General features: G+C 43.8%; 1 protein-coding gene and 1 long non-coding RNA gene across 2 annotated transcripts; both read right to left on the reverse strand.

Annotated features, from left to right (window-relative positions):
* Positions 1 to 20,437: 20,437 nt before the first annotated feature.
* Positions 20,438 to 32,216, reverse strand: ACOD1 (aconitate decarboxylase 1). Its single transcript, XM_044286580.1, has 5 exons — positions 32,084 to 32,216; positions 30,675 to 30,836; positions 28,877 to 28,966; positions 23,676 to 23,881; positions 20,438 to 22,350 (listed from the first exon to the last, which is right to left on the reverse strand). Exons 1-5 carry the CDS (start codon positions 32,096 to 32,098, stop codon positions 21,399 to 21,401), a joined length of 1,425 nt encoding a protein of 474 aa, XP_044142515.1. The 5' UTR covers positions 32,099 to 32,216; the 3' UTR covers positions 20,438 to 21,398.
* Positions 32,217 to 48,521: 16,305 nt separating this feature from the next.
* LOC122931048 lies at positions 48,522 to 57,699 on the reverse strand. Its single transcript, XR_006388204.1, has 3 exons — positions 57,560 to 57,699; positions 50,583 to 50,693; positions 48,522 to 48,684 (listed from the first exon to the last, which is right to left on the reverse strand). It is a non-coding gene; the product is annotated as an uncharacterized LOC122931048 (long non-coding RNA).
* Positions 57,700 to 60,948: the final 3,249 nt, after the last annotated feature.

The raw sequence follows: 60,948 nt of genomic DNA on the forward strand, positions 1-60,948 counted from the left end.
CTCAGGAGAAGTTGGGGAATGTGTTTTGGGGTGTCATTTTACATATACCCATGCTGGGTGAGATAAATATATTGGTCAAATGCCAACTTTGTATAAAAAAATGTGAAAAGTTGTCTTTTGCCAAGATATTTCTCTCACCCAGCATGGGTATATGTAAAATGACACCCCAAAACACATTCCCCAACTTCTCCTGAGTACGGCGATACCAGATGTGTGACACTTTTTTGCAGCCTAGGTGGGCAAAGGGACCCACATTCCAAAGTGCACCTTTCTGATTTCACCGGTCATTTTTTACAGATTTTTTTTTTTTTTTTTTTTTTCTGCAAGGTGGGTCCCCTACATTTTTCAAAACCACCTCCTTAAGTTGTTCCTCTAGCTGTCGGCCTTCAATTCCCTCCGGGAATCCAATTATGCGGATGTTATTTCGCCTTGATCTGTTTTCCAGATCCTCCAGCTTATTTAGTAATAGCTGATTTTCTGAAGCGAGAAATAGAGTTTTAGATTTTAACATGTCCATGTCAGTTTGTAGGGAACCAACTGTCGATTCCACATTGAGGACTCGGTCGCGAATCTTCAACAAATCTTCTCTTATCAAAGATATATCACTCTGCACTGACCCCAGTTGCTTGGACATCCCCTGTACTATGCTACCATTCTTTTCTACGGCACACAAAATTTTATCCAGGACTGAGGGGTCGTATTCAGATCCTATTTGCGCCGTGAGGTCTTCCTCTCCCGCCTCCCGGCCCGCCTCTATTGACCCATCCTCGGACAATTCGTCAGTTAGGGGAGTTTTGACAGATTTCCTCAAATTAACGGAGGATTTTATTTTAGCTATATTCTTTTCATTTAAGGTGGGTGATTTCAAGAACCTGTCGATTTTATTCTCTGGGGTCTTAGTCCCCAGCTTTGTTCCAGAGGAATCCACAGACCGTCGCTTGGGGGCCATTCTATTCCCCCCCCCCTTTTTTTTTTCTTTTTCCCCCTTTCTCTTTCCTCCCCTTTCTTCCCCTCTCTCCCTCTCCTCCTTTTCCTTCTCCTCTCTCCCCCCTACTGCCCCTTTGTCCCCCCTTCACCAAACCTCACGTGTGGACTCAGGGAGGAGAGAAACCTTCTCACAGCTGGGAGGCAAAAAAAAAAAAAAGAGACAGAAACGGCAGCAAAGTCACAATTATAATGTTCTCACGTGTGCACCACAGCCAGGTTCCAGGTCCAGATGCATGCCCCAGACTGGGGCAAGAGAGTTGAGGTCAGCAAAGAGGAAAGATGGAGATCTTCACTGGCAGGCCAGCAGCAGACGGATGGCAAATAGTCCAGATGCCAGGCAAGCAGAGGGAGGCAGCCAGGGAAGGGGAATAGGACGTCCCCGTCAATCACCACCAGCAGGGGGCAGACATCGCCCAGTTCAGCGCAGGAGCCGAGATCGCACCACAGGCCGAAGCAGGAAGACCCGGCCAGAAGGAGAATCGCCAGCATCAAGCACCAGCCCGACTCCAAACAGAGGGGAGGGAGACACAGCAGCCAGGCCAGCAGGGGGCCACAAAAGTCCGGATGCTCCACTCCACTGACCGCAGGAGGAGGAGGTAAGGTGCAGCGTCGCGGCACTCGGCGTTCCGGGCGTCAGCTGTTCAAGCGCCAGCCCGACTCCAACAGAGGGGAGGGAGACACAGCAGCTAGGCCAGCAGAGGGCCACAAAGGTCCGGATGTTCCGCTCAAGGACCGCAGGAGGAGGAGGTAGGTTACAGCGTCGCGGCACTCGGCGTTCAGGGCATCAGCTGTTCAATCCAAACAGAGAGCAGAGAGCATAGCCGGAGGAAGCGGACGCGGGCGGGGGGGGGGGGAGAGCGAGACGTGACGTGTTCACGTCATCACACCACCCATTTTTTACAGATTTTGATTGCAAACTACTTCGCACGCATATGGGCCCCTAAAATGCCAACGCAGTATAACTACCCCACAAGTGACCCCATTTTGGAAAGAAGACACCCCAAGGTATTTTGTGATGGGCATAGTGAGTTCATGGAAGTTTTTATTTTTTGTCACAAGTTAGTGGAATATGAGACTTTGTAAGAAAAAAAAAAAATCATCATTTTCCGCTAACTTGTGACAAAAAATAAAAAGTTCTATGAACTCACTATGCCCATCAGTGAATACCTTAGGGTGTCTACTTTCCGAAATGGGGTAATTTGTGGGTGTTTTCTACTGTCTGGGCATTGTAGAACCTCAGGAAACATGACAGGTGCTCAGAAAGTCAGAGCTGCTTAAAAAAGCAGAAATTCACATTTTTGTACCATAGTTTGTAAACGCTTTAACTTTTACCCAAACCATTTTTTTTTTTTTTTGCCCAAACATTTTTTTTTTATCAAAGACATGTAGAACAATAAATTTGGCGAACAATTTATATATGGATGTCATTTTTTTGCAAAAAAATCGTTAAATTTGGCTTAATAACAAAAAAAGTAAAAATGTCAGCAGCAATGAAATACCACCAAATGAAAGCTCTATTAGTGAGAAGAAAAGGAGGTAAAATTAATTTTGGTGGTAAGTTGCATGACCGAGCAATAAACGGTGAAAGTAGTGTAGAGCAGAAGTGTAAAAAGTGGCCTGGTCATTAAGGGGGTTTCAGCTAGCGGGGTTGAAGTGGTTAACCTAGGTGAGGCAGAGCTGCATTAAACAGACAAAGTTTCTTTAGTATGACTGGGCTATTTTATGATATGCTATAGAATTGTAAGCTCCTCTGTAATTAGTTATTTTGTTTCATTTGCAACATTTATGTTTTGGAAATGTATAGTGTGTGTATCCCATTAACACTAGAACTACCGGAGGGGTCATTTTGACCCTTTTTGCTATTTATTTTTCTTATAATTTATAAAATTTTAACAAATGAGTTGTGAGTTTTTATAATTTTTATTTATTCATGGTAGTGTATATTTTAGGACTCAAAAATAAATTTAAATTTTTTTCAGGGGCCCAGATTTAACAATTCATGCCTATAAGTACTAAAGGGGTCAATTTGACCCCATACATAAAAGTAGTAGTAGACAATACACCTAAGGTTACATGCACACGACCGTGGTGCTGTTGTGGCTGGTTCAATTAAATAGTAAACCATTTTTGATGTCAACAAATCATGTATTTTAAAGACTAACCTTTATTTTTATTTTTGTTTTTTTGTTTTGTTCCAGGGTCGACAATCATGGTTTGCCGGCGGTCAATCAGGGACTGCTACAAAAAAGACTTTAACGAGGAACTTCGGTGCCCGTGGTTCGGGAGGAACCTCAAGGTGGGCATATCGCTATACTGCCGCCTTGGGGTTCCTACAAAGGACCCTAGAGCTGCGAAGGTAAGATATTATGTTTACAGAGATTCTGAATTATGTTATCCAATCTATGTGTATGGCCCTGGCAGACTGTCATTTGGCATTCTTTCTTGGACATCCACATAGTATTTTGTGGAGTAGAGATGAGCGAAGTGTGTTTCAGATTATACATCACACAAAAAAAAATTCATACTGTACATAGACACTTCTCTGTACACTAATAGAATGTACTCTATCTATGTATACTATTTGTATGACAATTTTTTGCAGTGCAACTTCCTATGTAGCATCAGAAGTTCTCCACTGAAATACAATTGCTAATTGTGTTTTTATTTTCTTTGCTTTACAGAACATCAAGCAGTACACGGGCTCATTTACGAGTCCTTGTTGGGATTCACAAATAGAGTTGCCACTTTGGAGGATAATTTTCGGCGTCTTCAGGAGGGTGCGGTGTTGATATTGCAAATGAGTCCGGTCCATCACTGTTTGATATCCTTACTCCCCGTGATAAAACAGTTCACACCCGACCAACTGTTTGAGACCAGAAGACAAGTGGACTGCGTTTTGTGGCAACTGACAAGTGCAACACCGCCCCACATCCCTCGACTCAGTCCTATCCCCCGCCCCAGCCCTATCCCCTGCCCCAGGCCTATCCCCCGCCCCACACCTCTCCCCCATCCCACTTCCCAACCTCACCATCCCCCTTTCCAGCCTCCCCATCCCCCTTTCCAGCTGCCCCATCCCCCTTTCCAGATGCCCCATTCCCCTTTCCAGCTGCCCCATCCCACTTCCCATACCCCATCCCAGTCCCAAACCCCTGAGTTATTTTCTCACCACTTTTCTCGTTCTCCTCCTCATTACTATCCTCCAACCTCTTTCACCACTTCCTCTACTCTAGCTCGGGAGACTCCATCTCCTGCCTAATCCACAACTTTAAATACTCCCTCTGTTGCACTTCCCCTAACACGCACTTATTTGTCCACAGTGGCAGAAGAATAATAGGACAGAGGGGTCCCAAACTGTGCACTGTGTGTAGGCCTCTAGTTGTCGCTTCTCCAGCATAGGGAGAGTATGTTGACAAGCAGTAGTGTGTAGAAGAGAGGCCTGACATAATATCACAGCGCTGCATGAACGACACAAGTATTTGTTGCTCCTCCAGTGGGGGAGATCAATATATGCAACAAGACTCAATGTATGGTTTTAAAAAAAAGTTTATAAAACAAACTAATTTTACAAAACCGGTTTTGAAATACAATACACACTAGTGTATCTACCTACCAACATAACCACACAACCAAACTGCCTCAAGAATATATTCAAATTGACTTAATTTTTCATGAAAAAAAAATTATAATAATTTAAATCATTTGGTCCTCATTTGGTCTCTCATCCTGGAAACTGCTACAGTGGTCCATGGTCCAAAACTTTCAAAACTGGCCAACTGGCTGTCTTCAGGAATCTCCTGGACATTTAGCGGTTCTTTTATGAGGAGGTAGTTGTGTAACAACACACATGCCTTTACTACCTCTTCAACAGTTTCTATTTTCAGTTGAATTGGTTTGGTGAAACCAGAATGCCAAACCAGAATGCCAAATGTGCATTCCACCATTCTGAGAGCCCTAGTCAGTGGTAGTTAAATACTCATTGGTTCCCATTTAATCCGTGGCTGAAATAAGGTTTAATTAGATTGCCACACATCTGAAACGCCTCATCACCAACCAACACAAAGGGCATGGGGTAGAGGTTGAGGTGGTGGAAAATCAAATTGTCTATTGTATACCCTTCGCCCCATATCAGAATTTTTATAGACAATGGAATCCTTGGTTCGGCCATAAGCCCCAACATCGATTGCCACAAAACGGTACTGGGCATCAGCTATGGCCATTAATATAATTGAAAAATATTTTTAGTAGTTAAAGTACTCTGAACCAGTGCCTTGGGGCTTGATAATATGTATGTGTTTCCCGTCTACTGCCAAAGACAGTTTGGAAACTTGCACACCTCCCATAATTTTTCTGAAATTTCCATCCACTGTTGCCTATTTGGATGTGGGATAAATTTCGCATGCAACTGCTCCAACAAAGCACGGCACATATCCTTAACAATTAAGGAAACTGTGGATATTCCGAGATTAAACAGATAATGGAGGGACCTCAAACTTTCTCCTGTTGCCAGAAGTCTATCAGAAGAAAAAAAAAAAAGAGTGCAAATAAAGATGAGCAAATATTTTTTTTTTATGCAAAAAAAAAAAAGCTGCAAGCTATATCATTTGGATGGCCTTGTTCGGGAGCTTAAACTAGACATACCACTGTTAAATGCTCAAATTCCATTGTTCTGTGATCATTTTCACAGGGCAAAGGACATTGTTTTGGAAATACAGTGATGGAACAGGCTCTCCATGGAGAACGATAGGCGTATGCTTCTGGCTAGCATTGCTCACAGTGCTGTCAATGTCTCTAATGGTCGAGATAGGGGTAAAGCCTGACCATAGGAGACGGTGAAATCACAGTGAACAATACTAATGCAGAGCCTCTAAAGCCCTTGGCCTGCGCAATCAAGAGCTTCGCTATTAGAGTACAGTATCAAATAAAGAAAATGTTCGTACCATGGGGTATGGAAATATGTCAGGTTTCAGCTTTGAACCCGGAAAAGCTACATTAAAAAATTATACAAAAATAACAGTTAAAATTTAAAAAAATTATAATTACCTCATGGTAAGCATTAAGCATTCTGCAGGTGAAACACCTCGACGGAAAGAGGTGTCCTGTCTTTCGATGAGACACCCTTTGTAGCAGATCGTCAAAACTGTTGACGCTCATCCGTAAGTAGTTATGAAACTTGTCCGCATAGTTCCGCAGTTCAGGAAACAGAACTTCAAATGCTCCCCTTCTCATTCCATTCTGGCAGAAGTAATCAGATGCACACAAAATCGAAGACGCCGTCTGGCTCGAAGATGTCTTCTCCAGCGGGAAATAAGGATTAGAGCCTGAAATCCAAAGCGAATGTGGTCCAGCATCATCTTTGCTATCTTCTGAGGCAGCATCTGAGGGGTATGTGACCTTCGTTTGTCTTTTATAGCCACTGTACAATTTGCATGTGAAATTGTTTCTTTTGATGTTTGAAAATTTAAATACCGGATCCGTTATTCCATCTGAAACCGGATGATAACGGATGAGACGCATCCGTTATTTCACCGGATCCGTTTACATAGGGTTTGCTAAATCCGGCAGGTATTTCCGGCAATGGACTAACAGATCCAGGGGGGAACTATCCGTTTGCATGCGGTTTGACGGATCCGGCAGGCATTTCCGGCAATGGAACTGCCTGCCGGAATCCAACAATGCTAGTGTGAAAGTACCCTTAACTGTTGGATACTGGATACCACGACCATGTAAAAGGAAAATGCGTTTAAACTACTGTATTTGATCTCAACACTGTTCCTACGAAGTAAAAATACATTTTTCATTTTTGTGTTTTCATTTTTCTTCCCTGTTTTCCTTTAGCCATAAGTTTTTAATATATCTGTTTACATAGCTGTATGAGGGCTTATTTTTTTGTGGGACAAGTTGACCTTTTTAATGCTACCATTAATTATGTCAGAAACAAATTGAAAATGAACGTGCTTATTTAAGAAACTTGATACCTTTATTAATGAATGGGTATGAGCAAGATCATCAATATGCTCATATGCTATAATATATTAAAAACGAACCTCCTATTATAGATAGGTGGCGGAATAATAAATCACTAGAGGGCTGGGGGTGATAATAGGTAAATCTGTGGGAAAACTTCTTTCCCTAGATAACCCTATGGAACTATGTCCTGAAGCACAGGGATGTCCCCTGATGGTGGAGACACCCTGCCCCCGTACCTAAGCCTAGATATGGCCCTAGTGATGCCCTACTTAGCAAAGCTGGATCGGGAAATATTGATCCAGTGAAAAAAACAAAAAGAATAAGTCTAATATAAGTAATATAAAGACACAATTCCAACGCGTTTCGGCTGCATACAGCAGCTCATCAGGAGGTGATATAGGTGAAATAAACGTAGGGAAAAGAGAAAGCAAATTTTTAGATGGTGCTTAAAAGAGTGAGATGGTACTTAGCGCCTTACCATACTTGATTGCGCTGTGTATACAGATATGTACCTCTTGTCCGTTTGTATGATGGAGTCTGAAGGTAAAAGTACTATATGTCAGGCATTCATTTTTAACAATAATATACAGATCTGTGGTCTAAATATAATATATACCAGTCAGTGGTTTACATAAAATACACAGGTCTGTGGTTTGAATCATGATATGTACTTACCAGACAGAGGGGAGCCCTGTGGAGAGTGCAGCTGGTATGCTAGGAGACTGGAGGGCTCGTATCGGCACGTCAGCGCTTGCTATTTAAGCGCTGGTGCCGACTCGTGTTTCCGGATGCCAAGGAGGAGGAACTTCCGGTGAGTGAGCCGCATCACAATGACGCGATGCGTCACTTCCGGTCCTTGGAGGGCATGCTGGAATGCATGTGCGGCCGGCGATGCTGCAAGTTACTGGCCTGTGTATAGTTACCAGTAACTAGTGATTCGACCAAAATAATTGAGGCAGGACAGTTCTATAATCCCCTACTCACATAGGATTAGTGGTAGGAGGACTGCATCTTATGTTTTGAGCCCTAAGTACCAAATCTCGGTCGGAGGAATTAGCATGATAACACAGTATGGAAATCATCACGTACATATAGCAGGGACGTACATATAGCAGGGGTTTTAGGGACTATATGGACGTGAGAAAAGGGGATTGGAATGACAGTGATATATGTCATCATTCCTAAGATATGGTGCTTCACGCACCGGCATGGACAGAAAAGGGACAAAGACTAGGGATATTCAAATGAGATAAGAACAGGGGAATAGTCTCTAGTAAAGTAAGTTGGGGGTTTGTTAAGTAAAAAATTAATTAAATCAAATAAAGCATGTGTATGTGAGTCGCTCATTTAGACCACTTGGTGACTGTGACCGGAATCGATAAATCCATTCGGATTCCTTTTGGAGTATCTTCCGGTCCCAGTCGCCCCCCCCCCCTTAGAGGTTTGGGAATAACCTCAAGTACTGAGAATTTAAGGGAGCTTGGGTCTCCCCCATGTTGATCATTGATATGATTGGCAACTGGGGTGTCTTTTTTCTTTGCTATGTCATTGATGTGTTTGCAGACTCTACGTCTAAATTCCCTGAAGGTCTTACCGATGTAATCTTTCGGACAGGTACACTGACATATGTAGACAACCCTCTGTGTTTTGCAGTTAGCAAAGGAGCCTAATGTTTGAACAACGTTGGTCGTGGAACAAGTAACCGTTTTTGAAATGCGTATAAATTTACAGGCCTTACAGCTTCCGCATCTGAATGTCCCTTTTGGTTGTCTGTCCAGCCATGTTCCCTCCTTCTTTATGCCGGTGTAGTGGCTGTGCACGAGCCTATCCCTAGGGCTCCTCCCCTTACGATATGTTATTTGGGGGTAGGTGGAAATGGCCTTGGACAGATCTTTGTCCATCATTAGGATTGGCCAGTGGGTTTTTAGGATGGCAGTAACTTCACTATTTGCCGCGGCATATGTGGAGATTAAGCGAATAGTTGAGCTATCCTTCTTTTCTTTTCTTTTTGGTATTAATAAGTCGCCCCGATCCCTGTTCTCTGCTGCCTGAAAAGCCTCCCTTAAAGTGGACCCTCTCTGTAATAATCAATTTTTTTGTTTCTTTGACTCTTAGTAAAAGTTTTCTATATCTGAGAAGTTTCGGTGCATGCGTAAGTACTGGCCTTTTGGAATACCTCTTTTCACTGCCTGTGGGTGGTGACTATTCCAATGTAGAATATTGTTTGTGGCAGTCGGTTTTTGATAGACATTTGTTGTCAGATTTCCTGCTACACATGTTACGTCCACATCCAGGAAGGTGATACTATTAGATTTTATTTCGCTGGACATTTTTCTCAAGCTGGTCAGCAATGACCTCGAACGGTTAAATGTCAATCATCCGAGGGAATATAATTTGTCCCGAGATGAGTCTATGGCCCTTAGGAACCTAGAGACAGACAACACCATCATTATAAAACCATCTGATAAAGGTGGGAATCTAGTAATTCTAGACCATCCGAATTACCCAAAAATGTGCTTCGATTTACTTAGGGATCCTACTAGTTACAGAGTTCTACCAGGCGACCCTAGCCTAGTATTTCAGCAACAGCAGGGCCTAGAACAGGGGGTGATTATGAAATCGGAATATGCGTATCTTTTCCCCAAAAACCCACAGTTGGCCACTTTCTACTGCCTCCCGAAAATTCATAAGGGGGCGAACCCCCTGAAGGGACGCCCAATTGTATTGGGTATGGACTCCCTGACCCATCATTGTGGGACATACCTTGATCAAACACTAAAAGAATTTGTGTCCTGTTTACCATCTTTCATACGAGACACGATGGATTTTCTTCGAAAAATCAAAACCATCTTCGTCGACTCTCACTGCCATCTTGCAAGTATCGACGTTGAATCCTTGTATACATCCATACCACACGATAAAGGTTTAGCAGCTACGGCCCACTTCTTGAGATCGAGAGGCACGCAGTTTCAAAATCATAATAATTTTATCATGAGCCTCCTGGAGTACACTCTCACACATAATTTCTTCATATATAGCGGGTCCATCTACCACCAGCTCAGGGGGACCGCTATGGGCAGTCCCTGTGCCCCTGCCTATGGGAATCTATTCCTGGGCTGGTGGGAAGACAAATTTGTGTTCCCCGATCACCAAATGTGGTGGAATAGTGGGATTGTCTTTTGGACCCGCTATATTGATGACATTTTTGTGGTGTGGAGTGACAGCAAAGAAAAATTCGGTGACTTCGTCTCTGCTCTTAATGATAACAACGTGGGACTAAGATTTACCAGCGAAATAAAATCTAATAGTATCACCTTCCTGGATGTGGAAGTAACATGTATAGCAGGAAATCTGACAACAAATGTCTATCGAAAACCAACTGCCACAAACAATATTCTACATTGGAATAGTCACCACCCACAAGCAGTGAAAAGAGGTATTCCAATAGGCCAGTACTTACGCATGCGCCGAAACTGCTCAGATAAAGAAAACTTTTACCAAGAGTCAAGGAAACTAAAAAATAGATTATTACAGAGAGGGTATCCTAAGTCCACTTTAAGGGAGGCTTTTCAGGCAGCAGAGAACAGGGATAGGGGCGACTTATTAATACCAAAAATAAAAGAAAGGAAGGATAGCTCAACAATTCACTTAATCTCCACATATGACGCGGCAAATAGTGAAGTTACTGCCATCCTAAAAACCCACTGGCCAATCCTAATGATGGACAAAGATCTGTCCAAGGCCATTTCCACCTACCCCCAAATAACATATCGTAAGGGGAGGAGCCTTAGGGATAGGCTTGTGCACAGCCACTACACCGGCATAAAGAAGGAGGGAACATGGCTGGACAGACAACCAAAAGGGACATTCAGATGCGGAAGCTGTAAGGCCTGTAAATTTATACGCATTTCAAAAACGGTTACTTGCTCCACGACCAACGTTGTTCAAACATTAGGCTCCTTTGCTAACTGCAAAACACAGGGGGTTGTCTACATATGTCAGTGTACCTGTCCGAAAGATTACATCGGTAAGACCTTCAGGGAATTTAGACGTAGAGCCTGCAAACACATCAATGACATAGCAAAGAAAAAAGACACCCCAGTTGCCAATCATATCAATGATCAACATGGGGGAGACCCAAGCTCCCTTAAATTCTCAGTACTTGAGGTTATTCCCAAACCTCTAAGGGGGGGGCGACTGGGACTGGAAGATACTCCAAAAGGAATCCGAATGGATTTATCGATTCCGGTCACAGTCACCAAGTGGTCTAAATGAGCGACTCACATACACATGCTTTATATGATTTAATTTCTTTTTTACTTAACAAACCCCCAACTTCCTTTACTAGAGACTATTCCCCTGTTCTTATCTCATTTGAATATCCCTAGTCTTTGTCCCTTTTCTGTCCATGCCGGTGCGTGAAGCACCATATCTTAGGAATGATGACATATATCACTGTCATTCCAATCCCCTTTTCTCACGTCCATATAGTCCCTAAAACCCCTGCTATATGTACGTGATGATTTCCATATTGTGTTATCATGCTAATTCCTCCGACCGAGATTTGGTACTTAGGGCTCAAAACATAAGATGCAGTCCTCCTACCACTAATCCTATGTGAGTAGAGGATTATAGAACTGTCCTGCCTCAATTATTTTGGTCGAATCACTAGTTACTGGTAACTATACACAGGCCAGTAACTTGCAGCATCGCCGGCCGCACATGCATTCCAGCATGCCCTCCAAGGACCGGAAGTGACGCATCGCGTCATTGCGATGCGGCTCACTCACCGGAAGTTCCTCCTCCTTGGCGTCCGGAAACACGAGTCGGCACCAGCGCTTAAATAGCAAGCGCTGACGTGCCGATACGAGCCCTCCAGTCTCCTAGCATACCAGCTGTACTCTCCACAGGGCCCCCCTCTGTCTGGTAAGTACATATCATGATTCAAACCACAGACCTGTGTATCTTTTGTAAACCACTGACTGGTATATATTATATTTAGACCACAGATCTGTATATTATTGTTAAAAATGAATGCCTGACATATAGTACTTTTACCTTCAGACTCCATCATACAAACGGACAAGAGGTACATATCTGTATACACAGCGCAATCAAGTATGCTAAGGAGCTAAGTACATCTCACTCTTTTAAGCACCATCTAAAAATTTGCTTTCTCTATTCCCTACGTTTATTTCACCTATATCACCTCCTGATGAGCTGCTGTATGCAGCCGAAACGCGTTGGAATTGTGTCTTTATATTACTTATATTAGACTTATTATTTTTGTTTTTTTCACTGGATCAATATTTCCTGATCCAGTTTTGCTAAGTAGGGCATCACTAGGGCCATATCTAGGCTTAGGTACGGGGGCAGGGTGTCTCCACCATCAGGGGACATCCCAGTGCTTCAGGACATAGTTCCATAGGGTAATCTAGGGAAAGAAGTTTTACCAAAGATTTACCCATTATCACCCCCAGCCCTCTTGTGATTTATTATTCCGCCACCTATCTATAATAGGAGGTTCGTTTTTAATATATTATAGCAACTGAGCATATTGATGATCTTGCTCATACCCATTCATTAATAAAAGTATCAAGTTTCTTAAATAAGCACGTTCATTTTCAATTTGTTTCTGACCTATTTCTGACCTATTTCATATGTGTAACCTATTGTTAATATCCGTCCAAGTGTCTTTAAGACTACCATTAATTATGGCCTAAAATATAGTGGGAACTGGTAAAAAAAAAAATCCAAATGGGGTGGAATTGGAAAAAAATTATATTCCGTCACCGTTTTATGGGTTTTGTTCCCATGGCGTTTAGTTTGTGGAAAATTTGACCCTTGCCCTTCATTCTCTGGGTCAGTAAATTTACAACGATACCCCATATATATGTTTTTTATGTCTAAATAGTGTAAAAATAAATTTAAAAAAAGAATTGTTAACATTAACATATTCTGACTCCCATAACTTTTTTATTCTTAGCTACTGAGCTATTTAGGGGCTATTTTTTTGGTGGAACAATCTGTAGTTCTATTGATACAATTTTGGAGTGTGTGACTTTTTGATCACATTTTATTACTTTTTTTGGGTAAGAGAAGCAATGAAAAAACGGCAAATCAGCCATTTTGACCCTCTTTTCCATTACACTATTCACCGTATTGTTTTTTTTTATATTTTAATAGTATGGGCGTTTTTGGTCGCTGTGATACCCATGATGTTTATATTTATTGTCATTTAGGTATTTATTTTTTTATTATATGAAAAGGGGGGTCATTTAAACTTTAATATTTTTATATATTTTTTAACATTTTTTTCTTTTTTGTGATGCTTTTGAAGCTAAAATATGAGCCTATAAATTAAGTTTTTAAATTTTTAATTTTGTTTTATCAGGTATTTTTAAAATGGGATTTACACTGAAAAATGCTCATTCCTTATCTTGATCTGCCATCTGGTGGCCAAAATAAGAATTGCAGCATTAACACTATCAGCCTCGTTAACGAGGCTCGTAGTGTTCAGTGCAAATACCGATGCCTCCATTGGCCGCATCTCACTTGATCACGGCATCTAAAAGCCTTTAATTACCGCAATCGGCATTATTGCCAGTCACGGTAATTAGCCACAGGTCTCTGATGTTTAAAACAGCAGAGACCTGCCAGCCATGGCACCTGCTGCGTGTGCGAAAGTGTTAATTTATTGGCAAAAAAAAGTTTTTTTTACTCCAGAGACAGTACTACTAGCAATTTATTCATAACTTTTAGTAGAAATAATAAAGGAATGACACAACATAGAGCCATAAGAATAGATGCTCCAGAACTGTTATTACATGGGGAATGCATGAAGCTATTAACAGGCATGTCAGGAGTGGTGACAGGTCCTCTATAAAATGCGCCTGTGTAACGTACTAGTGAATGATCCATCTTCAGTTCAGAGTGTGTGAGCTGGATACTGGGGGAGTTATTTGCTACCAAGTTAGTTTCAAATACCCATGAAGATAGTTTATTTTGCTGTTATTTATTTATTGTTTTTGCTTTTTATTTGCTTTTTATTTGCTCAAAATTAATATGTGTTAATTAATAGTGTTGCTTTTGCCAAAAAACTAGTTTAGACTGTTTGTTTTTAACGGCATATACACCCACATCTCAACATCTCCCCCATAATCATTTTCAGGATATAGAACAAATAAATCTGAAATAAAAAAATAAAAATAAATTAGAAAAAATGATATGCGTGACTTTCTGGCAAACAATTACCCTTTAAACCTTTTTTTAACTTAAAAATAATGAGGGTCATTTATGAAATGAGATGTCAACCTTGTGGCCTAAAGAAGTCATGTCATGGTAACTGCAACATTTCCATGGCAACTGCGACATTTCAAGATTCTCGCCACTTTTCACAGTGGTCTATGTTTAGAAGCAAAAAATGAGATTAGACCTGGATTATGGCTCATTTACTACAATGGGGCAAAAAAGAATTTAGTCAGCCACCAATTGTGCAAGTTCTCCCACTTAAAAAGATGAGAGAGGCCTGTAATTTCCATCATAGGTATACCTCAACTATGAGAGACATAATGAGGAAAAAAAATCCCGAAAATCATATTGTCTGATTTTCAAAGAATGTATTTGCAAATTATGGTGGAAAATAAGTATTTGTTCAATAACAAAAGTTCATCTCAATACTTTGTTATATACCCTTTGTTGGCAGTGACAGAGGTCAAACGTTTTCTGTAAGTCTTCACAGGTTTTTCACACACTGTTTCTGGTATTTTGGCCCATTCCTCTATGTAGATCTCCTCTAGAGCAGTGATGTTTTGGGGCTGTCGCAACACAGACTTTCAACTCCCTCCAAGGGTTTTCTATGGGGTTGAGATCTGGAGACTGGCTAGGGCACTCCAGGACCTTGAAATTCTTTTTACGAAGCCACTCCTTCGTTGTCCAGGCGATGTGTTTGGGATCATTGACCCAGCTACGTTTCAGCTTCAATGCAATTTGCTGATGAAAGGAGGTTTTCACTCAAAATCTCACAATACATGGCCCCATTCATTCTTTTTTTTTTTTCTTTTTTTTTCTTTTATTGAAAAAAACATTATCATATGAATATCATCAAGGAGCCCATAGTTTTTTGTATAGTCAGACATAAGTACATCATCTTACAAAGATATTGGCGTGTACGCAGACACCCATGACAATTATGGGAAATCAAGAGTCATATGATTATTACAGCATTTGAGTAATTGAATATTGTAACTTGTATGAAGTAACACAATAACGCCCTTCCTCCCACCCCAGCCCAACTTGAGCAGAGAGACATCCGTGTCTGTAAATTTAAGAATAGTCATACAATTGAGCACCATAACAGCTCCATCTAGCTACAATAGCCCAGCCTTTCAAACATTATACGGTAACTGTATGGTTCCCCTGGAGAGGGAGTGTAAGAAAGACATTTGTCCCCGTATACAGTCTTGAACTAATGCCTCAGACGCTAGTTGCGCTGACTCAACCCACCCCTGCCATAAATATAGAAACTTATTTGGACATTTTCGTTTAGCATATACTCTCTTTTCTAATCTCAGAATTATATTCATCCTATTAGTACACTCTTGTTTTGTGGGCGGGCCTCTCGTATCCAGTGTTTAGCTATTAGTACCCTAGCTTGGAACAGGATTCTATGAATACATAGGGAGTTCCTGTCTCCCAGTCCCGGAGAGTCCAGTATCCCAAGTATACAAACTCCAGGGTCAACGGGTGGACGTATCCGAGTTGCCATCACTATAATACGTCTGACATCCTCCCAGTAGGATCGCAATCGTGAACAGTTCCACATCATATGGAGCAATGTCGCATCCTCTTCCCCACATCCGGGACACTTTGAATCTGAACGCACACCAATTCTGAAAAGGAATTGTGGGGTTCTATATACTCGATGTATAAGGTACAGTTGTGATAGTCGCTGGGATTCACTAACCGTCAGAGAGGGAGTAAGGGCCAGAATATCTGTCCATTGCTCCTGGGACAATGCTCCAAGCTCCTTTTCCCATTGGACCTTTGCCTTAATTGTAGTAGAAGAGGAGGAGATATCAATAATATGTCTATATATCAAGGATATAAGGCCCTTAGTGGAAGAAGCCTTTAATAATTGTTTAACCACAGGGGGAGAATCAAAGATCCGTACACCCTTGGGAAATTGCGTCTGAAACGCATGTCTCAGTTGTAAATACTGGTAGAAGAATTTGTTGGGTAAGCTAATCTCCTCCTGCAACTGCGTAAAGGATTTGAAAATTCCATCTGTTTGAAGTTGTCCCATAAACAATAGACCTTTCCTCTCCCATGGAGAAAAACCTTTGAGACGAAATATCTCAGGCACTTGGGGATTACGCCATAAAGGGGTAGCATCACAAAAACCATTGATACCAATCATACTTTCAAATTTAGACCATACTTTGGTCACTAGGGATAGAGTAGGGAGTGTGGTCGAGCGCAAGGAACCTAATTCCACCGTGGCAATCGGAGCCCTTTGTTTTGTTATGGATGAGATAATAGCACCTGTAGAATCCAACTTGTCAGTCCGGAGCCATCCTTTAAAATGTTGAAATAGAACCATGGATTCGGTAAAGATAAGCCCCCCCCCCCCCCCCCCCTTTGCTTTTTTGGAGCGTTGCAATACTTATTCTCGGCTGCTTTTTCCTTCAAATTAAGGATATAAAAATCCCTTGAATTTAAAAAAACAACCTTTGTGGAATCCAAACTGGAGAGTTATGGAGAAGATACAGCAACTGAGGCATAAGTACCATTTCTATAAGATTACTGTGACCAATAACTGATAAAGGTAATTTACGATGCTGTGCGCTCCCGTGTGCACGATCAATGCCGCTCTGGGACATGTGGCCAGCTCACGGACCGTATGTCTCGGAGGGCATACGGTCGTGTGCAAGAGCCCTAATGAAGAGGAAGCAGCGCTCGCATGGAGCACCGGCTCCTCTTCAAACAGCTGATCAGCCGGGGTGCCGGAAGTCTGACCCCCCATGATAAGATATTGATGACTTATGTCTCTGAGGGCAAACGTCATGTGCAAGAGCCCTTACACTGCCTATTGTCTCGGAAGTGCAGTGTAATTACATACAAGTGAATGGAGAGATTACTTATAATTACACTATGTTACCACTGCAAGAGAGACAGAGCGCAGTGTATTGAAGAGGAAGCAACGCTCACATGGAGCGCTGCCTCCTCTTCAAACAGCTGATCAGATATTGATGACCTATCCTGAGGATAGGTCAGCAATATATACCGCCTGCACAACCCCTTTAACCCCTTGGATACCGGAGGTTTATTTATTTTTGCGTTTTCATTTTTCTTTCGTCATCCCAGAGCCATAACTTTTAAATTTTTCCATTCACATAGCCGTATGATAGCTTTTTTTTTTGTTGGAGGGACAAGTTGTACTTTCTAATGCCACTATTTAATATGGCATATGAAGTAGTAGGAAGTAGGGATTTTTTTTTTTCAAATGGGGTGGAATTGGAAAGAAAATACATTTCTGCCACAGTTTTAAGAGTTTTGTCCCTATGGCGTTCCATATGCAGTAAAACTGTCCTGTGTCCTTCATTCTCTGGGTCAGTACGATTACAACGATACCTAATATGTGTAGTTTTTTTTGTATTTTAATATTGAAATAATAATAAAAACTTTTTAAATTGCCATATTCTGACCCCCATAGCCTTTTTATAGTTATGTCTACTGAGCTATGCGAGGGCTAATTTTTTGCGGGGCGATCTGTGGTTGTTATTGATACTATTTTGCAGTGTGTATGACTTTTGATCAATTTTTTTGGAGGAGTAGGTGAAGCAATGAAAAAACAGCAAATTGGCCATTTTGATTTTTTTTTTTCTTACACCATTCACTATATGGGATAAATATTTTTAGGTTTTAAAAGTACTTTTTTTTTTACAGGTGTGACAATGCCCATGATGTTTCTATTTTTTATTGTTTATGTATTTATTTTTTTATTCTAGGGAAAGGGGAGGTGATTAAATGTTTTTATTTTTTTTAACTCTCTTGGGCATGGAGTTCACTAGAGGGTCACAGGTTGCCACTGGAATCCTCTTCCACTCCTCCATGACGACATCACAAAGCTGGTGGATGTTAGAGACCTTGCGCCCCGCCACCTTCTGTTTGAGGATGCCCCACAGACATACAAGGTATAATACAAGGTATAATAGATGGAGTTTGTACAGAAATATGTAATCGGTTATACATTATGGTTACTGTATATGAGGTACATGAGCAGGGGCATAACGATCGCGGTCGCAGAGGATGCAACCGCGACCAGGCCCGGCAGGGGGAAGGGGCCGCTGCGCTCAAATGTAACGCGGCCCGGCATTTTCACTGTACTTAATGCCGGGAACGTCAGAGCGCTCATCTCACCTGCATGATACGCACTTCTCCAGTCTCTAGGCCACCAGCATCAGGCCACGACGCTGCCACAATAAAACTAGTTACAAATTAAGCAGGTGGGTGGAGCCTGACTAATGTAGCCTAGGCTACACCCACCTGCTTAATGTGATGCTGGAGAAGTGCATATCATGCAGGTGAGATGAGTGCTCTGAAGGGGCCTAGCATTAAGTACAGTGAAAATGCTGGGCCCCGTTACATGAAGACTGTGGGCAGTCAGGGACACTACAAGGGGCTGTGGGAGGCACTACTGGGGACATTACTGGGGCAGTGGGGGACACTACTGGGGACATTACTGGGGGCAGTGGGGGACACTAGTGGGGACATTACTGGGGCAGTGGGGGACACTACTCAGGGCTGTGGGAGGCACTAATGGGGGCAGTGGGTGACACTACTGGGGACATTACTGGGGGCAGTGGGGGACACTACTAGGGGCTGTGGGGGGCACTACTGGGGACATTACTGAGGGCAGTGGGGGCATTACTGGGTGATCAGGGACCAGGGGTGTAACAATTGCATACACAGAGGGTGCGACCGGGCATGGCGTGGGGGAGGGACCCTTAACCAAAGTTTTCCATGGGGCCTATAGCACTCTAGTTATGCCACTGTACATGAGGTAGTGGTCATTTTAACTGTCTGCAGTATTATATATGAGTGAGCAATGAGTAAAAACAGGGCATGGGTGGGGGGGGTCAAATAAAGAGAAAAGTGGAGGACATCTTTACCACCCCATTCCAGTCTCACATTGTGCACTTTTATTCCTTGCTGTTAGGGGTTGGAGGACCTTTCATGATGTCACCACAGGTCCTGGCTGATGTACCTTTTAAATCTGGGAACTACACCATTCTTGGTGCAGTTCTTTTGACAGATCGTGCAGGACCTATGATGCTGAAGATTATGTCATCACAGATCCTGGCAGATGCACTGTTCTAACCTGGGAACCACACTATTCTCTGTGCAGTTCTCTTGCTAGATGTACAGGACCTGTGTGTCACGAATAATGGGGAGAGGAGAGACAGCAGAAAGACAACAGAAGGGAGAGGAAAAAGAACTAGGCCTCAAGGCTAGGGAGAAGGGAAAGGTCACCTCCTAGGAAATCCCTAGATTTGGCCCTGACTCCTGTCAGTATGTATAGACCCTGAAGGTGGAAAAATACATACGGCGGAACCTAAACCCTAGGAGACACGATAAGCCCTAGAGGTAGTGAAAGGGAATGAGATTACTGGTTCCTTCCCAGGTGAACGAACCAGCTTCTCACTGAGGCCTAGTAACAACAAGCACAAGGGAACAACCAAATACAAGAGCAGAGCAACTTATCTTGTAGAAAATGGATGACCAGGAACACAGGTAAGGTCCACACACCAACTCTTCCAAATCCAAGCAGAGAATATCAACCGCATGGTATGAAGTGTGACTCAAAACTAAACAGGAAAGCAGTAATGACCGCCAGCTGCACCAGACAAGATGTGTGGTCATTACCAAACATCAACACTGAGAATCTGTCAGTTAACCTCACGTGCAGTCAGTCTCTCTGATCTTCTAACCTCTGTCACGGAAGGTACCACGACACTGTGATGATATCATCCAAGGTCCTTTAGCTTTCTCCATTGAGGATAAGATTTTAGACTGAAGATGGATGGTATTGAAGGTAATTAGGGGCGGGTCTTATCCTCCACTGCGGGCCCCCTCTCCCCACGGGCCCCATAGCACCTGCCTTGTCTGCCAATATGGGAGGTACGCCACTGAAGCTTTATTTGATTAACCCATTCTAAACCCTTTGCAAACAAACTTCCCCCACTAGATAACCTCTTTAATATGATGAGCACTTTACATTTAGATTTTTTTTATCATTAAATAAGTATGACATAAAGGTTAATCAAAAATTGAATTACAAATTTCACACTGAAATGTAAAACAATGTTTACTGTCTAATTCAAGCCATAATAATGATAATGATAATGTAGCACCATTCGAGGATATGTAGAAGAGCGAAATATGACATAGAAAACAAATCACCAGAATACAGTACTATTAATAACTTGTCAGATAAACTTTAATGGGTTATACTTATAAACAATAAGCTGACCTTTTTCATTCAAAGGCCTGACAGTTTTGAAAATTGCACAAGTACATAGCAATAAAACATACATAATCAGACATACAGTGTTACAGAATGAAACAAAATGTATTACAATACTGATATCAATTATCTAGTATCATGATAAATATCATAGCTATATACATGTTATTACAGGTATTAACATTTAGGAATTTTAAAATAATTATCTTCTACAATTGTTTTTTAGCAAACAAAAATTAGTCCAAAGGATAAGTTTTTCAGACCAGATCTGGAGAGATCTGATTCATGGCTATTGATACTTTGCATCACATTAACTCAGGTACTCTCTCTATATACCGTGTATTCCTTTTCATGCCTTCATAGCTGTAGTGTGCCCCAGAATCCAGGATACCATGTGTATTTAGAGAACATCTTGTAGCCATTGATGAAGTCACCTTCAACCCAATATAAAAAAAACTTTGGGCCACAGTATTTTATAGAACTGTGCTAAAAGTGAATGGGTCTTAGCTACAATTCCAGAAACAACCCATGGATACGATTAGGGTTGTTTTGGGGGAAAACCCCCTTTAAAACAAGAAAACCTAGTAACTATTTGTAGATTTAGATTATGTCAGTATAAAAATGGGGGTCATTTACAAACAGATATACACCACTTTTTGGCATATATCTGTCGCAGATTGCTAAGTAAAGGTTATTTGTGCCACAATCTGCGACCTTTCCCAGCTCACACCAGGTCTAAGAAAGGGGATGTGGTGTGGGTGTTAAATGGGGCAGGCCAGCAGGCCCATTTCATTTATCACTTTCTATGTCTGTATAAGCCAAAGTTATGTAGAGGCCGGTGCATCACCACCAGCTAAAGGGGTATTAGCTGGAGTCTAAAATGCCAGTCCTAATAAATGACTCCTAATGTCTGTAGTCATATTTTGTTAGACTGATCTTTCTTGCCAGTAGCCTGACTTTGTCTTAGAAATGAGCAGAGCACTGAGCAGTCAGGTAGCTCTTCCAGCTTGTTCACTGTCTCCACAATACCTTCTACTCTATCTTCAGAAAGCACTGTCAATGCATTAGACCTGAATTTTTTTACAAGGTCTTCATTGCTCAGTGGTTTTCTCCAATGACCATAGAATGTGTTGCACCTCTCTGTAAAGGTGGTTCCATCTATCATTGTAACACTCACCTCACTATACAGTTTCTCAAAATTTGGTTGATTATCAGAAGGGTGAACAATCTCTATTTTATTAAGTATCTTCTGTAGTTCTGGCCTGGAAATATTCTGGTCACTGAAAGACTGAATGGACACAAGCCCATCTAGTAGAGCTGTGCATGCATTGAACTGGAATGAATGGCGAGCTTCATGTTCCGAATTTGGTATGGGACGACTCACATACTTAACATCTGGGATTTTAAGAACAATATTCTGAATATTATCAATGGGAAGTGGTTCATTTTCCCCAGCTATGTGCTTCCGTACTGCACATGCTGCATCTGCAACCCAGTGCATCCCGAGGTGAGCAGGGAATCTTTTAATAGCCACATCTTGTTTCTCTAGCAGCCAACTGTAGGATTCCAGGGATTGCAAGGCTTGTGGGTTATAGTCATTGTAGAAAGCACCAAAACCAGACTCTAAATCCAAGATGTGTTTATTCCCTTCAAGACCCAGGAATGCAAAACAAGCAGCTTCCAGGCCATGTCTGCCTGCATTACCTATGTGAAGGGGCTTGGTTTGTGTCCCTGCATTGGCCATAGGAGCCCCAGAATACGATGCAGCAATAGCTAAGGCTTCTCTGCACTGAACCTGATCCAGACCTAAAAATTTAGATGATGCTGCAGCACTTCCCATAGTGCCAACCACAGCAGGAGGGTGAAATCTACAGAAACAGAGGAAAAACAATAAGGAAAATTGTGCATAATACATTGACACATATAAACCGCACATGTAAGACTAAAATGTTACAAAGTATCTATAAAATATATTTATCTAGGTCAGTCTACCCAGTGGAGTCATATTATTATGATCACTTCTTAATTTCGAAGTTGGCAGCGCACAGTTCATGAAGGAAGTCACGTTTTGTGAGCTGGCTTGGTGGGTATATAAGGTGTGAGATAGGCTGTCTGCACACATATCCCTCCTTGTTGTCATGGATAAAAGGGGCTATTTATCAGTGTTGCAAAAAAGGGATGATAATTGCCTTTTGGGCCAAGGGTGGCAGAATTTCTGAAATAGTTTATGAAATGTTGGCATACTGCTGTGGTAAAAGTGTATCGTAAGATAACAAATGGTATCATTGTGAATAAATTATGTGGAAACTCCAGAGTACCACGTGCCACTGATGTGGGAGGTGAATGTTGACTATGAAGATGCGCAAGGGCGAACCTGGCATGCTACAGTGGAGAAGCTCACCGCCAAAATGAACAAGGGGCTACTAGACATATGTCTAAAACAACAGTTCTGCAAACCCCACTGTCAATGGGACTCCAAAGCAGATGAGTGGTCACTGGACCTATGCTAATGGAGTTGCATCGGCAGAAAAAGCTTACATTTTTGCAGCAATATCAAAATTGGACTGCCATTGGTTGGCAAAAGGTTGCCTTCTCCGATCAGTCTCGCTTTCTGCTTCATCAAACGGATGGACATTGGCGTGTCAGGCAAGAAACATTAGAGAACAAATACTCTGCAACTACTGCTAGAAGAACACAAGCTGTTGGTGGCAGTGTTATGGTCTGGGGAATGTTACTGTGGCATTCTCTGGGCTCAGTCATCCTTGTAGAAGGCCCTCTCAACAGACCATGCACAGATCTTCCAGCAAGATAATGTGACATGTCACACGGCTAGAAATGTTCGACATTGGTTCGGAGAGTATGATTGAGACTTCTAACTACTACCCTGGCCCCCTAATTCGCCAGACTTGAACCCAATTGAGCATCGGTGGGACCACCTTAATTGTTGAGTTCGTTCTATGGATCCTTCCCCTTCACACCCTCCAGCAGCTGTGGGATGCACTGCAGTCAATATGGCTCCAGATACCTGTGACAACCTACAAGGACCTTACTGAGTCACCCACAGCCCATCTAGCTGCTGTCTGTGCTGCACATGGCGGTTACTCTGGATATTAGCTAGTGGTCATAATAATGTGACTGGACTGAGTATGAACATGATATAATAACTACTTTAAGTGGAATTAACATTACATACCTCTTTGGAATATTGCTTGCTTCATTAGAAAAATGCATCAGTCTTCCTTGCACCTCAATGCCAACATTAAATGCCAAAAGAAAATCTAATCCAGATTTCTTGTGATGTGAAGGTAAGGTTTCTGAAAGTGCAATCAATGAGGGCAGGACTGCCCCGGATGGATGAGTGGCAGGGTGCCAAGTGTCATCAAAGTCCATTGAGTGAACCTAGAAAATAGTAAATGCACTTCAGTTATTAAGAAAAAAAAGCCAACAATATATCAACTATTTACAATATTCTTAATGGCCTCCGTACTGTCAACAAACTTTACATAAGTCAATTGTACAGGTGACTATAAGAGGTTTTGCCATTCAGCAGCATGTGCATTGCTGCTAATTGCCAGGCTACAATCTATACAAGCCCTTTTCTTCAAATAGCATGTACAGGCTCAGCAAATAGCGACAATCCACATATGGATCCCACTGCTGAACTGCATTATGTATGGCAAGTCTAAGGCTTCATGCACACGACCGTTCCGTTTTTTGCTGTGTGCAAACCGCGGATCCGCAAATAACGGAATCCGCCCGTATGCCTTCCGCAATTTGCGGAACGGGTGGCCCATTGTAGACACGCTTATTCTTGTCCGCAAAACGGACAATAGGACATGCAAATATTTTTTTTTGCAGGGCCTCGGAACGGAGTGCTGTCCGCATCTTTTGCGGCCCCATTGAAGTGAATGGGTCCGCACCTGAGCCTCAAAAACTGCGGCTAGGATGCGGACCTGAAAAACGGTCGTGTGCATGAGGCCTAAGGCTGGAGCTACGCCTAGACTTTCTGCAGTACTTGATTTTAACTGTCGCGTGATAGCTGCAGTGCACAAGAATCCAATTTACTGCTTTGGACTACAGCCGTAGCTCAATCAAATAAAAGTGCTACATAAAGTCTTGGTATAGCTGCTGCCTTAACTCTTTGTTTCCCTTCCCCTTCCTAAACTAACATGCAATGCTGAACTCATCTTGAAAACGAAAACTAGACTGCCAGCTCACTGACGTATCAAATTACATGGTGCCTAAAGATGATGACGAGAGCAAGGCTGAGAAGGAGTGAGTAGCAGTAATAGATACAGATGCTACTCTTTGAATTTGAAGAGTGAGCTGCCAGATGTCGAAAAACAAATTTTTCTCTGATAAGATATATTACACACTTTCTTCTATTCATTTGTACTAATGGTTTATGCAACTGCAACTGTCACACCCTCTGCATTTTGATTGACAGGGCCAGGTGTGATGATGTTTACACTGCCTGGCCCTGTCAATCAAACTGCAGTGGGCATGATAGTTGCAGAGAGAGCTGAGACTCTAGGTGTAACAGCAACTCCCCGTTGCTCCTAGAGGCTCATTTGCATATATTAAAACTTCATATTTTTTTTAAAATAAACATGGGACCAGCAACGGAGGTAGCATAGATTTCAAGTATAACTTATGCCAGATTTCTAGCATAAATTATTTGTGGAACAGTAGCAAGTGGAGCACATAGCCCCCAAAAAGTTGCAAATGTTTGTGCAAGTAGGGTGTGCACCAGTTTTTTGGCAAACGAGAGCTGATATAGGTGTCACTACAGGGGGGCAAGGGGGTTATTCCGTGCTCCCCACTGATTCCCCTTTAAAACGCTGGCCGCCGCTGCCTCTAGTGCACCAATCTGTCAGTTTTGCCAAACTGAAAGTACTGCCCATGCTGCCCACTCGCTTCACTACGGGCTCCTCGGAGGTCGGCAGCCAAGTGAATCTTCCCCCGCCCACCTCAGCTGCTATTAGAGGGAGAGGGCAGCACTGCCATTGGCTGCCTGTGTATTTCAGCCTAGCAGGGCTTGCAGAGGCAGAAAAGAATGCGGCTTGGGGATTTCAGGAATCATCGTTGCGCACCCCTCCCCCTGCCACCACGCCTAGAGGAAGAAGGCACGAGGACAGAGCACATCAGTACTTTTTCTATCTGCGATGCACCCTTGACCAGCGCCCCCTGCGTTGCATGCACCCCTGACCAGCGCCCACTGCATTACATGCTTCCCTAACCAGTGCCCCCACATTACATGAACCCCTAACCAGCACCCCTGTGTTACATGCACCCCTGACCAGCGCCCCCTGCATTACCAGCACCCCTGATCAGCGCACCCTGAGTTACATGCACCCCTGACCAGCGCACCCTGCGTGACATGCACCCCTGACTAGCGTACCTTGCGTTACCAGCATCCCTGACCAGCTCCCCCTGCGTTACATGCACCCCTGACCAGCGCCCCCTATGTTACATGCACCCCAGACTAGCGCACCCTGAGTTACATGCACCCCTGACTAGCGCACCCTGAGTTACAAGCACCCCTGACTAGCGTACCTTGCGTTACCAGCATCCCTGACCAGCTCCCCCTGCGTTACATGCACCCCTGACCAGCGCCCCCTGTGTTACATGCACCCCTGACTAGCGCACCCTGAGTTACATGCACCCCTGACTAGCGCACCCTGAGTTACAAGCACCCCTGACTAGCGTACCTTGCGTTACCAGCATCCCTGACCAGCGCACCCCGAGTTACACGCACCCCTGACCGCCGCACTCTGCGTTACAAGTAGAATAAGTAGTATTAGTTGCACACACCAACAACACCCACAGGGTTATTTCACAAAAGGGTGAAGAGTTTGGAGAAGTCAGGAGAAGTGAACAATATAGGGCAAAATAGCGGATTTGAAAAAAATTCTCCAATTCAGCTCACTTTGCTATTCAGTTATGTTGTCCTAGATTCTTCCCTTCTCCAAATTCTTCACCCTTTTGTGAATAAGCCTGTGAGCGTCTGTTCATTGGTCTTCTTTAGTGACATGTTTGACATATGGGATTATTTACACAGCCCTGGTGTTTGCTGAAACGGCTTTAAACTATAAAGAAAAGTTTTTCTCTTTCTCAGGTCTAAAGCAAAACCGAGGAAGAAAGGAAAACTCTTGAACACTTGTCTTTTAAGTATTAGGTTATCCCTGCATACAGCAATAATCTCGTATTTTGTAATCTTATTTACATATACTTATTTTGTTTTGTTATTAGTGCCCCCCCCCCCCCATTTTTGACTGTGGTATCTTATGTGCCCCCTACTATATATTGTTTCTAGGATCGCCACTGCTGATAGATGTGGTTTTTAGTATCTACTTTATTTAGGGTGGTTTCACAGCATTTTGCAATGTTTTCCCTGGCATTTTTTACTGTATAATATATTTCTTTTTTGAACACACTGTTGCCAGACATTAGCAGTAAGTCCATATAGAAATATAACACACACTATAATAAGTAATTTTGTAGAATATTTTTTAAAATTCCGTTGAAATTTAAAATGCACTGTTTTTTGTGACATATTACAAAACATACAATGCACTAGGTGTGGCATTTTGCAATGTAATGAGTAGAAAAAAAAATACACAAAAATGTTGTGAAAAACAATTGAAATTCTTGGCATTTAAGGCTATGTTTGCTTTTCTTTATGGTCTCTAACGTTTACACAATGACACATACATTGAATAGATGCCTCTGACCTATAGGGTTCCATTGTAAAAAAAAATATACTTTTACTTGATGCTGTTGTATGAAACATCGCAGTTTGGAAGCTAAGGAAATCAGCTGGGAACTTTCTGTTCCCCTATTTGAGTTTTTTCTGCCATTTTTTGATATTTACAGTAAAGGTATATACTGTGTTAATTATGACTCACGTTGGATGTTCCAAACTCTTTCCAAATCCACATATTGAGCAACTGTGAAAACTACACTCATTGTAGAATACTTGCTGGTGCTTTCTAAGGCTACTGTCACATTCCGTGTGACGGCTGTATCTCCTGGACCGGCCACCGCTCGTTTATATTGATGACTAGGGATGATCAAATCTACTTCAGATGAAACATCCAAAGTCAATTTGCATAAAACTTTGTTCTAATAATGTACGGAGCAGGAGCTCCGTACAGTATTAGAATGTATCGGCTCCGATGAGCCAAAGTTATTGTTTCGCGAAGTCTCACGAGACTTCTTACAATAACGTCATAAATTAATTTGTACTGTAAAAAAACATTTCCCAAACTTTTCTGTGTTGCCAAATATGTGTGTTGTGCAAGAGACTAGTCTAACCCAGTACATGTGTCACAATAAAGGAAGCATACACGTATCTTCTGTATTTTTACAGCGTTGTCTCTTGGCATAGTTTTTACTAAAACTGTCTTCCTTGACACCAAGGTTACAAAAGACTGTCTTCCTTGACTTGAGATATCACCATCATTGTGTGAAAACAACATGATTTCACACAATGGAGGTTGACTATTATACCACATAATCCCGAATAAATGTATGAAAAATTGACAATTGGGTTTTACTATTCCCCTTGTCATTGGGCGAGTCTATATACAATCTGGTTATGTCCAATGAAAGATGACATTGTCAAAACATGTAATGACACACCCCTAATGACAAGGGAAACGGTTATACCCAGTTGTCAATCTAATAATACAAACCCTGTTGTATCCTTATCCAACCCCTGAAATGCACCCAGACACAATGTACTTACCTCGCTATCGAGCACCCGCATAGTTTCTGAAGCGTGCACAGTGACCGCTGCATCTCCCTGTCGAGCAGATGAAAACATCCGGCGTCGGTGGGAAGGGTCTTAGCCAAAAACAGACCGCGATCGGAACGAGCCTCCCTAGCGTCACCCGTGAGGCTCATCCCCGTCTGCTATTGGCTGCTCCCACCCCCCATTATGGATGTTTTCGTCTGCGTGACGGAAAGATGTAGCGGCGGCTGTGCGAGTTGGATAACCCCTTTAAGGATTAATAGAGGAGCACCAAAATGCATTGTTTTATGAAAAGATGTCCTAAAACTGTTACTTCATGTAAATTATAAGTATTTGCTAAAAACAGACAAGACAGGAGAGCTGACAGATCCTATCTAACATATATAGGAAATACATGTATGTATCCATTATATATTAACATTATATCATTACATAAAACAGTTTTAGGTCCAGGATTGTAATAATTACAAAACAAATGCCAATATCAGCCTATAGAAGCAAGCCAATACCAGCAGGCCGGTAACTCCTGTAACGCCTTGAACAATTTGCTCACATTTCATGATGTATTATTACTACACCATGGTTAGTGGCAACTGAACATCAATCAGAGATAATTGTATGTAGGAATCATTTCTTACAGCAACGCCATTGACAAAGGAGGCATAGAGCGGAGGAAGACGGAGGTCAGGCTGGCCCCAGACTGTGCTTGAAACGTCAGTGCTGTAAATCTGAAATCAATAAAACAAGTGATCACATAAATAGGGGAAAGAAAAAACAGAAAAGTATACAGAGAAGAGCGGTCACTGACAATGGGAAGCAACAGCCTTTATTACTATGGAAGCAAATTACATCTAATTGTAGACGGCAGCTCTCCAAGTATAACTGGTAAAGTATTTGGTAGGATAATGTTTTATGAGCGCTGGCATTTCTGCTGGTTTAGCTGCCTTCCCTGGACTTCTCTCTTAGTAAATACAGATCAGGACTGCCAGCACTTAGCAGTGACTGTAAGTGTACATTAACATAGCATACCTACCGTCAGCGCAGAACGCTGCAGCACAAACTAGAAAGATACAGAGAGAAGCGGGGCTGCGGCCTTCTGTACTGACAGTAAAGGCTCCTTTACAGTAAAGGCCGAGCAACAGCCAGATAATCGCTAACATTCGTTCATAGGAATGCTCATTAGCGATTATCTGCCAGTGTAAGGCCTCATGCACACGGCTGTTGTTTGGGTCCGCATCCGAGCCGCCGTTTTGGCGGCTCGGATGCGGACCCATTCATTTCAATCGAGCCGCAAAAGATGCGGACAGCACTCCGTGTGCTGTCCGCATCCGTGGCTCCGTTCCCCGGCACCGCAAAAAAAATATAACATGTCCTATTCTTGTCCGCGATTTGTGGACAAGAATAGGCACTTATATTGCCGCTGCCCGTTCCGTTCCGCAAATTGAGGAAGGCAACACGGGCGCCTTCCGCGGTTTGCGGACCGCAAAAAACGGCACGGTCGTGTGCATGAGGCCTTAAGGTGCCGCCGATTACCGTTCATCGGGTAACATGCTTGTTTGTGCAGTTACCTTAATCATCGTTTGCCGGCATCAGAACGTGCTATCTAAAACAGCACTCTGCTGTCAGCAAACAATGATTCTGTATGGAGATGAGCGATGGCATTAGTGATCGCTCCTCCCCATACTGTGGAGGAGATCGCTGCGTGTAATAGCAGCGGTCTCCTTCACCGACAAGTAAGCGATTGCCAGGAAGGAATGCCTGCTCTCTTGAGCAATGTAAAGGAACCTTAAAGGGGTATTCCCATCTCACCACTTTCATTTCCTGCTGTCTACTTTTGCTCATTCTTGTTCCCCAGCTCTGAAGCTATGTGGCCGGTACTCTTCCTCTTTCTTCACAATATGCTCCTACAGAAACTTGTAATAGCAGTGCTTTAGGAGATGCTGCTCCTTGTAACCCCTACTAATGTTATGTCAGAAAACACCAGCACAAATGTGTGTGTGTAGGAGCCCTATTCTATAAATGCCATTGGGGCTTATAGTACAGCAGTTATGGGAAGCGTGATGCAGTGCACTCATAGGTTCTGCTGCATGGAATTGCATGCCCTATGTATAACATTTCACTGTAGTCATGGTTTCTGTGATCTCAACTTGGGAAGTTAACTTTAGAAAAATGTAGTTGGTAAAGAGGAAACATCAGAACACCAAAAAATGACCATATACATAAGCGTATGCATCATGCGTGGAACCATGCCAATAGCTGAACCCAAAAAGTAGAGCCACAGTGGTTCTTTTTGGGTTCAGCAAAGAGGAAACATCTCAGTGCTTAGTGTGCACAGTGTATATATTGTTTTTATATAAATAGCCTTATTTCATAAATTGTAGTTCATTTTAGTTCAGATCCCATTATTAGAATGCACAGTAATAAATAAAGTCTTACTTTGCTGTACTGCAATGCCTTATGAAAGACTTCTGTTGTGGTACCAATCAAGCCGACTCCCAAGGTGTCTAAAATCATACGCTTGCTTCTCCGAATCAACTCTTCTGTTAGATGACTAGTGGTCAGACCATGTATAATCCCAGCAAAACTCCCAGTAACTGACTGGAAACAACATGAAAGGAAATATGCTGACTGTACAATCTGCATGGTTAAGTCTACTGCATCAGTCAAATAAAGTTCTTACAGGGGGTTTCCTACAAACCACATTTATCACCTATAAACCTTGACAGCTTCCATCATTTCAATAGAATTGCCTGGAGAGATACAGCAATTGCTCAACCACCTCTTCATGCAAACTCACCCTCACATTAGTCTTATTGATGAGGAATTAGGGACTTGTGATCCCTGTCCAAGTGTTCCCTGGGGTTCCAATTGTTGGTCCCCCAGAGTGGCTTGCATTTATCTATAACCCCATTACATCGGGCAAAAGACTGTTACAGTCCTTTATATCACACTATCCTCTTCTTTCCGATCTTTATAGTTTATGGTAATTAAACTAATACAAAATATGAACATAACTGGTTACATTTCAACAGCTGTAAACAATCTAAGGCTGCTTTCACACTAGCGTTCGGCTGTCCGCTCGTGAGCTCCGTTTGAAGGAGCTCACGAGCGGACCCGAACGCAGCCGTCCAGCCCTGATGCAGTCTGAATGGAGGCGGATCCGCTCAGACTGCATCAGTCTGGCGGCGTTCAGCCTCCGCTCCGCTCGCCTCCGCACGGACAGGCGGACAGCTGAACGCTGCTTGCAGCGTTCGGGTGTCCGCCTGGCCGTGCGGAGGCGTGCGGATCCGTCCAGACTTACAATGTAAGTCAATGGGGACGGATCCGTTTGAAGATGCCACAATGTGGCTCAATCTTCAAGCGGATCCGTCCCCCATTGACTTTACATTGAAAGTCTGGACGGATCCGTCCCAGGCTATTTTCACACTTAGCTTTTTTTAGCTAATATAATGCAGACGGATCCGTTCTGAACGGAGCCTCCGTCTGCATTATTATGGGCGGATCCGTTCAGAACGGATCCGCCCGAACGCTAGTGTGAAAGTAGCCTAAAACACTCAACATTTAACCAAATCGACATGTACAGTCACTGACTGAGATTTTGTTAGTTAACTGAAATCACATACTTCGGTTCATTCTTATTATATTAGATTTATTGTATGGACAATTATTCATAGCTTGGTGTAATTAGTTACATGTACAATATACAGTACTATAATACACTAAAAGCATACAGCAACCAGTTGCTAACCAGTAGACCGTGTTACAAATAAAATTCAAGAAATGTGATTGCTAGTTGTGCATAATATAATAATAATATCCATAGAAGAGTAAGGGCAGAACAGTACCTTAGTCGCGAGCATGTTTCTTAGAATAAATGAATGCTAGTGCTTCCTGACTTAGGTTCCTCTTCTCATTACTTCAAGCATCTTGTCTCATTTTATACCCTAACGATGTGGAAACTGATAGCAGCCTTCCTACATGTTTCTTTCTTCCCTTTTTTTTACCACTGGGCTTTCCAGTTTACATAATTTTCAATATCCAAGTCAGCTGTAGGTGAAGGAGTCATCATATTGAAGACTTTGAAATGTTACTCACATGATGGTGACGTATTCCACGCATAATTTCCCACTTATTTATATTTTTATTTTGGTATTCTACACCGCTTTATTTCAGTCTGATGTGGTACAGCACATTGGCGCATTTTCATTCATATATTGTTTAAATTGTCAGTATAAACTTTATTGAACATTTATTTATTTATTTTATGCACTTATATAACGCTACTATATTCCGCAGCGCTTTACAGACATTAGCATCCAACTGTCCACAATGGGGCTCACAATCTAAGATGGAGATCAGTACATTAAAGAATAAAAAAAAATTCAGTACAACTATTATAAGAAACGTTGTAATATATATTATCAAAGAAAGGTGCTTTCTTCTCATTGAGGCTCCTCTCCTGCTCCCCCCCCCCCCCTTACTAACTCTCAATTCAATGTTCAGAGGTCTATGCAGAGGATCCGCAAAACACAGATACTGGCCGAGTGCGTTTTGCATTTTGAGGACTGCACATGGCCGGCCCTATGACAGAAATAGGACATGTTCTATTTTTTTTTTTGCGGAGCCGTTAAACAGAACTATGGATGTGGACAGAAATTAATGGGTCCGCACTCTTTCCTCAAAACTGCGGAACGGATGCAAACCCAGAACTATGGATGTGACAAATACCCTGGTCAAAAAAGCTACCTCCTCTATTTATAATATAATCACAACCCCACCTCCCCTCCTTCGTACCTTGAAAAATGGACAGCAGAACTAGGTAGGGAGTTTAATAACTGAGATAAAAGATATCATTTCAAATGCAAGATCTAGATCGATTAGCCCCAAAATACAAGAAACTCATTTCAAAATAGTCTTGCGTTGGTACAGAACCCCTATTATACTTAATCGCATGCTCCCAGACATATCCCCGTTGTGTTGGAGATGTGAAACAGATAGGGGTACTATATCCCACATCTGGATTCACTGCAAACAACTAGAAACCTTTTGGAAGTCCATCGCAATGATAATCAGTAAAACTTTTAACACGACAGCTAAAATTCCCCCAAACCTGATTCTATTCAGTATATTTGACATACATACTTCTACTATCAGGCATCCTTTAACTTTACACATGTTAAACGTAGCCAAACTACTGATCCCTAAGCTATGGAAAGAAAAAGAACCCCCTTCCATCTCAGAATGGTTAAAAGAGATGCATATTTTACACAATTATGAGAAATTAAGACTAATTAGGGACGATAATAAACCCAGATACCATCAAACATGGGACCCTTGGACCAAACTCTTAGAAAACGATGCCATAACTGAATTTCTTTAACTATTCAGCTTCAACATTTCTGACCCTGTAGAGATTAAGCCTGATTCCCCCCACCCCCATGTATCCCCTGTTAATTTGTTCTCCCCCCAGATATTGTTCTTTTTGAGGTGCAGCTGGGATGACCCGACTAGATTGTTACACTCAGTAATTTAGAAGTTGACTAAATTCCGAAATACTAGGAAACTGTAGTGGAATAGGTGTATAACAAATAGCAAGCATTTTATTGTGTCATCAATAAAGACTTCAGTCCTAATTTGCTATTTGATTACCTGTCGTCGCAGCGACAACTGTTATAGGTTCAACAACTGTTGAGAGTTAGATTTTTTACATTAACACTTGATTATTGTATTGTATTGTAATACATGACATGACATTTAATGCTATGTATATCAATCTTATTTTTTGTATGTGATATTGATTTGCATTATTATTTCATTGTAAAAAAGAATTGCTTTTTGAACTTGCAGAATTTGAATAAAGAAAGAATTTAAACAGAACTATGGATGTGTGAATGGACCCTAAGAGACGGCAGCTTGTTTGTAAGTGATTTAATGTCTTATCTAACTCCTGGATTTACATCTTAACAGCTTAATTATGCTATGTAATGTCCTCAATTATTGCTGTTGCTTCTGACGGTGTGAGCTCGGGAGCAGGATCCCCTGTTTATCTATTTCCTGTGTTCCTGTGGCCAGGCAGACATGAAAAGAGCTAAGCTCCAGGCATTAGCGGAAAAAACCACCCTGAGAATTACAGACAGAGGGGAAAACTGCTAAGGCTACTTTCACACATATGCTAAAGCAATCAGGCCGTTCCAGCAAAGAAACCCATTATAGTCTATGGGCTGCCGGAACAGCCTGCTGGATTGTTTTAGCATTATTGTGAAACAAGCCTAAAAATTGCAAGATATAAGTGATATAATCCAGAAATAGTGTTATTCCTCAAGTTGCATTTTACAAAATACCATTGCCTTTTACAAAATTTGTCTAGAATAGTGGGAGGTAGACTTCACTGGTGAAGGTCCCCCAGTGGCTGATAAGTTGTAGCTGGGGGAGGCAGTTTTGTCTGAAGTGGCCTTATGCTGCACAGACTTTTCATTTTAGCAGTCTCTGCTTTACCAACTGTTACATTATTTCAGAAGACAAATAAAAGATAAATTAAACAATATGGACTCATCAGTGGACTTTGACCACTGATGAGGCTCAAGATCATCATGTTCTGGCTGGAAGAAAATGTCTAAGAATACTAATACATTGTAGCAGACCATCAGGACAAGAGAGATATTTCTGCTACTGTTATGTGCGTAGACCATATATAATGGCTGAGATCTCTCTTTGGCAAAGTACAGCTAGGGCTACATGGAAACTACGGAGTATGTGACTTCTGTGCAAGGGTACAGCAACACAACTGGGTCACACAATTTGTGCAGCGTCATGCTTTGGAAATGTTTGCTTGCCCTAAAGTTGCAGCTGACTGCAGCACAACAATCATGTCTCTTTCATTTTAATGAGGGATACATGTGATTTACCAGTACAATGAAAAAAAATATGGGAAAATAAGACACAAAGCCAAGTTACATGAAAGTTGTACCATTTGTGACAGGTAACGTGGAATCACAAAATCAAAATTCTCGAGTAAAGCTAAACTTTAGGCCTCTTGCACACGAATGTGTGAGCCCCGTGGTCATGCTGCGGCCCGCAATGCATAGGCACAGTCTGTGGGGCAGCTGCAGCGGATCGCGGACCCATTCACTTTAATGGGTCCGCGATCCGGCCGTTACGCAAAAAGATAGGACATATTCTATCTTTTTGCGGAACGTAAGTATGGGACGAAACCCTACGGAAGCACTCAGCAGTGCTTCCGTAGCGTTCCGTGCTTCCGTTCCGCACCATTCCGCATCTTCGGATTTGCAGACCCATTGAAGTGAATAGGTCACGAAACACCCGTGTATTGCGGATCCGCAAATGCAGTCCGCAATACGGCAACGGGGCGCACACGTTCGTGTGCAAGAGGCCTTAATCTGTATTGGTTTTCAGCCTCCAGACGTAAATAAGGATGTTCCCTTTCACTGACAGAGATCTTGAAAATGGTAAGACACAGATATGGAGCATATTAGCAAATTTCAGAACCTTAATTATATAGAGATTACCACTTTAAACAGCAAATTATGATATCATCTTTTTCTGTTTAGTTTCCTTGTTTCTCTGACATTCCCTATGTATCATACCACATTTTGGAATTAGAGAATTGTGACAGCTCCTCGAAAATATGGACTGTTCAAACTTATTGGCCCAGATTCACTAAAGTATTTTCTCCAAGTCTGGCTAAAAAAGTGGCACAAATTGGTACACTTTTGAGCATAAAGGGTTTCTACACTTTTTTTTCCCGACATGCTAGGAAAAGGGGGGGCTTAGTGGAAAGCGAGCTGGGCTTCATGGGCAATAGGCAAGCCTAAGATGCACCATTTTGAACCAAAATTTTGCCACAATTCAGGCATAAAAATCTGTCACAAAGTAAGCCAACCAATAGTTAGTATAGAGTCAGAGCAAAGTGTCTATCCCTGCACCAAATTTATCATCCAGCCTGAGCCCCTGTGATAAATCTAGTGCAGATCTATACAGCTTGAAGAAGAAGAAATCCAGCATGTGGTGTCTCCATGTAAAATCCAGTGTTTAATTAAGTCCACATTAAAAGCAGTATATCGTGAGTAAAAGACAGCAGGAAAGTGTAATGACCCAGAGTGCCATTACCCCACTTTTGCACCTTGTTGTTACCTCCTATGAGCTGAGAGTGTGTCATCTGATACATTTGTACCATGTGATTCTCACTGTGTATATTTATTCCTATGCAGATGTAATGTTAACATGTAATGTGCCTGGTTCACCAGCAGGTGGCAGCAAATCTGTGCAGAGATAGTTTCTCTGGAGAGGAACGTTTAGTTCTATTCCAGCCCTCTTTAGAGAGGGAGGAGTTTAGTTAGTGAAAAGTCATTCTAGCCTACCCCTTCCTGGGGAAAGGTTCTGTGTTGGCCAGCAGAGCACTGCTTACTCTGCTAGGCCCACAGGCCCTGCCTGTGAAGTGTTACATTGTTGCTTGTCCCCTCCTAGGCTTGCATTGCCTTCATCCAAGCTGAAGCTAGAGCTTGAGGTACTCAAAGCAAGGACAAAAAAAGTTCCTAGGATTGCAGATAAAGATAAAGTAAAAGACAGACTACAGACCACTAAGCCAAGTTCCATCAGAGAAGGAAAAGTTACTATTTACTCCAGCCAGCATAGCAGAGCCGAGAAAGCTACCGCATAAAAGAGCAGAGATTGTTGCAGAAGTGTTTGCCTGCCAGAGTTAAGCCAATACCTGCTGATGACTAAGATAAAGTCTGGAAACTGTTTGGATTACCGTTTATGCCAGGTAAAGCTGCGTTCAACGTTACTACAAGTCTGGACTCAATTATTCCTTCATCATCCAAATTAATCACCGCTTTGCACTTGCTTCGGACTACACCAAGTCTTGGATCCAAGGATATCCAAGTAGTAGCACCTTGATATGTGCATACAACATCTACAGAGACATTGTAGGCAACTCTACACCACTCTGGCAATCCTATATCTGGGTACCAACACTACCATCTACAAAGGGGACTCCAGGTCCTTGTTGCTTATCTGCAACTGGCGTTACGTTTACTATTTCGTAGAAACCTCCTAAGGGGCAAGGTATACCCTAGACGCTGGCAATAGCCCGCTGCAAAAGGTCTAAGTAAACGCTTAAAAAGGTCTAAGCGAACTTCTTAAGGTTTAAGAACTGTTAGTTCTTAAAGTGTAACTGTGATTATTTTTTTTTTATTTTGTAATGTATAGGGGCAGTGATGCTGACCATGTTTGCAATATACTTTAATTACTGAAATCGTATTTCTACGTCTTATTTGTCCTTGTGCAGTGCAGTTATATGTTCTCAAGCATTTTTGGGCTTGTATTAGTGTGGAAAAAGGGCTTATTATCCATTGTGTGATGAAGTAAGAAAATTACAACCCTTTTTGTAATGTATTAGTGGCAAAAAAATATATATTATTTGCCGTTGAGCAGTGCAGTTATATGTTCAAAAGTCCTTTTTGGCGTCTATTAGTGACAAAAAAAATATATATTATTTGCCGTTCAGGGGTGCAGTTATATGTTCTAAAGCCCTTTTTGGCAGGTATTCGTGGCAGAAAAAAAAAAAATTGCCATTGTGTGGTGAAGTGAGGAAATTACAGCCCTTTTTGGCATGTATTGGTGGCAAAAAATATATATATTTGCCGTTCAGCAGTGCAGTTATATGTTCTAAAGCCTTTTTTGCCATGCATTAATTGGAAAAAAAGGGCTTATCAGCCATTGTGTTGTGAAGTGAGAAAATTACAGACTTTTTGGGGGTGTTTTAATTTCTTATTTATTTATTTATTTGATCTAACAGTATGTCAAACAGAGAAGTGCCAGGCCCTGCACAGGGGAGTGGCAGAGGCATAAATGTTTCTGGCACAGGTCGCAGCAAAGTAAGGGGTTGTGGCAGCAGGAGTCGCAGCAAGAGGCCTGAGGTCAGTGTCATCTAGCGGTCATGTCTTGACCAGCAACCCAGCGGTTCTTGAATGGTTGACTCGGTCATCCACTTTGTCCCGAATGACATCAGACACCCCCAGCCAGGAGTCGGTGGGTTCATCAGACACAACCCTTAGTTGGAATGGCCCGGAAGCAGGCCCTGTGCCTTCACCTGTCCTCAACCTGCCTCTGTCCTTTGCTGCTCCCTCAGCCACAGAAGTCTTGTATGCTGTGGGCTCAGCTCCACTGTACAGTGAGGCCGAGCTGTTGGAGGACAGTCAGCAGCTACTGCCCAACCAAGATCTGGAGGAGACATCCGCTGCTTCCTCCGCTAGGTGGGAAAGTAGTCATGAGGATGAGTGGCGCAGGAGCTTGTGACGCGAACGGTCAAGCTCCTGCCCCAGAGATCGTTGAGGAGGACATCAGTGACGTGCAGACACTTCTTGATGATGATGAAGCCGATCGCACTTGGGATCTAGGTGCAGAAGGGGCTTCATCATCATCAGGAAAAGAGGGTGGCAACTTGCCTGTGAGGCAGCGGCTGAGACAGCTACATGGTAGCATGGCTGGGAGTTAGCAAAGTGGCAGCAGTGGGAGGTCGGGAGCCAAACGTTCCCAGGGTAAATCACCCACTTCACAGTTGCCTACCTGCCCGGAAAGTAGTGGTGCAGGGGTTCACGGAAGCAGTGGCAGTAGCAGTCAGTCAGTGCAGAGTGTTAGGGGTAAAATCACCTACTCGGCGGTGTGGCAGTTCTTTATTAAGCCGCCAGAGGAGGTGAACATGGTCATTTGTAGAATCTGTGGGCAACTGGTGAAGCGAGGCCAGGGTACCAATGCTATCATCCTACGGTGCAGAAGTTGAATGTGCTCCTGGCCAAGTTGCTGGTGCTGCAGTCCCTTCCTTTCCAAGTGGTGGACTCTGCACCTTTCAGAGAACTGATGGCTTGTGCCAAGCCGCAGTGGAGAGTCACCAGCCCTGCACACGTATGTAGAACAGAAGGTGGGCCAGTCTGCCAAAGTGCATGGAAGCGCCGATGTGTGGAGCTGTAACTACGGTCAGAGACATTACATGTCCTTTACGGCCCACGGGGTGAATATGGTTCCTGCACAACCACACCAGCAACTTGGCCAGGTGACGCCGCTTTCGCCTCCGCGTTCACATGCCGTTTGTCCTGTGACAATGTCCGCCTCTGCCTCCTCATCCTCCACCGTTTCCTCAGCCTCCAATGCAGGGACAATTCACAGTGCCCCTCCAGCATACCACAGGTGCAGGGCACGGTGGTGTCATGCTGTTCTGCACCTCGTTTGCCTGGGCGAATAGAGTCACACAGGGGAGGAATCCTGGCTTTCTCCTCAACAACTCAAAATCTGAACCATGGTGACTGACAACAGGAAGAACATGGTTTTGGCGCTGCATCAAGGAGGGCTGAGCCATGTGCCCTGCATGGCACATGTGTTCAATCTGGTTGTTAAGCGGTTCCTGAAGTCTTCCACCTATCTGCAAGACATCCTAAAAATGGCCAGGAAACTTTACAAAGAAAAATAGGATAAGCAACACTCCAGACCCCCATTTGGGGATAGTATACCGATAAAAACGGGTTGGTAATTAAGTAGTGCCCGCGGATGGAGATCCTGACTGGGGGACCCGTCAAGAAGCAATATGTAGAAATCCACAGCACTCGTCCATTTATGTGAAAAATCCGGTTACTTAAATTATATAAGCAGCATAAAGATAGTGACGTTTTGACCATCTCTGGTCTTTCTCAAGCAATGAAATCACACAGCATAATGAAAACTTTGCATGCACTTCAGCCACTCCTACACCGCAAAGCACACCCTCCTTGAGCTGCATAATGGCATCCCCCAATATAGGATGATATGCAATGTTTCCACCCATTTCTTGATGATCCAAGCCGACAGGAGTACTCCCCTGTGTAACTTCGATGTCAGCCAGTAGCAGCTCATACGTGACACTTGCCGTTTGCTCAGGCCCTTTGAGGAGGCCATGTTATACAGTTGCAAGAAAAAGTATGTGAACCCTTTGGAATGATATGGATTTCTGCACAAATTGGTCATAAAATGTTATCTGATCTTCATCTAAGTCACTACAATGAACAATCACAGTCTGCTTAAACTAATAACACACAAATAATTAAATGTTACCATGTTTTTATTGAACACACCAAGTAAACATTCACAGTGCAGGTGGAAAAAGTATGTGAACCCTTGGATTTAATAACTGGTTGGACCTCCTTTGGCAGCAATAACTTCAACCAAACGTTTCCTGTAGTTGCAGATCAGACTTGCACAACGATCAGGAGTAATTCTTGACCATTCCTCTTTACAGAACTGTTTCAGTCCAACAATATTCTTGGGATGTCTGGTGTGAATCGCTTTCTTGAGGTCATGCCACAGCATCTCAATCGGGTTGAGGTCAGGACTCTGACTGGGCCACTCCAGAAGGCGTATTTTCTTATGTTTAAGCCATTCTGTTGTTGATTTACATCTATGCTTTGGGTCTTCTGTTGAGCTTCAGCTGGTGGACAGATGGCCTTAAGTTCTCCTGAAAAATGTCTTGATAAACTTGGGAATTCATTTTTCCTTCGATGATAACATTCCGTCCAGGCCCTGATGCAGCAAAGCAGCCCCAAACCATGATGCCCCCACCACCATACTTCACAGTTGGAATGAGGTTTTGATGTTGGTGTGCTGTGCCTCTTTTTCTCCACACATAGTGTTGTGTGTTTCTTCCAAACAACTCAACTTTGGTTTTATCTGTCCACAGACTATTTTGCTAGTACTGCTGTGGAACATCAAGGTGCTCTTGTGCAAACTGTAAACGTGCAGCAATTTTTTTTGGGACAGCAGTGGCTTCCTCTATGGTATCCTCCCATGAAATCCATTCTTGTTTAGTGTTTAACGTATTGTATATTCGCTAACAGGGATGTTAGCATATGCCAGAGACTTTTGTAAGTCTTTAGCTGACACTCTAGGATTCTTCTTCACCTCATTGAGCAGTCTGCGCTGTACTCTTGCAGTCATCTTTACAGGATAGCCACTCCTAGGGAGACTAGCAGCAGTGCTGAACTTTCTCAATTTATAGACAATTTGTTTTACCATGGACTGATGAACAGCGAGGCTTTTGGAGATACTTTTATAACCCTCTCCAGATTTATGCAAGTCAACAATTCCTAATCGTAGTTCTTCTGAGAGCTCTTTTGTGCGAGGCATCATTCACATCAGGCAATGAGTCTTGTGAAAAGCAAACCCAGAACTGTTTTTTTTTTTTTTTTCCAGGGCAGGGCAGCTGTAACCAACACCTTCAATCTTATCTCATTGATTGGACTCCAGTTGGCTGACACCTCACTCCAATTAGCTCTTGGAGATGTCATTAGTCTAGGGGTTCACATACTTTTTCCACCTGCACTGTGAATGTTTATAGGGTATGTTCAATAAAAACATGGCAACATTTAATTCTTTGTGTGTTATTAGTTTAAGCAGACTGTGATTGTCTATTGTTGTGACTTAGATGAAGATCAGATCACATTTTATGACCAATTTGTGCAGAAATCAATATCATTCCCAAGGGTTCACATACTTTTTCTTGCAACTGTATGTCAGTCACCAGGACTACGGGATGAACAACGTCATTCCACTGCTTCATGTCCTGGAACAGATCCTGGTAAATCTGGCTGGTCAGGGGACTGGAGACGTGGCGCCTAGATCTCATGGCCACATGAGACTTGTGGGGGCTGAACTGGAGGAGGACATTGGAGCACAAGCAATGTGTAGCGAAATGGGTGGTTTTTCTACACAGGTGACAGGAGAGGAGGAGCAGTAGCAGCCAGAGGAGCTACATGGTGATGAGGAAGATGAGGCAGAGGACCCAGACACACCGGGGCAGTATGGAGTGGAGATGGAGGCAGGGAGTCCCTCCGAGTCACTTGTACAAATAGCCCGATGCATGCTCACTTGCTTGCGTAGTGACAGCCAAATTGTTACCATTCGGCAGAGGGATGACTTCTGGCTCTCCTCTCGCTACCGGTCCAAAATGGCTGCCCTTTTTACACCCGCTGAGAGGGAGGACAAACTGAACTACTATAGAGACATCCTATGTAGTCAGTTGGCCGCTGCCTATCTGTGCCATCATCCATCCTCTCGCAGGTCTGATCGGGGGGCCCTCTTTGCTCATGTTCCATTGCCATGGCTGCTGTGGCAGGGTGTGGGGGGTAGGAGCAGTTCTAGCTCCATCAACAGCAATTTGAGTCTAGAGTTGCTGGTGAGCAGCTTTCTTTATCCGCCTAGTGAAGAAACTACTAACCAGCAGCAGCAAGAACTGCAGCAGGACCTGAACCAGCAGGTGGTGGCATACTTGGACAGCACCCTGCCACCCCACATTGAAGATCCGCTGGGCTACTGGGCAGCCAAACTGGATTTGTGGCCACAACTGGCAGAGTTGTCTTGCCTGGCCAGTAGTGTGGCGGGGGCCATAGTTACCCCAAGAAAAACTCACCTGTCCACCCAAAATTTGGAGAGTCTGACCTTTGTCAAGATGAATCAGGCGTGGATCAGCCAGGATTTCCACCCACCAATGCCTGATGCATCAGACTAGATCATCCATGGTGCCACACCAACACTTTGACAAAAGAGACCGGTTTCTTCTGGCTACCTGCCTCAGCTATTATTCTGATGCTGCCACCTGCCTGATGCCAAACATTTACCCACCATCTTCAGCTGGTATTGGCATTGGCACCCACCTCCCCACTCTGTCACCGGGTCACTCTGTGGTCTCCTGATGCTGCTGCCACCTTCACACTATTTCATCTTGCCACTCTGTGGCCTCTTGATGATGCTACTGCCACCTCCAGACTGTCATTGAGCCACCCTGTGGCCTCCTCCTGATGATGCTGCCACCTCCAGACTCTGTCATTGTGCCACTCTGTGGCCTACTCCTGATGCTGCTGCTGCTACCTCCACACTGTCATTGTGCCACCCTCTGGCCTCCTACTGATGCTGCTTCTGCTGCCACCTCCACACTGTCATTATGCAACTTTGTGGCCTCCTCCTGATGCTGCTGCCACCTCCAGACTCTGTCATTGGGCCATATTTGGTCTCCTTATGCTGCTTCCAACCCATGTCATACGGCCACTCTGGACTTCTCATGCTGTTCCCACCCTCCCCACTTCATGACTGGGCCACTATGTTGCCTTTTGGCCTGGCTGACATCATTTATTTGACCCTTCTTCTGATCTGTCAGAATGAAGGAAAAAAATGAGACGCACAACGGATCCAGTCTGTGTAACAGCTGTAAGGCCTGCATGACATGTTCCCTATTTTGCATCAGAATTGGCTTATGATTTGGTAGCCAAAAGCAGGTACAAAACACAGAAGACATGCAAATATTCCATTCATGTGTCATCTCTGTTTTGGATCCACTCCTTTTTTTGGCTTTAGCGATACTGATGGATTACTGACCAAATGCTGACTAAGTGAAGGCGGATGCTCCATGGACAGGATTAGTGTTTTTGGAGGTTATTGTTCTGACGGATCAAAGGAAGGGCAAAATAATCAGTGACGTCAACACCAACGTACTGCTGACACCCTCTCTACTCTGTCGGGGGGCTCTACTTGTATAAGCGTTTAATAGAACAGGTGCTGTAGACATCTATGTGGAATCTGCTGCGGACGGTGTAAAAGGAATGCGCTTTTTCTTGATGCACACACTTGAGTTCACAATTGAGTTATTTGGTCAGTTTTGGCCCCGTAACTGCCTAAATAAGTGAAGTATTCAGTGACTCTAAGAGCGACGCCTGTGTTATACTGACTCACAGTATTGTTTCACTACCACAGCAGACTCTCTATGCGTGTTACTGCAAGGCACAGTGTTCTACACCACTATAAAGGCTTTCTGCAGCCAGGAAAGCAGTTTTTTTAGCGTGATTCGCTGCAAATAAATTCTGATCAAACCAAATTTTTTCGAAAAATTTGGCGAACCGGCCAAACCAAGTTTCGCTCATCTCTATCTAATAACACAGCGTGATTAAAGGTCTAGGGTTCAATGAAAATTCACGCAGAAAGAAAAATAGCTGGGTGTATTTTACATAATATTCTTCCCCGTTCTCCCTCCTAGGTTAATGGTAAATATTAATTTATGTTCTCCAGGCTGTCTATACTGCACCCAGATTTAGCAATCACTTGCTTGTCTTGTCCATATAGTGTAGTTTTCATAAAAGTTTATCATTGATATTCGTAAGTCTTCCATATTCATGACCAATCTGCCGATTGACAGCTATCTCCCAATTACTGTCCATAGGGAGAAAACTGACAATCAGGGCAGTGGGAGCAGCAACTCATGAATACTGAGAACTCCTGGCTCACATAGTGTTCAGCTCGTACTCTACCCAATGAACTGTGATTTTATGAAAACTTCCCTATTTTACCAAGTGGCAGAGAACTGAAGTCAGGACATCTGCCACTATGTTATGCTGCTGTCAGGGCAGACAAAACTGGTGACAGATTCCCTTGAAGCTAAAATAAAAATGTAATAAAGCAATGAAGTGATCAGCTGGTAAACCGAGAGACAGTCACAACTTAGTAAATCATAGTGTGATCACGGCTACTTTAGTCATCCATTACTTTGCTTTTGTTGTTTGGGATGTAAATACAGAAAATGAAACAAATGCATTCATATTATAATAAAATGATAAGATTTTTATTGTTTGCAGAAGCCGGAGATGAATTTGTCGGCAACAGACTAAAAGGGGGACAAACTGATACAGCAACGACCCATCAATACAATGATTAACTGTCATTACACTCATCATAAATGAGTGTGATCCATAAAGGATCTATTTAAAAATAAAAAAGCAATCCCATTCATGACCTCCCGCTATGGGCCAGACCGGAGAGTCACTATGTATCACCACTGGAGGACCTGGTGTCTTTGTATTCCATTCACTAAAAAAGACTTGGCTTTAAAAAGCCAGTCGCCATCTCAATTACTAAAAGGGGGTCGTCATAGTAAGACAATTAAATTAATTGATGACAAATAACTTGAAAAAATTATATGTATTTAAAAAATTCAAATGTACTGATTAGGATTTTCTTGCTTTTTGACCTTGCGCCTAGCACTATTTTCTGTTAGCTGAATGTTGTAATCATTTTAAGCAAACTATGTTGCAAGTACATGGCTCCTAGATGACCGCATCCCTAGGTCATTACCCAGACAGCAATGGCAAGTCCTGTTCTGTAACTACTGCAAATTACCACACTTATCGCTCCTAGCGGAGCACATACATTGCATGTGTGCAAATTCTGGTAAGTAAACTATGTTAAATTGCATCATGTGTAGTGTAGATGTCTGTGAGCACGAACTCTAAATTAAACTGGCTGACATTAGCGATGTGCTAATGTCAGCTGAACCCAACTAGCCTATTCCTACTTTCATCCATGCCCCGTTACTCCAGAAATATAACTTTTATAATATGCAAATTAGCCTCTAGGTGCAGGGGGGGTGTTGCTCCTAACTCCTAGAGGCTCCGTTCTCCCACCTCTGTCTCCTCCCTCCAAGTCTTGATTGACAGGACCAGGCAGTGTTCGCATCCTCCTGCGGCCCTGAGTGCATGATAAATCTCGCGCCTGCGCCGTGCCGTTTAGTATTCGGCGCAGGCATAGTGAAGGAAGGATGCTCACTGGCTGCCGACTTCCTTACTGCACCTGTGTGCTGTCCGCATTTTTTGCAGACCCATTGAAATAAATGGGTCTGCATCCTATCTGCAAAAAAAACGGAACGGACACGGAAACAAAATACGTTCGTGTGCATGTAGCCTTACTGTAATGTACTGTAATGTTTTCAAATAGTGTTGAGCGTGAATAGTCAAATAGGGAATTTTAATCTCAAATATCGGCACTTTGAGAATTCTCGAATATTTCGAATATAGTGCTATATATTCGTACAGGTCATCAATAATAAAAGTACATTCCTCGTTTGGTGTCTTGAAGATGTGTTTGGTTTTATGCTTGTTTATTGCACCTATGGTCCTGGGTTCCCGTGTGTTGTGTGTTGTGTGCCGAGTCCTGTTGTCTGTGGTCAGTACTTCCACATGGGTTCCAGGCTTTGTGTCTGTGGCAGGTGAGTGTTATGCTTGTGGCAAGTACCTGCCATTGCCATTGTATTATTTCTTAATAGAGAATGCTAAGTAAATTAGGGATGGAGGGGTTAAAAAAAAAAAAAAAAAATTAAACTCACCTCATCCACTTGTTCGCTCAGCCCGGCTCATCTTCTTTCAGGACCTGGGAAGAAAAGGACCTTTGGTGACATCACTGCACTCATCACATGGTCCATCACCATGGTGATGGACCATGTGATGAGCGCAGTGACGTCACCAAAGGTTCTTTTTCTCCCAGGTCCTCAAAGAAGAAAGAAGACGAGCCGGGCTGAGCGAACAAGTGGATGAGGTGAGTTTAATTATTTATTTTTAATTTTTTAACCCCTCCATCCCTAATTTACTTAATAAAGAAAAAGAGGAAAAGTCCAGCTCGATTAAATGTTACCTTTATTTTTCAGTGCGGATTAAAAGCCAGTTACACTCCAGTCAACAGGTTTCGGATCAAAGACAATAGCGATCCTTCCTCATGACACACACATACTAAGGGGGAGGTTGCATATATAGTGCCACCACCTGGAACAGGTGGACACACTAACTGCAAGCCCCTCCTTACAATGAAATTGACAGCACATGCTAAAAAGCATGGTGAGTAAAAACAAAGGAACACACATGGCTTATGGATCAAAAAATTCAGCAGTATAGCATCAAGTCGTGTTTGCGGTTAAGTCCATTTGGTATGGTGGACCCCATTTTGAAGATCCAGAACGACTCACGGTTCAAAAGCTTCTTCTTGTAATTACCACCCCTAGATGGTGGAGTAACCCTCTCCAAACCCTGCACAATTAGACCCTCTAATCGAGCTGGACTTTTCCTCTTTTTCTTTACTCAAGTTATGCTGTGGTTCCCAGCATGGTCCGTGCTCGGTGCAACAGGGTTTGAGCACACCTACCTCTTTCTTTTTGCCTAATTTACTTAAATGTATTAAGAATGCTATTGTTTTCCCTTATAACCATGTTATAAGGAAAAATAATAAAGATCGGGTCCCCATCACCTAGCAACCATGTGTGAAAGATCGCACCGCATCCGCACTTGCTTGCGGATGCGGTGTCAACGTTTTGGTCCCCGAGCCACTTAGTTATCACTTTTGCCTTATGGCACGGTGCTCCATCGTGCTGGAAAATGCATTGTTCTTCACCAAACTGTTGTTGGAAGAAGTTGCTGTTGGAGGGTGTTTTGGTACCTTTATTCATGGCTGTGTTTTTGGGCGAAATTGTGAGTGAGCCCACTCCCTTGGATCAGAAGCAACCCCACACATGAATGGTCTCAGGATGCTTTACTGTTGGCATGACACAGGACTGATGGTAGCGCTCACCTTTTCTTCTCCGGACAAGCCTTTTTCCTGATGCCCCAAACAATCGGAAAGAGGCTTCATCGGAGAATATGACTTTGCCCCAGTCCTCAGCAGTCCATTCACCATATTTTCTGCAGAAGATCAATCTGTCCCTGATGTTTTTTTTTGGAGAGAAGTGGCTTCTTTGCTGCCCTTCTTGACACCAGGCCATCTTCCAAAAGTCTTCGCCTCACTGTGCGTGCAGATGCGCTCACACCTGCCTGCTGCCATTCCTGAGCAAGCTCTGCACGGGTGGCACTCCGATCCCGCAGCTGAATCCTCATTAGGAGACGATCCTGGCGCTTGCTCGACTTTCTTGGACGCCCTGAAGCCTTCTTAACAAGAATTGAACCTCTTTCCTTGAAGTTCTTAATGATCCTATAAATTGTTGATTGAGGTGCAATCTTAGTAGCCACAATATCCTTGCCTGTGAAGCCATTTTTATGCAACGCAATGATGGCTGCATGCGTTTCTTTGCAGGTCACCATGGTTAACAATGGAAGAACAATGATTTCAAGCATCACCCTTCTTTTAACATGTCAAGTCTGCTATTTTAACCCAATCAGCCTGACATAATGATCTCCAGCCTTGTGCTCGTCAACATTCTCACCTGAGTTAACAAGACGATTACTGAAATGATCTCAGCAGGTCCTTTAATGACAGCAATGAAATGCAGTGGAAAGGTTTTTTGGGGATTAAGTTAATTTTCATGGCAAAGAAGGGTCTATGCAATTCATCTGATCACTCTTCATAACATTCTGGAGTATATGCAAATTGCTATTATAAAAACTTAAGCAGCAACTTTTCCAATATTTATGTAATTCTCAAAACTTTTGGCCACGACTGTATAAATTAGTGATCTGGAGTCAGGGGCAGCAGTACTATTCATGCAGTGCTGTACTTCACACGGCTTGGAGGAGGTGTCAGACTCCCTTTAAGTTAGAAGTTACTCATAATCTGATAATCAGAAGAATTTTTCACCTTTTCCAGAGACAGTCCAGTGAGGAAACTACAATGAAATGAGGAATCAACATGAGCCACGTGGTCTGTAGTCATTTTGGCGAGTTTATTAGGACATGATAGGCAAAAACACTGATTGATTCATGTAAGGTCTCATGCACACAACAGTATTTTTTTGCGGTCCGTAAAAAGGGGTTCCGTTGTTCCGTGATCCGTGTCCGTTTTTGTTTCCGTGTGTCTTCCTTTATTTTTGGAGGATCTCCAGACATGAAGGAAAGTAATAAAAAAATCTAAGTCAAGTTTGCCATGCAAATGATAGGAAAAAAACGGACGCGGATGACAATCATGTGTGCCTCCGTGTTTTTTCATGGACCCATTGACTTGAATGGGTCTGCGAACCGTTGTCCGTGAAAAAAAATAGGACAGGTCTTATTTTTTTCACAGACTGGAAACACGGATCACGGACGCAGATGACAAACGGTGCATTAGCCACGTTTTCCACGGACCCATTGAAAGTCAATGGGTCCGCAGAAAATCACGGAAAACGGAACAATGGACACAACGACGGTCGTGTGCATGAGACCTAAGGCTGAGTTCACATCACCGCTAGTAATTTCCATTGTTCTGCTCAGTTATAGGAACAGAACAACAAAAATAACTGACACAAACGGATGTGACTACAATAGAGTCCATTCACTTTATATTCAGAAAGCTGTTTTGTTTTTTTACCTGACAAGATTGTTCGGTCTTTTTGATGGAATCTGCAATGGGGGTCCCGAACGGAGCTTGTAACTCACCACGCCTGCTGCCGATCATAGGCGTGCAGGAACGAAAACTATCATTTGTGCCTTATTAAAGACTTCAATGCACCACTGTTCACTATATAAATATAGGCAAATTGATCCCTTTATAGACTTGTATCAGTATGTAAAGGTTATTACCGCTTCTGTTGCACATATTTGGGATAGATGTGGACACAGGGATGGACTGGAAACTAAAAGTGGTCATGAAAAAAAAAAAAAAAAAAGTGGCCCCAGGTTGTAGGGGGGACCAAACTGAAACAAGGAGGGGCAACACAAGTCGGCAGAGCCAACACATGTAGGCAGGGACAACAGAAGTAGGCAGGGACAATAGTACCATAGTGCAGAACAAAATACCGCCCTGAGGACGCCAATACAGTTGAATTCAGGAGGGCATCTGCAGCCGCTGGCCAGGTACATATGTGCCTGATGCTCCGACATTAATTAATGCTTAGAGCATTAAATGTTTATGTACCTGGCTGGCAGCCATGAGGAGGCCTCAGGTGGCCCCCTGGACATTGGCTACTGGGCCATCCTCCAGGTTTTTATTGATCTCTATGAAGAGCAAATATTCGGCTGGATATTTGAGTATCCAGCCACAGCCTTAGGCATCTTGCACACGACTGTGTTTCCCCGTGGCCGTATTGTGGTCCGCATACGGCCGTGTGCATTCCGCATCCACATGAATGGGTCCGCAAATCCGGAGATGTGATTTGGAACGGAACGGAACCACGGAACGGAAGCACTACGGAGTTCTATCTTTTTGCGGAACTGAGGGATCACGGACCCCTTTCAAGTGAATAGGTCGGAGATCCACATGCGGCTGGCCCACGGTCAGTTCCCGTGCATTGCGGACCGCAATTTGCGGTCTATGATATTATGGAGGGTAGTGATCCCTGGCTGCATGGATCAGACAGCAACTGCTCTAGAACAGTGCAATGTGATTGACTTGTTTTTGAATCTTTCCAAAAATACCCCTTAAATAGTAAGACCAGAATTATGATTTTGAGAAGCCAGTGAACTACTCATGGCCTGAAAATGGGAATAGACAAAAAGGAACCACTGCGTGGTTTTCTTGCTATGATTCACAGCATTACAACATAAGGTAATGAGAGAATTGTGAAATTGTAAAAAATTCTTTCCTCACACTTCAGTCAGTAAGAGACTATACCCTCGTATTTGGGTGGCAGAGATTCTGTCTTCTGTTCTGGAGGTTGAAGAGGACAATTCCTGTCATTATGATAAATCCCCACTAAAGCTGAAGAGACAGCAAGTAAAAAATAAATGAAAATAGTATTAATGTTCTCTATGCAGCCATTAAGTACATTAAATATCAACTCTGCAAAATTCATTGACACCAAAAAGTGTTGTATAAGGCTGGATTTACACAAGCGAGTGTCACTCTCCAGACTCGCAACGCAGCACTGACGGGAGTCGCATAGCATTATATTGATTTATGATGTTATGTAACCCTTAGGCCCCTTTCACACGGGCGAGTTTTCCGTGCGGGTGCGATGCGTGCGGTGAACGTATTGCACCCGCACTGAATCCTGACCCATTCATTTCTATGGGGCTGTGCACATGAGCGGTGATTTTCACGCATCACTTGTGCGTTGAGTGAAAATCGCAGCATGCTCTATATTGTCCGATTTTCACGCGACACAGGCCCCATAGAAGTGAATGGGAAGCGTGAAAATCGCATAGCATCCGCAAGCAAGTACGGATGCAGTGCGATTTTCACGCACGGTTGCTAGGAGACGATCGGGATGGAGACCCGATCATTATTATTTTCCCTTATAACATGGTTATAAGGGAAAATAATAGCATTCTGAATACAGAATGCATAGTAAAACAGCGCTAGAGGGGTAAAAAAAAAAAAAATTATAATAATTTAACTCACCTTAGTCCACTTGATCGCGAAGCCCGGCATCTCCTTGTGTCTCCTCTGCTGAACAGGACCTGGGGTGAGCTGCTGCATTAAATAGAGGTTAAGGACCTTTGATGACGTCACTCCGGTCATCACATGGTCTTTTACCATGGTGAATCACCATGGTAAAAGATCATGTGACGTACCATGTGATGACCGGAGTGACGTCATCAAAGGTCCTTAACCTCTATTTAATGCAGCAGCTCACCCCAGGTCCTGTTCAGCAGAGGAGACACAAGGAGATGCCGGGCTTCGCGATCAAGTGGACTAAGGCGAGTTAAAAAAAAAATTAACCCCTCTAGCGCTGTTTTACTATGCATTCTGTATTCAGAATGCTATTATTTCCCCTTATAACCATGTTATAAGGGAAAATAATACAATCTTCAGAACATCAATCCCAAGCCCGAACTTCTGTGAAGAAGTTCGGGTTTGGGTACCAAACATGCGCGATTTTTCTCACGCGAGTGCAACGCATGACAATGTTTTGCACTCGCGCGGAAAAATCGCGCATTTTCCCGCAACGCACCCGCCTCTTATCCGGGCAAAAAAACTGACGCCCGTGTGAAAGAGGCCTTACAGTTCTGGAATGTATTTGATAACACTGACAGCATTATGTCAGTGTTATCCAATACATTCCAGACCTCTAAGGGTTACATAGCATCATAAATCAATATAATGCTATGTGAACCTGACAGTGCTGGAAGTTCAGGACGGGAGCTGCACTGCAAATCCAGAGCGTGACACTCGCTCGTGTGAAACCAGCCTAACACTCGACAATTTCTCCCACAAAAGGTCAAGAACAACTGATCAAAAGAAATGAATCCTTTAAAATCCATCAACACATAAAAAACTATTGTTCCCTTACGTCCTACCAGCAGCACAGATGGGGTTAACTGCCCCCTGTGGACTGGTAGGACCGGCGGAATTTTTAATGAGCCCAAGAACCAATAAATGATCTTCAGCTCCCTGAAAGGGAGGAGATCACCTCCCAGCCCACCGTGTTTTTTCTGTCCTTTGGACAGGTGGACTGGCGGATCGCTCCCCTTCTGGGAGCTGAAGAGAGTTTAGGGGCTCTTTTTTCCATCTTATAGGAAATTGCCCTTTTTTTATTTTGCCTTTATCGCCTTTATTTTAGGAGTCATTGCGGATACAGGTTACCGTCGGGGGAGAGGGGTTCTCCCCCTCTCTTTTTCCACTTGTTGCGGCGTCTTACGGTGTCTCCTCCTCTCCTTGCCGACAGGTGTGTGGCACCATGGGCGCCGCCATCTTCCGGAAGGGATGCGCACTTAGTGTGCTACGTCACTACCGGTTTGTTCGTCTGATGCGGTGAGCTTTAGTTTAAGGCTCACCGCTCGTTTCTTTCTCTCTATCAGAACCCTGAAGGTTCAGGATACCTGGGGAGTCCCATGGGTCAATTTGAGCCTGGTATAGGCCCTATTACTTCTCTGGGCTGGTTTCGAGTGAGGCCCCACCCAGTGGGCGGGGCTTCCTCTTTTTAAGCGCCCAGAGCCTGTCATTCAGTGCTCTGGTTGCGTCGCTTTCACAAGCTAGCTCCAGAGTTCCATGTGCTTGATATATATTCTAGTATATCGCTTGGCTTGTTTTTTTTTCACAGCTACTAATTTCTTCAGTGCTGGTGGGCGCCCATATGGTCTCGTTTTCACCTCCACTTGATATTTGTAGGTGTTATGACCTGTTTGTTCTTTTTCTTACAGTTATGGCTTCGCCTAAGAATCCTGATCAGCGGAAGTCTGCGGCCAAAAGGAAACATTTGGCCTGTTATGAGTGTAATGGAGGACAATTACCCTTACTCAAGGTGCGAGAGTTGCCGCACACAGTCATCCACGGAACCCACGATGCAGGAGATGTTTCAATGGACAAAAACCTACGTGGATGATTCCATTAAGGGAGTAGTGCGCCTGCTGAATGAGAGGCTACCAGGATCCTCTCAGACTCCCATGGATGTGGCTGCACCGGTCGAGAGACCTACTCCCTGTTCGGTGGGGTCTTCTTCCGAGGAAGAAGAATTAACTTCTTGCTTTTTTCCCCCAGAGAAAACGTAGAAGTTGCTGAAGTCCATCATGTCGGGGGACCAGGATGTTGACATGGGGGAGTCCTCCGATCCCGCCGGACAGACACAGCGTGTCTTTAGAGCGGATGAGACCCTCCTCTCTGTGATGCGTACAGAGTGGAGAAAGCCTGAGAAAGGCCCAGTCCTTACCAGGAAGTTTAAGCTCATGTATCCGATGGCTAAACCCTTGGTGGAATCGTGGGGTTCCGTTCCCAAGGTGGACATGGCAATAGCCAAGTTGTCCAAACGCACTCTGGTCCCTGCAGACGATGGGTCTAGCCTGCAGGACCCTCTAGACCGGAGGGCAGAGTGCACCCTTAGAAGGGGTTACACGGCGTCTGCTGCCTCCGCATTAACATCAATTGCGGCCACTGAGGTAGCCTCCTTTTTACGCTCCAAGCTTAACCAGATCCAGACGGACGTGGACCAGAGCGTATCTAGAGACGACATCTTGGCAGCCTTTAAGTCAGCCAATCTGGCCATGGATTTCTTGGTCGATTCCACCCAAATGCAGCTGAAGCTGGCCGCCAAGACTATGGCTCTGGTTTCAGCTGCCCGCAGACCGCTTTGGCTGAAGCCATGAATCGCGGACAACGCGTCCAAGTTCAATCTTTGCGTGCTCCCCTTCGAGCCGGATAGGCTGTTCGGGTCCGAATTGGACAGAATCATGGAGGGACTCTCTGACAAGAAAGGGAAGAGTCTCCCCCAGCAGCCCTTTCGGGGTCGCCCCAGGCAGGATAAGAAGGACGGAGGCCGTCCAGGGCAGCAGGCTAGGCGCAGAGATTGGGGGGGGGCGTCTCGTAGATTCTCGAGACGCTCCTGCAAAACCACCAGGGAGGCAAACCCTCCTGACTATGGGCCTCTCCGAGGCTCTTGGATAAGCCCTACTGCCCCTGCAGTATCTCCTCTAGATTTTCCCGTACCCCTCCCCCAAATTCCCGTGGGGGGCCGTCTCTCCCACTTCAAGGACGTTTGGGCCCAGCAAATTGCAGATCCCTGGGTTCAGGATATAATTTCTGCCGGTTACCGGGTAGATCTCATCTCCCCCCTCCGGAGAGATTCATCACAACGCGAAACTTCGGGCCTGCCAAACAAAGGATCCTAGAATCCTATATTCAGGACTATATCTCCAAGGGAGCCCTGGAGAAGGTGCCGGCAGGGGAGAGAGGCCTAGGGATTTATTCTCCAGTGTTCCTGGTTCCCAAGAAGACGGGAGATCTCCGGATGATCATCGACTTGAGATTCCTCAATCGATTTATAAGGAAAACCAGCTTTCGCATGGAAACCATATCCTCAATACTGGGGACGTCATGGCCACTCTGGACCTCAAGGATGCGTATCTTCACATCCCGATCCATTCCACTTCCCGGAAGTTCCTCAGGATCGCGGTCCAGATTTTAGGGGTTCGCAGGCACTTTCAGTTTGCCGCGCTTCCCTTCGGAATCTCTTCTGCCCCCCTTATCTTCACCAAGGTGGTGGTAGCTTTGAGACTTCAAGGACTGACTATTATTCCCTATCTGGACGATTGGCTTTTCATAGCCTCTTCAGTTCCGATCCTTACCCACCATCTTCAGATCGCAATCTCCTTTCTCTTCCGCCTAGGCTGGATCATCAACTGGCAGAAGTCGAATGTGAGCCCATCGACTTCAATCCATTATTTAGGATTCGTGGTCGACTCTGTGGAGATGTCCCTCCAGTTGACTCCAGAAAGGAGAGCGCGGGTTCAGGACCTGGCAAGGGTCCTTTATGTCCCTCGTCGAGTCTCTATCCGGACTCTCATGAAGATGCTGGGGCTCATGTCAGCGGCTGCGTCCGCAGTCCCTTGGGCACTATGGCACCTCCGTCCTCTTCAGTCGGAGGTCCTACGCTTATGGAACGGCAGCCCTGCGGGGCTAGATTCTCTGTGCTCCCTGTCCGGTCGAACCCGGAATTCCCTCAGATGGTGGTTCCATCTGCCAGCAGGGAAGTCTATGACCCAACCAGCTTGGGTCATATTGACTACAGATGCGTCCCTTGTAGGCTGGGGCGCTCACCTGGACGGATCCCCAGTACAGGGATCTTGGTCTCCTCTGGAGCGGCATCTTTCTTCCAATCTTCGCGAGATGCGAGCTATCCGGCTAGCCCTCCTTCACTTCGCCCCTCAGATTCGGGGCAAGGCAGTGAAAGTCCAGTCAGACAATATGACTGCGGTTCTCTATATAAACAAGCAGGGAGGCACAAGATCATTGCCCCTTCTATCAGAGATCGGGGTAATTCTTCGGTGGGCAGAGATGAAACTTTCCCATCTATCTGCCACTCATATTCGAGGCTCCCTCAATATGATAGCGGACCGCTTAAGTCGAGGATTACCGACCATGGAGTGGTCTCTGCATCCGGAGATCTTCAGGCAGTTAGTTCATAGGTGGGGTATGCCAGAGGTGGATCTCATGGCAACCAGGTTCAACGCCAAGGTGCTGAGGTTCTGTTCCCTCTACAGGGAAGACAACCCCCTGGCGATAGATGCTCTGTCGATACCGTGGAGGTTCAGGCTGGCTTACATCTTCCCTCCGTTTTCCATGATACCGAGGGTATTGATGAAAATCCGTCAGGATCAGGCCTCGGTAATAGCCATCATACCGTTCTGGCCCAGGAGATCCTGGTTTACCCAACTCATTCAGATGAGTCGGGGACAATACTGGAGACTCCCCCTGGAGCAGACCCTGGTGTTGTGGGACACTTATCTCTGCCCAGATCTGCACAGGTTCAACCTGACAGCCTGGAGGTTGATCAGTCCCTTCCCAACATAGAAGGGCTTTCCGAGTCGGTCCTGAGAACTTTGTCGCATTCCCGAGCAGAGTCTACGAAGAAGGCCTACTCCAGGATCATGAGAATCTTCATGTCATGGTGTGATTCCAAACAGGTGGCGTCTGCAGATCCGCCCCTTCCTGCGATATTACAATTTCTTCAAGATGGACTAGATAAAAAGGTCTTTCTCCAGCTACCTTGAAGGTACAGATTTGTGCCATCTCGGCCTGTCTCAACAGGCCGCATTCTCGGGACCCACTCATTAAACGCTTCCTGAAGGGAGCTGAAAGACTAAAGCCTACTATACTGAAACCCATTCCCCAGTGGGATCTTTCAGTAGTGCTCAGGGGGCTAGCATCTCCCCCCTTCGAGCCTTTGGAGGAGGTCGATTTCAGATTTCTAACTTTAAAGATGGTTTTTCTTCTGGCTGTAGCCTCAGCCAAAAGGATTTCTGAATTGCAGGCGTTCTCTGCGATTCACCCCTATATTATCTTCCTACAGGACAGAGTACTCCTGAAGTTCTTACCCTACTTCAGGCCTAAGGTGCCTACCTTCCAAAATATCAACCAGGTAATCTCCTTACCAGTTTTGTTTTCAGCCTCCTCCTCTGATACTCCAGCAAGAGACCCGCTGGATATTTCAAGGTGCCTCCAGGTGTATGTGGATAGATCCAGAGAATTCAGGATAGATGAAAATCTCCTTATCCTGTTTGCTGGTAAGTCTAAAGGCCATAAAACGTCTAAAGCCACCATTAGTCGCTGGATCAAGGAGGCCATTAGTGAGGCCTTCGTCTCCCAATCCCTAGATCCTCCGGAGTTTGTGAGAGCCCATTCTACTAGGGCTGTCTCCACCTCTGTTGCGGAAAGAAGACTTCTTCCCTTAGAGTTGATCTGTAAAGCGGCCTCCTGGAGCTCGGAGTCAATCTTCATCTCCCATTATAGGATAGATGCTAGGATGGCAGAGTTTTCGGCCTTTGGGCAGACAGTTCTTAGTTCTGCCAGGCATGAGGACCCTCCCTAGGGGATTCTTCTTGCTATCTCCCCATCTGTGCTGCTGGTAGGACGTAAGGGAATCGTTAATTTCTAACGATAATTTGTTTTCCCTTAGTCCTAACAGCAGCACACAAATATCCCACCCTAAATACATTATGCTTGTTAAAAACACGGTGGGCTGGGGGGTGATCTCCTCCCTTTCAGGGAGCTGAAGATCGTTTATTGGTTCTTGGGCTCATTAAAAATTCCGCCGGTCCTACCAGTCCACAGGGGGCAGTTAACCCCATCTGTGCTGCTGTTAGGACTAAGGGAAAACAAATTATCGTTAGAAATTAACAATTTGTACCCACGTTCCATCTCCAGAGGCCTGTATCTTTACTGAAATATGGCAGGGATGTAGCGACAGTGTCTCCCTCTTCCCAGGAGAGTCCTTGGGACGGCTTTATCTGGTACACTTCAGTGGCTGATAAGTACTGCAATATCCTCCTGGATTTTTATCTTTTATGGCTGTAATAAAATAAATATTGAACTGGATTTGTCCTAATATTTGAAAAAAAACTGAATTGGATAATGAATGTTCATGATACTGACAGACACTTTATATACTTTCTATCTCTCCCTCAAAGCTGCTATACAACAGATCAATAACTTTTATCACACTGAGTTTAAAATGCACCATATAACGCAATAGGGAAAGATGCAGTACTATATTTATCCACTAGGCTCATACATATAGCATAAATCCATTCATCATTCTCTATATCATGGTGTCTAAAAATAATAATGATCCCACAAAGGGGATCCAGTACCAACTTAATTTATTTTTGAGGTAAAGAAGGTGTGTGATGGAATCACACCAGGGCACACTGGTTCCCTGATATGCAGCCCGACTTCCAAAGGGCCATGAATTAAATCTACTACACAATGGTTGTACTTCGGTTCTACCCTACACACCTACCCGGCAGCACAGAAAACATGCTGAGAGGCGGCCGTGATAAAACTACAATCCGGCCCACCCCCATGAGAGCGGACCTCAAGCGGCACGTGTGCACTAGCGGCAGCACGGATCCGGCAGGCTGTTCACCAGGCTGCTGCTAGTGTGAAAGTAGCCTTACATGTGCACTTGGCAGCTGAAGGCACCTGTGCTGGTCCCATGTTCATATGTGTCCGTATTGCTGAAAATATAATGTTTTAATATATGCAAAGGAGCCTCTTGAAGCAATGGGGGTGTTGTCATTACACCTAGAGGCTCTACTCTCTCTGCAACTGCCGCACCCTCTGCACTTTGACAGGGCAAGGCAGTGAAAACATCATCACACCAGGACCTGTCAAGAGTTCAGAGGACATGGCAGTTGCAGAGAGCAGAGGCTCTAGGTGTAATGGTAACGCCCCCGATGCTCCTAGAAGCTAATTTGCATATTTTAAAACATTTTTCTCAGCAATGTGGGCACATATGAACATAAGACCAACACAGATGTCTTCAGCTGCCAAGTGCACATGTAACAGGCCAGAAAGTACAAATCTGCTGACATGCCCTTTAACTTTGCATTGTTGCAAAGAATGAACCCCTAGATCCTGAGTGACTGATTGAAATACAAAGATAAATACTGTTTGAGAACCCTGTATTTATATTGTATACAGTACTGGGCAGATGTACTATTCAAAATGTGGCTGGTTTTTTGCACAATTTGCGCCAAACACTGGCATACATGTTTTGCACCACATTTATCAAGTGTTCTAGACGCTTTTCAAACTTTTTTATGCCTCAGACAAGGAGAAGTGACTTAAGTGTGTCAACATTTTGTGTATTTTTTGGAGTAAAATTAAGTCGAATTGTAGGTGGTGTAAACGTAAACTAGACAGTCTAAAGATATGCCAGATTTATCATTCCTCATCAGCTACTGTAAAAGATCTTGCACAGTTTAAGACTGTCTGTATAAGCTCACGCTGTCTTACTTTTGGACAGTATTAGGCTACTTTCACACTCGCGTTTGGTGCGGATCCATCTTGTATCTGCACAGACGGATCCGCACCGATAATGCAAACGCTTGTATCCGTTCATAACGGATCCGTTTTCATTATTCATTAAAAAAAACTGTAAGTCAATGGGGGACGGATCAGTTTTCAATTGCACCATATTGGGTCAGTGAAAAACGGATCCGTCCCCATTGACTTACATTGTAAATCTAGACGGATCCGTTTGGTGCCGCGTAGTCAGACGGTCACCAGAACGCTGCAAGCTGCGTTTTAGTGACTGTCTAAAAAACACAATGCAGCCAAATCAATGCATCCTGAACGGATCCTTATCCATTCAGAATGCTTTGGGGATGAACTGATCCATTTTGGACCGCTTGTGAGAGCCCTGAAATGGATCTCACGAGCGGACCCAGAAACGCCAGTGTGAAAGTAGCCTTAATAAATCAGCCCAGTGTATTCTGACAGTCTCTTCTTCAGGCATCTAGATATCCAGCCTAAATATATTCTGACACAGACATAGTACTATATGCCATATTTTTTGCCTTCTAAGACGTACCTGATAAGACACACCTCGGTTTTAGAGGTCGTGATTCGTGAGACCTCAAATCAGACCCCCATATCAAACCTCAGATCAGACATCCATCAGACCCCCGAGACCTCAGATCAGACCTCCATTAGAGCTAATATAAATACAATTACTTAACCTACCTCTCCTACACTGTCCAGCATTCCGTCCTGCAGTCACACTCCCTAGTCTTCTTTGGGCCCGCACTGCTCTGTGACCTGAGTGCAGCGCCAGTTCTTAGTGTGCACACTACGTCCTCAGGCCTCTTGCCCACGACCGTAAGCCCGTCTGTGAGCGGGCCATATGTCCCAGAGCGGCATTGATCGTGCGCACGGGAGCGCACAGCATCATAGATTACAATGATGCTGTGGACGTAGGGCCGCCAGCGGTGCTATTGTCCTGCACTCATAAAATCATCTGAGTGCGGGGACAATAGCCCCGCGGGCGGCCCAACGTGCACAGCATAATTGTAATCTATGATGCTGTGCGCTCCTGTGCGCACAATCAATGCTGCCCGGGACATATGGCCCGCTCACAGACCATATATCTCGGAGGGCATACGGTCGTGGGCATGAAGCCTCACACTGTATGCAGTCAGGACAGTGCAGCATAGGACCAGGGAACAGTAAGTACAGCAAGCACTAGCAGCGCTTCACTCACCGCTCCCCATTCCTCCAGCATATTAATTAGCGCTTCCATAATAGAAGCGCCTATTAATCATTGCTTTATAAGACGCACTGCCATTTTCCCACCACTTTTGAGGGGAGTGGGAAAATACTGTAAATAACCCCTTCATTATTCTATTTTAATAATAATTAATTGTTCATGCTTTATTCATACTGGTTTACTGTCAATCTAAGAAGTTCTATTTGCCTAACAAACTTAGTGGTGTTAAGCTGGCTATCAGCCAAATGATTGTTCAGTCAGCAGATATCTCTTCTGACTCCTTTCAGACTCTCCCACATACAGTACAGACCAAAAGTTTGGACACACCTTCTCATTCAAAGAGTTTTCTTTATTTCCATGACTATGAAAATTGTAGATTCACACTGAAGGCATCAAAATTATGAATTAACACATGTGGAATTATATACATAACAAAAAAGTGTGAAACAACTGAAAATGTCATATTCTAGGTTCTTCAAAGTATCCACCTTTTGCTTTGATTACTGCTTTGCACACTCTTGGCATTCTCTT

The sequence above is a fragment of the Bufo gargarizans genome, chromosome 3 (genome assembly GCF_014858855.1).
Source record: "Bufo gargarizans isolate SCDJY-AF-19 chromosome 3, ASM1485885v1, whole genome shotgun sequence".
Classification (NCBI taxonomy): Eukaryota; Metazoa; Chordata; class Amphibia; order Anura; family Bufonidae; genus Bufo; species Bufo gargarizans.

What these genes read in the sequence shown, in the direction of transcription:
- ACOD1 (XM_044286580.1), bottom strand. An exon ending in AGGCATTGCAGTACAGCAAA is followed by an intron (nt 28,967 to 30,674) that starts GTAAGACTTTAT and finishes TATTGATTTCAG; the next exon opens with ATTTACAGCACTGACGTTTC. An exon ending in GCAAGCAATATTCCAAAGAG is followed by an intron (nt 22,351 to 23,675) that starts GTATGTAATGTT and finishes CTGTTTCTGTAG; the next exon opens with ATTTCACCCTCCTGCTGTGG.